We start from the raw sequence: 72,089 nt of genomic DNA on the forward strand, positions 1-72,089 counted from the left end.
CCCCAAAAGTATAGTGAACTTGCTTCACATCTATATACGCTTGAAAGACCACCTTACTGCCTCAAACACATATAACTAAGTAGTGTTTACAGGCCTCACTTCTGGAAGAAATACTAAATTGTGATGAATCATTATCTATAGCTTGGAACATCATGCTGAATAACACAATTTTGTTTTGCTTTTGTTCGGAAGTAACCTGCTTATGTTAAGCCATTGAGTTAGTTTGCTTAAGCTTCACTGAAGTGAGAGAATAAGTTATTAGAGATTATGGGTACTGTATATCATTGTGGAGTCAGCATGTTTTATTAGGGAGACGTTGTCTATGTCAACCAGTTCTGTCAGGGTATAAATGTTTTTACTGTAACAGACATTCTAACAATTCAGGTGGGGGTGTTATGATAGGGATTAAAGATAATTATGAGACCTGTGACTATTACATGTTCAATGATAACACCAGTACTATAGATTATGTAATTGTGACAATAAAGACAACCCTGTAACATATAACAATTGCTGGAGTATATAGACCACCAAAGTCACGTGCTGATGACCTAGAGGAATTCATACATTTCTTGCATGAAACACAGGAGGGAAGAATAATAGTGGCTGGGGACTTAAATTTACCAGAAACAGACTGGAATAATATTAATTCAACAACATTAGTATGGAAATTATTCACAAAGCATGTTGAGGATCAACAATTGTTTCACATAGTAAAAAAACTACCAGGGAACGGAACATACCAAACATTGGGTTTCTAAAGAATTTACTGTTGCTTCATGTCAGGTTTTAACCACTGTTGATGTGCAGAGATAATAGGGTTATGAAGATTAATTTGCTGCTGGATAATTTTGCCAAACTGAAATATAAACCATCCATCCGCAACCCCTTTTTCCACTTTTGCACATAGGTCATCTAGATCCAAGGTTGACACCACCAGGTGGCTAACCCTGCCACAGTAGTTCATCCATACCACACCTTCACACCTAGGGCCAATTTATTGTGTCTAATCCACCAAATGTATGTCTTTGGAATGTGGGAGGAAACCGGAGCACCCAGAGGAAACCCACGTGAACACATGGAGGACATGCAGACTCCTCATAGAAGGCACCCCAGCTGAGAATTAAATTGGGGAACCTCTTGCCGTGAGGCAACAAAGCTAACTGCTGCACCACTGTGTTGCCTCACCCCAGCAGAGAATTGAACCGGGGAATCAAATATAAACCAATGCACAGAATATTAATAACAGATTGTATGGAAGCAAAACAGTCACAATGTAAAACTAATTGGAGTGATGCGTTCAATGGAAAAACTGCAGAAGGAATGTGGAACATTTTGAAAGAGAAATTGTTTGAATGCAAAAAAATAAAAAAAATGTTTAACATCAGGATCTAGGCACACAACATCAAGAGGATATATTTCCATAAGAACAAGATACTTGATTAAGGTGAGAGACAGAAAATATAAGAAATGGAAAAGAGATTGAACTATAACTTTGAAAACTAAAATAAACAAGACGGACAAACAAAATAAGCTTAGTGTGAGACAAGATCAAGAAAATTTTAAAGAAGATTTATAGAAAGATATTGAGCATAATAGGAAACTGTTCTATAGCTACATAAGATGTGGAAGGATAAAAAACATAAATTGATAAACTGTAGATTCTAAAATTTATTGTCATATACAACAAATTATAGATATATTTGCAAAATCTTATGCAAACCAATTTAGCTCCACAAAGCAGGTGATAAGTTAAACTAACGACACCCAGGTAACCTCAGATACTGAAATCAAATTAGATTATATTGAAAAAGAACTATGTAAACTGGATCCAAACAAAGCACAGGGAGGTGACAATTAGTAATAATGACTGAGACACTTCTAGAATGTACAGTACCATTATATCTATTTACTAGGCTATATAAATATAGGGAGATTTCTCAAGATTGGAGATGTGGGCTTATTAAACCTGTCCATAAGGGAAAGGGGAGTAGGACAAACCCAGAGTCATATCGACTCTTATGTGTACTTTCATGTTGTGGAAAAATAATGGAGAAGGTAACTACTGGATAAGTTATTGTCAGAACTGGATAGATGTTGAAAATAGATCTGTTACCACCTGTAACATGTTCTATAACAATGTAACAGCTATGAATGAAAAATTGCATTGTGATGCAACTTGTATAGATTCAACTTCAGCATTTCACAGTGTCACACTCAAATTACTGATCTATAAATTGGAACAACTAGGTATCCATGTACTCTTGATGAGATAGATAGCTGCTTGGCTTACACATAGGACATGGCAAATATACAATTGAAAAGGCTAAATTCTTGGTTACAGTCCTGGGCCCATACTTGTTTCGATCATATCTTTCAGACTTATCTTTTTCATTTGAGGTGTTCTAGAGGCTGTAAGCAGATGTCCTGAAATTGGGTAAACTGATTACGTGTTACAGATAGGGCATGTCTGCAAAATAACTTGACTAAATTGACCATTTGGGCACAGGAGAATAACATGCTGATAAATACATCAAAAAACTAAGCATATGAGATTTTGGATACGTAAATTGAAAGGGGGATATTCAGTACAGCATACAGTGATTGAAACTGCAGATTCATTTGAGGACCTGGATATATGGGTAGATCCAGCTTTAAATTTTTCTAATCACATCAATCAATTGGTTAATGATAGTTATAGAACTAAAGGTTGTATAAAAAGATCTATAAAGTCTAGGAAATCAGAAATGGTGAAGTCATTGTTTGTTAATTACATTAGACCCAAACGTGAGTATGGAATAACAATATGGAAACTTTATAAGAAAACAAGCACAGGTAAAGTGGAAAGAGTACAGAGGAAATATAGCAAAGGCATACATGGATGTGAAAATGTAAATTGTTATGAAAGACTAAAATATCTGAATTTGTACAGTGTCTCATATAATTATTTAACAGGAGACTTATTCAGGTACATTAGGGCATTTAGAGAAAACTATCTCTGGGAATGTTTGGGGTTATCAAAAAGTAATAGAGAATCATCTGACAGCCTACATAGAAGATTCTATAGGAATGAGAAGTGCACTAATTGGTTCTCAGAGAGAGCAGCTGATGCATGGAACAGACTACCAAACATTAAATCAAGTACTAGTTGAGATATTTTTAAGAACAGCCTGGACACTTATTATGGGAACAAGTATTTTGGTATATTGGCAGGCTAGAAGGGCATTAACGCACATGCTTGAAATATTTATATTTATGTATGTATGTCATGGTGTATCTTGTTGGAAAAATGGAAAATACCAAAGGAGCACGTCTGGATCCCAGAGGTACTACAACACAAGCTTTGCAGGGTGGAGTGAAGGATTATCTTGGCACATTAGTGATTGTGATGTTATTGATAGGGTGGCTTTTGAAGGTGGCAGCAGAGTTATCATCAACACCTTTCAACTATACCTTTGAAACAAAGTGAATAGTCATCAGGGTCAAAATCTTTCAATAGATAGTTTCTCTGCTCGTCATTTCTTTTAATGCGACCCACCAGCTTCAGTATTGCAGTCTTCATGTTGTAAACTACCTTGAAGCCATGTAAGGTAAGAAATTAAGGGTCCTTGCCAAGTAGGAAAAGGGAAAGTTGTGAATGAACCTTTTTCTCAAAAATTTTGTCTGGAAGATCTAGTATACTAACTGGGCTATAGGTTTCTGGTTTACAGAGGTCACTTTATATATATGGACATAATGTTCTTCTTTTTTCAGATTTGAGGGACCTTATTTTCATTCAGGCTTCTAATAATTAACAAAATATATGGATAGGCAATAGATATGCTGTAGGAGTTTTATCTTGCTACTCAGAGTTTAATTTTCTTTTTAGTTCTGTGTAATACCAGCTAGGGATCTTTTTTCTAACCGCACAGCAGGGAACAGACTGTGGATTTTTTAATATGCAGTGGCATTGTCTGTTGCTAATAGGATACTAAACACAATATCTTACATTTTAAACATAACACTGAATCAGTCAAACACTGGACATTCAGAACTGTACGCATTATTTTCAGATGTGTTACACCTAGTTCATGAGGTCATCTGCATTACTAAGGTGTATGCTGCATATGTTAGACCAATAGTGGATTAAATTTCTATTTTTATTTTGGACATAAACTAAGAAAAATCTGTTGGCTTTAGAAAGTATGCAGAGAAAATGCATGAAAAGTAGTCCTGACTGTAAAGATATACCTTATCTAGAGTGTCTAAAGCTGTTTGGTTTATTTTTGGGTCCTTATTTATTTATTTTTACTCAAATATGTTTTCATTTTTTTAAAAGTCAAAGATCCTACAAACTATGTACAAATATAATAAACTCTATACAATGCCCATAACAATGTATACGTGTAAAGGGAAATCATTCAATATTTCTCTAATAAAGATTTCAGTTTCTCTCAAGCAATTTGCTTACGTGTCAGATTTGTTGTTCTCAGTTTTATACTGGAAATTTCTCTATCACAAACAAATTTGGCTAAATAAACAAATTCACTACTAAATAAGAAAGTGTGTTCTGATTTCCAATGTTTTGTAACCACTCTCCTTGCTATCGGTAGTATTGACCATAATATATGCATTTCATTTCTGAGTATAATTTCTGCAACAGGCACATTAAACAATATGAGGGAGTCAGAAATTGTACAATTGTCATTCCACATAGCTTTACAGAATTATATAAAATCATTCCAAAAAGCAGATATCATTCTACAATTTTCAATCATATGCAACCAGTTAGCATCAGATTGATTACATCTCCAACATTTCATGTCTTTTTTTTAATATATTTTGGCAATTTTATTAGGAGTTAAAAAGCCTCTATGCAGGAACTTCCAAGTATAGATTTTCCAATAGGGGAAGAGGTTTTTCCTACTGATTTTAAAGAAAGCCTTTTATTACTTAATGTAAATTTTAAGTTGTTTATTTTTGTTGAACAGTTCCAGTAAGAGACATCTGTAAAGGTAAAATCTGTTCTGACTGATTTATATATAATGGATATAAATGAGGTACCTTTTAGGGAACCATAGAAATTATGTCTAGAATTTTAGGTATGTTTTTGTCAAGTGTTTCAAATGAAACTATAGTTCTGTGTTGAAAGAACTCTTTACAAGTCTGGATATCAAGCCAGTTACAATTTTGTAAACTATATCTATCTACTAAATAATCGTCTGTGTGAATTTTATTTGTTGACAGGAGCTGATGCCACTGCAGCAAATTACCCTTTTTGAAATCTAACATTTTCTTAGCATAAAAAGAAATTACACATTCACAGGAAAATCAGAACTATAGACATGATTAAATTCTTCATTAGGTATTTGGAATACCTAATTTTTTTAAAATTCAATAATATTTGGTTAAAGAAAAAGGTAATTAGTTTTTGTTTATTATTTTGTAAATATACTTTAATTAGCCATAGAAAACATTCCTATCTATACAAAAAAGGTTCAAATAATGCTTTATTGTTGTCTATTAATATAATTTTCTGTATTGACTTCCAATAAGATGTATATGAATCATTGATCTATAAAAGTACAGTGTTAATAATAGCTGCATTTATATATAATTCTATGTTGGGAAATGCAATACCTCCCTCGTCCCAGCTTGCAGTGTGACATTTTAGACATATTCTAGGTTTTTAGGAAACCAAAGAAACTGGAGCAGGATATTACTTATACTTTTAACAGTCTTTTTTTTTTTAGTGGGGGGATGATTAATGACTGAGTAACAAAAAGAATTTTGGGTAAAATTATCATTTTGATTAAGGTTAGTTTGTCCTCAAATGAAAAAAATATATATATTTTATTCCAGTTGTCTGTTAGGTTTATAATTGAATTAATTAGAAGTTGATAATTAGCTGAAACTGTCTTTTTAATGTTAGATTCTATAGAAAAACGTAGGTACTTAATATGTGAATTGTCCCAATTGAAGTGCTTCTAAATTTTTAATTTGGAAGTGATTTTCTTGTTTATTAAGAGCATTTGTTTTTTTTTTTATGATTAAATTTTAATCCAGATATACTTTCAAACAAATCCAAGGCACTAACTAAACAGTCTAGTGAGGTTTAAATATCTCCAAATGTTTGTAAAATATTATCGGCAAAATGTTGGATCTTGGGGGAGATATCACTTGAAAGTTTATAACCTGTAATGTTCTTATTATTTTATATGTAATTTGCAAATGGCTCTATGGCAAGGGCAAACATTAAAGGGGACAAATGGCAACCTTGTTTTGTACCTCTCATTTTGAAGGGACTAGATATGAAAGAGCCAATTTTAACAAAGGGAATAGAATTTTCACAGAGCTTTTTAATTAACTTTATAAATTCTAAAGAAAAGTTATAGTCTTGCAATATTTTAAATAAGTCCAACTAAGAGAGTCAAAAGCTTTGCCTATGTTGAAGCTTAATATTGACAATTCTTTTTTCTTTTTGTTTGCTATATCTGTAAAAAACAATAGCCTTATTATATTGTCTTGAGCTTTTCTGTTTTTTTATGAACCAAATTTGGCCATTGTCTATTAAATCAAAAGAAAAAACTGGAAGGCAGAGAGACATAAAACAAGATCCATTTAATAAAACACAAAATAAAACTTTTTAAAAAACAAGGATGAGTTCTTTCATACCTTACAGGTACTTCATCAGATCCAATTAAGACACACATAACAAGCAACAATTTATAGCTCAGTGTCTTAGATTACGTGACCTAAATACTAGCTTAATAGGGATAACATCATTTAACCCCTACCCATCAGTAGCTCGAAGTATATGCATCCATTTTATTTCAATGCATTCTGTCTGTATCCTGACATCGCCCCCTCTAAGTCCTGGTATATAAACTTCCAACACCATAAATTTAAACCAATGGTTATGCACTGCAGCTCTTACATGTTTTGATAGCACATTCCTTTCATCACATCTGTTAATACTATAGATGTGTCTCTAATCTGATCTCTTAGGGATCGGTTGGTTTTGCCAGCATAGAAACATTTGTAGACTTCACAAGAGGCACAATATACCACATTTAAACTACCACAATCAGCATAAAGTCTGATATTATATGCACACCCTGTGTTTGGGTGTATAAACTGATAATCAGTATTGATGTATTTACATACATTACGGGGGTGGCATGGATATGTGCCTCTTCTCTCACTCACATCATTTCCTCTTTGACTTGTCAGTGGTTTATAACACAGCATCTTTTTTATAGATGGCCGATTTTTGAAACAGAAGGAAGGGGAAATACCTAGTAACCCCTTAAATTTATCATCTGAAACCAGAACCTTTCAATGTCTCCTAACTATCTCACAAATAGAGCCTGAGTCCTTAGAATAAGTGAGATTCATGCGTGTAGGTTGAATAGGTGGCAAACTAAGGGAGGTAGGCTGTTCTACCCACTCGTCAAAATAAGGTCTAGTACGGGTATCTCTCAACAGAATCGTGTCATTCTGTGCAATTGAAACTTCTGACCTATCATGCCCTCTATTCAAAACGCTGGTTGTCAAAGCCTCAAAGGACTCATACATGTCACTGTCCCTTGTATTTAATCTAGCTGTTCTGAAGAACTGCCCCCCTTAGAACATTCTGCTTCACATGTTTGGGGTGCATACTTCGAGAATGTACAGCATTGTTGGTCTTGCAGGGTTTCACATACTGCCTCTTATACAACCATCCCAAAGTTTTACAGACCACTACATCTAGGAATGAAATGCGTTCATGCGACCAATCATAGGTGAAATGAAGAAAACTCATAGTACTATTCAAGTATTGTGCAAACTGACTGAAAATTTCTAATGTGTCTCCCCAAACAAGGAACAGGTCATCCACATATCGGCTGTGGTAGAGGATGGACCCCTTAAAGTTATTCAATTCAGAGAATACATATTGTAGCTCCCATTCAACCAAGACCATATTGGCATAACTGTTGACACAAACCGTGCCCATGGCCACCCCTGTCTGTTGTAAATACAATTCATCTTCAAACACAAAAGCATTGTATCCCAGTATAAGCTCTAACAAAGTACAAATCAAATATACTTTGTTACTATCATAGGCAGGGTGTTGACCTAAAAACAGTCTGATGTCATTAATACCAGTGTCATTGAGAATACAAGTAAAAAGGGAAGTTATATCCATGGTCACCAATAAAACATCTTCTCTGTACTCCACAGCAGACCAGTCATGTAACTTACTAAGAAAATCCCTAGTATCTCTCAAAATGCTTCCTTCCCCATTAACCACGGGGCGAAGCTGATTTTCTACATATATTGACATGGGCTCTGTGGCCCACCCTCTACCAGAGGCTATTGGCCGCATAGGTGGGTTCACTTGATCTTTGTGTACCTTAGGTAGCCCATAGATTTTAGGTATCACTGCATTTTCAACAAGAAAGTATTCATACAGACTTTTATCTATCACACCTTCCATCAACAAACCTTCAACACTCTCATGTACCTTAGCAGTCAATTTTAGCACCTCAGTTCTACTCACCATAGTATACGTGTGCTCATCACACAACATTAACTTCATAGCATTCACATAGCATAATACATCCATAACAACTATGCCGCCCCCTTCATCAGTGGGGCGGAAGCAGATATCATCACATTTTATTAAGTCCAGTAGAGAAGAGTACTCATCTTGGCTTACGTTGTTGTAGCCTTTCACATGTTTACCAGAGGAATGAGTAAAATAACTATAAATGCCATCTACACACAACTTGTAAAAAGCCTCTACCAAAGGGGTATTAGTAGGAGTAAAAACACTGGCTTTCCTATAAGCAGGAACATTAGAGTTCTCTCTGTTGCCATACAATAGTTTCAATGAAATGTTCCTAACAAAGAGCTTTAGATCAACTAGTACATCATTAAGTGAAGAGTATCCAGCAGGTATAACATTTAGTCCACGGTTCAGTACATCACTCTGTTCAGATGTTAAAGTAACTGAGGAAAGACTAAAAATCAAACCTTATATATTTTGTTCCGAACTACAGGTCCTGTCTCTATCTGTTCCTGTTCCGAACTACAGGTCCTGTCTCTGCCTGTTCCTGTGTATACTGCCTCTTCTTCAAGCTCCTGTCCTGGCTCATAGACCTCCCTCTCTGCTTCATTCTCAGAAGCTCCGGTGCTTGTAGCAGTAAAAAAGGCTGTTTGGTAGCTGATCAATCACTCCCATTCTTAGTAGCCTCACTAGAACATTCACTCAACCCCGGCTGTGTTATCCAGCTTGGCACCATAGGATTCTCAACAATATTATTAGATCCTGGCCCTAACAAAGTTGGAAAACCACTTAAAGGATTTTGAGACTTATCAGAAAAAACATCAGCTGTTGCAGCTCATAGTTGTTCTACTTGTACTACCGTTGCGGCATCTCCCCCAGCTGTCGAAGTCTTCTCACTATTGGGTGGACATACTTCCGTGTAAACCTTGGTGCACTCTGATTTGTGGAAAGGCCGTCTTTCATCAGACCAGGCAAAGATATGGCCACTGTTGGAATCTTTTAAATCCCTGGAAAGTTTTTTTTCTTTTTAACATCCAATAACCGCTTGTCATATTGTGCAACATCTCCAAATAGCTCATCCACTTTATACCTATAAGGTATAAAATCTACTGAGGAGTTAAGCTCAGAGATAGTGTCCATTATTTCAGTTCATAGTTTGCTTTCAATAGGCATAAAATATTTTAGCAGCAGACATATGTATCCAGCACTTATTTCTAGATTGTAGTTCTGCCATTCTTTCAATAGATCAGGTAACGAATTCCCATATGTGGGCATTTTATATACCCGCAAGCCTCTGGGAATCACTTTATATCGTAAGCATGCTTCAAAGTGCATTCTTTGCCATTGAAGCCTTTTATATCGATAAAGGCTATTCTCTAAAGAACGGAAAGTTTGAAAAAAACTTTCATAGGTGCCAGTCTCTGCTGCTTCTGTAACATCAGCTTCTAATAGATCAGTCTCAAGAGAAAACAGGGGGTTGCTATTCACCCCTAACAAATGGTCAAGCCATTCAAAAATACTCTGTCCTGATTAGATCCTGGAGTAGTGTCTACCCCATTCAAAACGCTGTCTGCCATGCTCTTAAATAAAAATAAGTAGTCCGAAGCAAGTAAAGAGCAACCAGCAAAAATAGGCAAAAATTTTATCAAACGAAAAAACTGGTAGGCAGGGAGACGTAAAACAAGATCCGTTTAATAAAACACAAAATAAAACTTTTTAAAAAACAAGGATGAGCGCTTTCATACCTTACAAGGTACTTCATCAGATCCAATTAAGACACGCATAACAAGCAACAATTTATAGCTTAGTGTCTTAGATCACATGACCTAAGTACTAGCTTAATAGGGATAACATAATTTAACCCCTTCCCATCAGTAGCTCGAAGTATATGCATCCATTTTATTTCAATGCATTCTGTCTGATTCCTGACATCACCCCCATTGATTTGTACTTGTTAGTGCTTAAACTGGGATACAATGCTTTTGTGTTTGAAGATGAATTCTATTTATAACAGATAGGGGTGGCCATGAGCACGGTTTGTACCAACAGTTATGCCAATATGGTCTTGGCTGAATGGGAGCTACAGTATGTATTCTCTAAACTGAATAACTTTAAGGGGTCCATCCTCTACTATGGCCAATACGTGGATGACCTATTCCTGGTTTGGGGGGACACATTAGAAACTTTCAAGTCAGTTTATACAATACTTGAATAGTACTACAAGTTTTCTTAGTTTCACCTAAGATTGGTCAAATGAACACATTTCATTCCTAGATGTAATGGTCTGTAAAACTTTGGGAGGGTTGTATATGAGGCAGTATGTGAAACCCTGCAAGACCAACAATGTTGTACATTCTCGAAGTATGCACCCCAAACATGTGAAGCAAAATGTTCTAAGGGAACAGTTCTTCAGAACAGCTAGATTAAATACAAGGGACAGTGACATGTATGATTCCTTTGAGGCTTTGACAACCAGATTTTTGAATAGAGGGTATGATAGTTCAGAAATTTCAACTGCACAGAATGACACGATTCTGTTGAAAGATACCTGTACTAGACCTTATTTTGAGGAGTGGGTAGAACAACCTACCTCCCTTAGTTTGTCACCTACTCAACCTACACATATGAGTTTCACTTATTCTAAGGACTCAGGCTCTATTTGTGAGATAGTTAGGAGATATTGGAAGGTTCTGGTTTCAGATGATAAATGTAAGGGATTACTAGGTATTTCCCCTTCCTTCTGTTTCAAGAATCGCCCCTCCATAAAAAAGATGCTGTGTTATAAACCACTGACAAGTCAAAGAGGAAATGTTGGGAGTGAGAGAAGAGGCACATATCCATGCCACCCCCGTAATGTATGTAAATACATCAATACTGATGATCAGTTTATACACCCAGACACAGGGTGTGCATATAATATCAGACTTTATGCTGATTGTGGTAATTTAAATGTGGTATATTGTGCCTCTTGTGAAGTCTGCAAATGTTTCTATGTTGGCAAAACCAACCAATCCCTAAGAGATCGGATTAGAGAGCACACCTATAGTATTAACAGATGTGATGAAAGGAATGCACTATCAAAACATGTAAGAGCTGCAGGGCATAACCATTGGTTTAAATTTATGGTGTTGGAAGTTTATATACCAGGACTTAGAGGGGGCGATGTCAGGACACAGACAGAATGCATTGAAATAAAATGGATGCATATACTTCGAGCTACTGATGGGAAAGGGTTAAATGATGTTATCCCTATTAAGCCAGTACTTAGGTCACGTGACCTAAGACACTGAGCTATAAATTGTTGCTTGTTATGTGTGTCTTAATTGGATCTGATGAAGTACCTGTAAGGTATGAAAGCGCTCATCCTTATTTTTAAAAAAGTTTTATTTTGTGTTTTATTAAACGGATCTTGTTTTACGTCTCTCTGCCTACCAGTTTTTTCTTTTGATATAATTTTTGCCTATTTTTGCTGGTTGCTCTTTACTTGCTTTGGACTACTTATTGTCTATTAAGTCAGAAAGGATAATGTTCAGCCTATTTGCTACGCTAGCCATAAAAATCTTATAATCTATATTTAATAAAGACATAGGCCTTTAAGATGAACAAGAAGTGGCTTCCTTATCTAGTTTTAAGATTGGTGAGACTGAGTTTTTCCACGAAGGTGGAACGGTTGACATGTTTTTAACTTCTTGAAATGTATTTAACAGAATTTTTAATATATTATCTGGTAAAATTTTATATAATTTTGGGATTAATCCATCCAACCCTGGTGCCTTATTAGGTTTTAGATTATTTATTTGATCTTTTAGTTCTTTCATAGTAAAGGCTTTATCAGTTCTGGTAGTATCATGGGATAATTTCCTTTGAATGTTCTTCTTTAAGAAGTTATTTAGGATACTATTATCATTTATCACTGTATTTGAGTTATTTATACGCTCATAATGTTTTTTGAAGCATTCTAGTATGTTCTTCATATCTGATGCTTTTATTCTTTTATTTTCTTTACATATGATTTCTTTTATATGTCTTTTTCATTTAGATATTTTGATCTGACTGCAATTTTACGTAGGCTTTTGGGGTTGACTGAGAAGGAGTATAACTTGATTTTTTTCTAAATTAATGGAAATTTTGTGGTGTAAGATGTCCTGATATTCCTTATTCAGTTCATTTATATTATCTGAAACTATTTTATCATTAAGTGTTGTTACTTTTCAACTCATCTAGTTCATTCTGTATATCTACTAGCTTCATATCCCTCTCTTTTAGATAAGTGCCAGCTTTTAACTTTTCCATAAAGAACCACCTTTAAGGTATCCCACAGAATTATGTCTGGCACCTCTGCGTTATTGTTTACTTCAATAAATTGTTTTATTTCATTTAGAAACTAGTCTTGAAAACCTTTTATTTTCGTAATGTAGACAGGGATTCTCTGACATGAGATTAAAAACTCAGTATGAAACATTAATTTAAAGGTGATTGCATTGTGATCGGATAAAGGGCAGGACACAAACATGACATCTTCTATTTTAGATAATAAAGAGCTACTTACTAATACTTTACACTGTTGGTTTGTGTGCCAAACCTATATGAGTAATGGGAAAAATTTAGGGAAGAAGGTGATTTTATTTATGTATTTATTTATTTATTTATTTATTATTTATTGACATTTGTTTACTGGGAAAGTGTACTGGGCCAGGCTAGCCCATTTTCAGTTGCGACCCAGGGAGAAAAGCTTCAGAGAATTTATATAGAATACAAAAAGAGCAAAACTAGCAAACTAAGCAATTTTGAGCAACAGATAAAACATTTTTTACAAAGATGTATTAGAGGATACAGAGATTAAAATTACAGAAGAAAAAAAAGTTACTTGCAAAATAAAATGACGTTCATAATATGTATTATTAATTAAAGAAATCTAATAAGTCTACATAGAAAAACTGGAGGATTGAGTTTAGGTAATGGCTGAGGAGGAAACTGAGCAGTTGCAGATCCAGATGGACGAGAAGTGACCATGCAGTGCACATTTGAAAGTCTTGGTTGAAGACATAAAGATGCAGGAAGGTTATTCCAAATTTTGGAAATTGTCCAGGAGTACAAGAATTGACCTGTAAGTAGTTTGGGTTTGTGTACTTGGAGAAGGTATTTGGTTTTCAGTGCGTAGGGAACAAGATGGGGTATACAGGGTAAACAGGGAGCTGAGTGCTGGACAGGCCTAAGGTTTATATATAAGTTTATGAGAAACTGAGAGCTGGAGGATGTGAAGGTAGTGAGGGAGTTCGAGCCATTGTCGTTGCTTGAGAGAAAGTCACTGATGAATGGAGTGGCGACTATTAGTAGCAAATTTAGCAATCTTATTACAATATGTTTCTAATTTTGTCATTAAGGAGGACTGTAGATTAGTTAATAGGAGAGCTCCATAAGTAAGTGAGCAGAGAAGGTATGAAAGCTTGTTTAGACGGGAGGGAGAGGAATTTGCTGTGTCTATATAGTAGCCCCAGTTTCTTATGGGTTTTGCTTATGTTATTTTGAATGTGATGATCGAATTTGAGATTTTCGTCTATGATTACCCCTAAAAGTTTAGTGTGGGTAACTAACTCAATTTTGGTAGAGTTAAGTGGAAGAATTTGAAAGTCGACTAAGTTAATGGTTTAATTTCTTTTGGGAGTGAAGATCATATGTTTTGTTTTTTTTGGGATTAAGAGACAGGTGATTATTATGAAGCCAGGTTTCAACTGTGGAAAAAGCAGCTTGAGTTATTACTATTGTGGAATCGTCTGCATACTGGACTTGAGAGGCTTGCTGAATGACCTGATGGAGATTATTAATGTAAATGTTAGACAGAAGTAGGCCTAAAACTGAACCTTGGGGAACACCTTAGGATTATGGATGTAAGGGCAAATGGAGTATTGCCATTTGACAGCATGCTCGCTGTTTGAGAGGTAGCTTTTGAACCAGTTGAGAGACTGAGGGGATAAGCCAGTACTAGAGAGTTGAGAGAGAAGCATAGCATGCGAGATAGTATCAAAAGCTTTAGATAAGTTCGGGAATAAGGTTGAGACAATGTTACCAGAGTCTTGAGCTTTGTTGACAGTGTCTAAGAATGAGATTAATGCAGTGGATGTACTATGTCCTGGGCAGAGACTGTGCTGAGTAGGAGACAGAAGATTATATGTTAGAAGGTAGTCTAGAAGTTGCTTTTGAACACACTTTTCTAGAATTCTTGAGATAGGGGAGAGAAGGGTCGGAAGTTGAAGATGTCAGCTGAAGGACAGCCTTTATGAACAGGTAATATAATACCTTTTTTTCCAGAGACCAGGGACATAGGATTCCTGAATGGGTCTATTAATCAAGATGCTGATGGGGTAAGCCACTGAGTCTGCTGCTATTCTAAGAACTTTGGCAGGGATATTGTCAGCAGCATTAGAGCATGACTTTAGTTTTAGAAGCAGTTTTTTGATCTGGTAGGTAGGGATAGGAGAGAGTGTAAAAAGTGGTGGAGGAGACAGATGCATGCCATTTGGAGAGTGACTGTCAGTAGATGGAGAATGATGGAGAGAGGATGATGGTGAAGAGGTAGTGTTGGTGTTGGGGAGAGGATGGGAGAAGGTAGAGGTGATATTTGTGATACTGTTAATAAAGTAAGAATTAAAGAGACTTGCAATTTGTTCAGGTGGTTTATCTGGGTATGGGCAGGGGTATGGGTTTAGTGCCAGGGTTGAGAAGGTTGTTGATAGAAAACCAGAAAGTTTTTGGATTCTTTTTTCTGGTAGTTTTTCTGGTGCATTTCTGGTTCCAGAAATAATGCTGCTTGTCTTTAGAGTTGAGTTTCTTTGTGTCAGAGAAAAATACTTCAAAAGACCAAAAGCATAAGGTTCAGTTCAGGTATCTTTATTCTTGCGCAAGGAGACAAAAAATGCAGTTACAGAGTTTGTCTGACTAAATCAGGAAGTGTCACAATTATTATACCTTTCTTTCAAGACATTGCCCACTACGACTGACATAGTAGATCACCAGTTCACAATTCTTTTACTTTACAGATGTTTCTCACATTTCTAGCTGACTCTTCAAAGTTTAAAAAAGATTTTTTTAGTAAACAGGATGGCCTTGACAACCACCGGTCAATTATAACTTTCTTGCTATGTGATGTTACAAGTCTAGGTACTATGGCTAATTCAAGCACAATGCAAGTACAGATTTCTGAAGCAGTTCATTGTTTATAGTATCTAACTATCTTGCAGCTTATGCACTTTTTCATTAGCATGAACAGAGCTTATTGTCCATAATGAATGGATCTACAGAAATTATTATTATTCTCTATTTAATTTCCTGACCTAGCAGAAAATCACCTGCTTTCCAGTACATTTCCAAAGCATAAACACGTATTTTGCTGTGCTAGCAAACTAGGTCAGAGTGCATCTTGCAGTGTCAGAAAGCACAATTTCAGAAAAGCATGTTTTCAGTTTCAAATAGAACTAATACTGCATATAGAATAAAAACGTGTTAATCTTCCCTTATTTAAAATAAGCATTGCACACATATGTTAATACATATTTTTCTAACATTTCCCCCGTTAATACTTTTTATTCTATTTCAAAAGCATAAACAGTTTGTTTCTTCTCCTAACCTCTTCCTTTGAAGATTTGCAACTAAGAGAGTCATTCAGTTTAAACTTATGAAAGTGTTTCCTTTTTCAACAGTTCTTCAATTTCAGTACTTTGATACAAAGTCTCAGAAACTGACATGTCTATAAAATCTTTGATTAATTTTTCATGCAGGGAATACCACAGCAAATACATGCTCCTAACAAAAGTAATCCCACACAAATGGCAATCAGGATGTTCATTAGGATGGAACCCCACCCCCCAAACAAATTCTGGAAAAAGTCCATCAGTGGGTTCAGGCCTGGCCTGGTCATGTCTGACACTTGCTGAATCACTTCCAAATTATCGTTGATCTCGTGTTTATTGTCGGGAATAAACGAACAACACTCATCTTTGATTAAAGCACACGTACCACCTCTCGCCGCTAGGGTGAAGTCAAGAGCCATGCGGTTTTGAAGCACCACACTTCTCATTGCATTCAGTTCATCAGTCATTAATTCAAGAGCAGAAAAAGTTGCATTGCTCACGACCTCGAGAAGTTTGGATAGCTTTCTCAGTTCCCAAATTGATTTAACTGCACCATATGCAGGGGCTATGCCAGCCCAGGATATGATAGTGTCACTCAAGTCCATGTGTGCTAGTTTACTTTTGTCTTTCACAGAGTTATGGTTTCCCCAGCCTGCTACGATCTGTCCCACTGGATTCTCAGGTTTCTTGATTGGATTTTTAAGTTTCTTTGCGACGTCTCTGACGTTTCGGATTCTCCCATGAGGTAAAGCTGTAGTGTGTCATATGGCCGGGACCAGGTAACCCAAAAAACAACTGCTGGACCAATTCTCAGGCAACCATTTGTATGCCTTTTTCCCACATATAAAATAACAGTTTTCTACTTTAGTATTGATATACGCCTTCCCTGCATGAAACATTTTCTTATCTATAATAGACAGTTGCTTTAAAAGAACAGGATTATGTTGTATATCACTGACAGTTTTATGCAAGGACTCAAAGTATGAGTCATAATCTGCATCACAAATTGTTTCTGTATTTTTAGCATTTTTAGGTTTAATATAACATTTATAAGAAACAGTCACATTACATTTACTCCAACCTACTTGAATCGTGTCATTCTTAAAAAAGCATACAATTCCTGTTTGTGTAACAGGTAGAAATAATGCAATTTTGTCTCTAGATTTCACAGGTGTAGTCTCAAAAATCAAGTTTTCCCAGGTCTCATTGACCCCTAGGGGGACAGCAGCCATCAATAATCCCCCGTATGCTGTTGGTATAGCTGTGCAAATTCAACAATTTGAAATATTAAAAGTCTCAGCATACACATATTTGATTGCTTGGTAGGTGTTAAAGTTCGGATGCCAGTCTATGAGTGTTGAATCACATTTGTTCAGTCTGGCTGGTGTGGCTGAAGAAAAGAAAGGCCACAGCAAAAGCCACAGCAAAATGAACATTGTCACTAATGCAGTTATTAAGATGATTTTGCAACACTGCTGAATATACTGCTGAAGTCGTTCAGTATTTCTATTGTCTCTAGGTCTTGTCGTCATTTTACTGCTGCTGTGTGTTAGCAAGAGTTTTATCAAGTTCAAAGTTTTTGACTAGTTTACAGTGTGTCAAATGAATCCAAGATGAACGTTCTTCAATCTTGACTGCTGTGGGCGTGCTCAGCAGTACTTGATATGGACCTTCCCACTTTGGTGTTGTCCAATTCTTCTTTTTGATTGTCTTCACCCAGACCCAAGTGCCTGGGGCTACCGCTACTTCAGCTGGTTTAGTTTGGTCTTTATCTGAAACAGAATTAAATTGTAAAAGATGTTTGTTATTCAGCATACTCCTCATATACTCTGCAAGTGTCCAGTCTGCTTCCTGGTCTGCAGGCATGAGAGGTTTCGATTTAGGTATATAATAAGCTCTTCCAAAAATCTTTTCGAAAGGTGTCAATCCTTTTGCATTCGGAACAGTTCTCATGCTCAACAGTGCCAGGGGCAAACAGTACACCCAGTTCTTCTGTGTATCTACCATAAGTTTTTTAAGCTTATTCTTTAAAACTCCATTATGCCTCTCTACTAACCCTGCAGATTGAGGGTGATATGCACAGTGATGTTTTAAAGAAATCCCAAAATACTGGCTTAACTGTTGTATAGTTTGGTTAACGAAATGTATACCATTGTCACTGTAGATCATTTCCGGTATGCCAAATCTAGGAATAATTTCTTTAACTAGGGTCTTTGCAACAGTGGCTGCATCTGGTTTACTAGTCGGAAAGGCCTCCACCCATTTGGAGAACATATCCACAATGACAAGGTAGTACTTTTTGTTTTCACATTGCTCAATTCTATGAAATCCATACAGATAGTATGAAACGGATATGGTGGTGTAGGGAAACTCCCTTGCTTGGGCTTTAATGCCCCTTGTGCATGATGTTTATTACAAGTGTGACATGACAGGCAAAATTTTTTAGTGTAGTTTGTAAACCCGTACGTAGCGAATACCCGATTCACTAACTGTACCATCCCCCCTGTTGAGACATGGCTCTGCCCATGGCGCAACAAAGCTGCATATCTAAATAAATTAGATGGTAATATCAGTTTTCCCTCTTTGGAGATGTACAGCCCTTCCTTGAGAATTGCTCCTCGTCTTTTCCATTTTTGTTTTCAGCTTGTGTAGTAAGTGTCTGCATTGTTTTCAACATTTCTAAGTCTAAAATCTCAGAAGGTTGTAATTCCTCGTTCAAAAGAAATGCTTCTGAGGCTGCTTGCTTTGCAGCTGTGTCAGCTCTCGCATTGCCTTTTGAAATCCTATCTTGTTGTTTTGTATGAGCTATGCATTTACAAATAGCTACTTTCTGAGGCAACTGAATAGAATCTAACAAATCTAAAATAAACTGTGCATGGTTAATAGGTTTGCCAGTAGATGTCACCATTCCTCGATTCTTCCACTGTTGTGCAAAAACATGTACAGTAGAAAAAGCATACTGGCTGTCTGTAAAAATGTTTACGCTTTTACCCTTTGCTAAGGTACATGCCCGTGTCAAGGCAATCAACTCTGCTGCTTGTGCAGATAAGTTATGTGGTAAAGGTTTCGCTTCTACAATCTCAGTATCAGAAACTACTGCATAACCTGTTAGGTTCTGTCCTGTAGGACTCCTTTTGCATTAGCCATCCACGTAATATGTCACCTCGGTATTATCCAAGGGAACATCCATGAGGTCTTTTCTAGGCAGTGTCTTTTGCTCAATTACCTGCAGGCAGTTATGGGGTGTGCCATCCACAGGAGTTGGGAGCAAGGTAGACGGATTCAAAGTAGTACATCGTTCAATTGTCATGTGAGGTTGGCTCAGCAATATAGTCATACAAGAAAGATGCCTAGCAGGGGAAAGATATGCTACTTTTTCTTGCAGTAAAATGATTGCGACTGCATGAGGCACTCTCAATGTGAGATGGTGGAATAACAGTACTGAGGCTGAAGCCTGCACTACCATTGCAGCTGCAACTACTGCTTGTACATAGTGGGGTAGAGACCGTGCCACTGGGTCCAGTTGTGATGAATAATAAGCAATGGGGCGTTGTTTGTCCCCATGCTGTTGAGTCAATACTGATGTCATATAACCTTGCTTGCAATCTACAGTTTGGAAAAAACATTTGTGATAATTTGGTAATCCTAAAACTAATGATGATACTATCAACTGTTTCAGTTTGCAGAAAGTCAATTCTGCTTCTGGTGTCCATTGTATTAAATCTTGTGCTGCCATAGGCTTCTTAAAAATCAGGTCGGTTAAAGGTGCAGATTCCAAAGCATAGTCTTCTGGTGTCCATTGTATTAAATCTTGTGCTGCCATAGGCTTCTTAAAATTCAGGTCGGTTAAAGGTGCAGATTCCAAAGCATAGTTTGGGATCCAGCTTCGACAAAAATTAGTCGTACCCAGGGAGGACATCATTTCCTTCTTGGTTGTGGGTTTTGGTGCTTGTAAGATCGCTACTTTTCTGTCTTCATCTAATGTTCTGCCATCTTTGGATATTACATATCCAAGGTATTTCACTTGTTTTCTCCAAAGCTGCAATTTATTTTAGCTTACTTTGTGTCCTTCAACTGCTAGGAATTTTAATAATGCCATAGAATCTGCCTTACAATCTTGCTGGGTAGGGACGGCCAGCAGGATGTCATCAACATAAAGTAAAATTTGACTACCTCTCGGTGGGATAAATCCTGCTAAATTACTTGCCATCTCTTGTGAGAATATTGTTGGGCTTTCACTATAACCCTGTGGTAGTCGCGTATATGTATACCGCTTCCCCTGAAATGTAAATGCAAACCAATACTGGCTGTCAGGGTGTATCGGTATCGAAAAGAACGCATTGCTGATATCTACCACAGAAAAATACTTCTGTTGAGGTTTTAAATCATTCAACAAGGTATGTGGATCTGGCACTGTAGGTGCTCTTGGTATTACTGTGTCATTTACAGCTTGTAAATCTTGGACCATACGCCATTCTCCGTTTGCTTTTCTAACTGGGAATAAGGGCGTATTACATGGCGAATCAGGAGATTCCACCAGTATTCCCTTCTTAAGCAAAGCTGCTATGATAGGTTTAATACCTGCCTCTGCATCTTTTCTCAAGCGGTACTGTCTCTTCTGTGGTCTAAATGCTGACTTTGGCGTGATAGTAACTGGTCCTGCTGTGCGAATAAGTCCTACGTCTGCCTTTCCTGTTGACCAGAGAGTTTCTGGTATATCTAACAAAGCTTTTTCTTCCTCTTCTAATAAGAGGGCTTCTCAGCTGTCTTTGCTGGACTGCAAGTGTACAGCTGGATGTGTTTGTGTTATCCAGTTCAGTTTCTGTTTTTGTATTCCCTGTTCTGACAGTTCTGATTCTGTCTGTTTTTCCCATTTTGTAACTTCCTCTCCTAGGTCTATCCATTTTAAATCTTCCTCTTTAGTTAAACTAACATGTGGTATTAGATTCGATTTGTAAAGTGAAAAGAACTCCTGGGGTAATGAACAGCTAACTACACTGTTCCCTTCCATGTCCCAGTACATATTACACAGTACTAATCTGTTTGCATAATTTCTAAACAATTCTTGTTCATATTCTTTGTCAGGTCCTGGTGTATTACAATAATACAGAGTACAGTGCAACAGGTGTTGTATGTCAATACAAAGGAGGGGAACTTACTGATAGCTACATTCATTAACTCTTCAGTTACTGCTCCAGGACCAGTTGTAACTAAGTCCTGGCTGTACCAGTAAAATGTCCCACCTTCCGTTTGCACTGCAAAAGTATTAGTTTGTCGCTGTGTTTCCATACCCTGCATGGTTGGAACTACTGCTATGCCTAATAGTTGCATAAGATCTCTGCCCAAAAGTTTCACTGGGCATTTTGCAGAAACAACAATTTTGCTTTTCTGGGTTAATCCTGAAACAGGATCTATTATTGTAATGTTATGGGAGAGAGGCTCCCGATACAGCTGTCCATTAGCTGCTCTTACTAGTATAAAGTCATGTGATTCTGAATTTTCTGGTAGTTTGGAGGGGTGGACCAGGGTTCGTGATGCCCCTGAATCGCACAAAAATTTGACTTCCCTCCCTTCTACCAGGAGTGTCATTTCTGGTTTTGTGTCAGCTAGATAGAGCTCTAAGCTCAGTAAGGCTAGGTCTAATATTTTGTTTTCTTCACTATTGGTAGCTTCCTGCACTTCCTCTATCATCACATTCTCTGCTCCTTCTATCACATTCTCATTTGTCCTTTCTCTATTATTCCTATCTAGTGATTCCTGACTTTCATATAGTCAGTCCTCACCCTCATCGTTTTTGTCTTTCACTGCTGCCTTCTTATTTTTCTTGCAATCCCTTGCCAAGTGTCCCTTTTTCCCGCATTTGAAGCACTCACCTCTTTTCTTTCTCCCTTCAAAGTCCTCTGATCGCTGATCAGATTGTTTGTTTCCCTGGGCATTCTTTTTGCCCTTTTGTCCGGACTGTACTAAATAAACTTCTCCATCTTCCACAGCAAATACTTGGGCTTTCATTTTCTTTTTGTTGTTAAAATGCCTTTCGGCATGTCTAGCATATTCAAGCAGTGATTGTAATCTGCTTGTACGATGGTCTACCATATGTTTAGTAATGAAACTACTTATGGGTGCAATACTGCCTTTCAAAAATGCATTCCTTAACTGCTGCTCATATGGGGAATCTTGTGTCTGGTCTTCAGGCACCTGCATTCCACAGCGGTTGTTAAAACACTCTAATAATCTGGCAAAATATCTATCAACAGTTTCACTTTCTTGTTGGATGCATTGATTAATGCAAGCCCAGTCTGCCCTAGACTTCCATTTCTCAGAAATTCGGTCTGTCAGACCTTTCACTCTGTTATCTAGTTCTGCGTTGCTATGTGGGTGGGGCCTAAGTGCAGCATCACGGGGATTCCAGTTGCCACTGATCATGTGCCAATCTGGACCTACTATTTGTCTGACCACTTTTTCTACTTCCTCTCCATTTAAGTGATAACTTAATCTCATGCCCTGTAAGTCTTCTAAGAGCTTTCTAAAATTAACTTTTGAATGGGGAATTCCCTCTGTGGCTTTCCAGATGTCTTCCGGTGTCCACGGTCTGTATACTAAGAGAGTTGGGTCCTGCCCTTCTTGTCCTGCCTGAGGATTTGGTACTTCTATGAGTGGGCATATCTCTTCTTCACTCATAGCCCGTGAATTTCCATTCATTTGATATAATTCAATATCCCCTTTTAAATTTTGTGTTCGAGACATAGTCTCGATAGGATCTCTAACAAACGGTAGTGGTTTTATAGGAACAACTGGATATCGTGGAGGTGGGTCAGTTTGTTCTTTTGCTTCATATTCCGGTAAGGGAGCTGGTAAGGGAACCGGAACTGGAGTGGGCGGAGGGGCCAATGCTATAACCAAGTTATTATCCTCTTTGTCTAGAAACATTGCTTTTGAATTTTTATTCTTTTGTTCTCTTCGGTTTGCTTCCTCAATCCACCTGTGTGCCTGAGGAACTCCTAATTTACGCTGTTTTTTAACCCGACCTTTAGAATCAGTTTTTAACTGTCTAATAAGTTTGATAAGTGAGGATCTTTCTAGTTTCCCATCAAATTCGTATTTATTAACCCATTTAGTATAATATCTAACGTTGTCGGCGTGCTGTGATTGCATATATTTTGCGTCTTCGGTTAACAGTGGGCTTTGGGGTCTTTTCGTTTTTGTGCACGTATTACCCATTTTTGTTCTAACCTTTTAAATGTTACGTAACCCTTTTGTTTTTAATGTGGTACCACCAACTATTTACAGTCTCTTCAGACTACCTGCCTACTTATTCTGTTTCCCTGATCTATGACAAGATAGCAATATTTCTGTCCCTGAATTTTAAAAATTCTCACAGAACAAATACAATCAAGTCCCTGATCTAAAACAGAAAAAAGTAGATTCACCTTACCTGAGCCTCAGCGATTGGTCACTCACTGTTCAAACGGAACCCGCCTTCAGTCGTAGATCAGAAAAGTGGCTGGCCTCTTTTGCACGACAATTCAGTCGGAGGTCTTTCAATGAAGAAGATCCGATGTGGTATCTTCCCTGCGCAGTTTCATGCCACCTGGCCCATCTGATCCCAGGCTAAACGAGGGTTTCCGGCTCCAAAGGACCAAAAAAATGTCATTGAAAAATACTTCAAAAGACCAAAAGCATAAGGTTCAGTTCAGGTATCTTTATTCTTGTGCAAGGAGACAAAAAATGCAGTTACAGAGTTTGTCTGACTAAATCAGGAAGTGTCACAGTTATTATACCTTTCTTTCAAGACATTGCCCACTACGACTGATGTAGTAGATCACCAGTTCACAATTCTGTTACTTTACAGATGTTTCTCACATTTCTAGCTGACTCTTCAAAGTTTAAAAAAGATTTTTCAGTAAACAGGATGGCCTTGATGACCACCGGTCAGTTATAACTTTCTTGCTATGTGATGTTACAAGTCTAGGTACTATGGCTAATTCAAGCACAATGCAAGTACAGATTTCTGAAGCAGTTCATTGTTTAGGGTATCTAACTATCTTGCAGCTTGTGCACTTTTTCATTAGAACAAACAGAGCTTATTGTCCATAATGAATGGATCTACAGAAATTATTATTATTCTCCATTTAATTTCCTGACCTAGCAGAAAATCACCTGCTTTCCAGTACATTTCCAAAGCATAAACATGTATTTTGCTGTGCTAGCAAATTAGGTCAAGTGCATCTTGCAGTGTCAGAAAGCACAATTTCAGAAAAGCATGTTTTCAGTTTCAAATAGAACTAATACTGCATTTAGAATAAAAACGTGCTAATCTTCCCTTATTTAAAATAAGCATTGCACACATATGTTAATACATATTTTTCTAACACTTTGCTAGGTTGCGGAGCTGTCTATACTAAGATCAGATGTATTTTTGGATTTATGCCAAGCTTTCCATGTTTTGTCCTTGTCAGTCATGATTTGTTTTGTAGCATTTTGTTAGCCAGGCGGGCATTATTAGTTTTGGTTCTTCTAGTTCTTGAAGGGGCTAGACTATCCAAAATATTTTGAAAGGAATTATTGAAGTGCAGCAGAGCATCATCTGGGGGAGAGCCTTAAGGATATTCCAGTCAGTGCTATTCAGAATACTGTTGAAGGAGTTGGGGTCAAATTGGGAAAACTTTTGGGCTAATTTGATACGGTGCATTTTAGGGATAGCTGAGCATGCTCGGACAGCATATGCGGGGAGATGGTCACGAATGGAGTTGGACATTGTTCTGGATGTTAAAAATTCAGAAGGATTAGAGACTAAAATCCAGTCTAGGATGGATCCAACGTTAGTTTTGGTGTTGTACCTAGTAGGAGCATTAATGAGTTGAGTAAAATGGAATAGGTTTATACAAGTGAGGGACTGATGTCTTTTAAATTCCTTGAATTTACATAGTTATTTAAATGTTTAGCTACAGGAGATAGTTTAAAAGGTTTAATATTTGTGGTGTCTGTTGAAGATAATATACAATTAAAATCTCCTGCTAAAATTATCTCTCCCCAAGAATATAAAGTCATGGTGTCAAGATGCTGTTTTACTGTTTTTGTGCCAATTCCTGGTAACCAGTATGAGTTAATGAGAGTGTAAGGCTTTTTCCCAACCTTAATTACTACTAAAGCTAACATACCATTTTTATCTGTATAAGATTCGATGATCTCTGGTAATCATAGGCTTTTCTTCCATAGACTTGAAACTCCTCTTTTTCTTCTTTATATTGTGAACTAACCAATATGACATACGTCTTTTAACAAAAATCTGTTCAAATCTTGTGATAATAGATGTGCTTCTTGAAGAAAAACAATGTCCGCCTTATGCAAAGAAAGGTATTTGTTCACACTAGCTCTCTTCATGGGATTATTTAGTCCATTTACATTTAAAGAAAGGACATTACATGCTGACATAGTTTAACAGCTTATGCAGTATTAAGATATATGTATTGTTTTTCTATATTTTTATAGCAATTGCAAATAACATTTGTTATGGACAAATTATAAACAAAAACCATGACATCTAGTGGCGACTTTCCACTACTGCAGGCTAACATTTAAACTGAAGAAAAAACAGACTGGAACATAAATGTGTGGGAGAATCACTTACTTCAGATTATACTTTTTATAAGTAATAGTTAACTCTACCATGCCAATCTTTTGGATACATAATGATACAGCCTACCTTTCTATATCCCAAAAGACACAACATTTTAAAAATCAGGCAGATGATAACAAGTAAACAAAGTATAAACAATCATCAATGATCAGTATTCACTACCATTCTTTGTGCTTTTTACAGTCTTATTTCCCCATTTTATGATATTGCATATTTGCCATACTGTACATATAAAAACATTTATAAATACCATCTGAATAGAAACTGCTTTTTAAAATGCAAGACATGTTAACTAATATTTAGTAAGTAAAACAATATTATTATACAATGACCCCCCATTAATATTCAAAAACGTGCACGCTGATTGGTCAGCGTGCACGTTGTAAATCAGAGTTATAGTAATGGAAAAAGGTCCGGTCGCCCGGACTTTTTCCATTACTATAACTCTTTTTTTACAGCAACGGAGAATGCAAAATCTCCGTTGCTTCACACTGTCTCGCTATGTTAAATGAGTTTAACATAGCGAGACAGCTTTAAAAAAAGCAAAGGAGATTCTCCGTTGCTTTTTTTAAAGCTGTCTCGCTATGTCGTTTAACATAGCGAGACAGTTTGTAAAAAGCAACGGAGATCTTGCTTTCTCCGTTGCTTTTTTTTCAAAACTGTCTCGCTTTGTTACATGGGTTTAACATAGCGAGACAGCTTTAAAAAAAGCAACGGAGATTCTCCGTTGTGTTTTTTTAAGCTGTCTCGCTATGTTAAACCCATTTAACATAGTGAAACAGTTTGTAAAAAACAACGGAGATCTTGCTTTCTCCGTTGCTTTTGCCCACAGCTCTGATGTACTGTGTAGGCATACGCATGCGCAGTACATCAAAACTGCCGCAGAATACCAGACAACTGCGGAAGGGCAGCAAGGAGGCATTATACAATGCCATTATTTAAGAAAAGTAATTATTTTTTTCCTTAAATAATGTCATTGTATAATAATAACCACTTCTGTGTAATGCTGGATTTACCCAGGTTGGCTTTGTTTGGCCACTCGGGCTTCGCCCTTGTGACCAAACCACACCAACCGTGGGTAAATCCAGCATTACTCACACCCAGACGTGGGTTATTGCTATAATATTACAATCATTTATATTTAACTTTGTATAATACTTTTCTATTGCAGTTTTGCTGTTTCTTACTACAAACATGATATTTTCAGCAGTTTCATTTACTTATTAATAGGTCACCAACATCTCAGCATTGTAGAACATTTCAAGACTAGCTAACTATTACATCACAGCAGTCTGACTTGTCAATCATTCAAATCATGCCCATTTTTACTTAAAAATGGCCAGTAAGCTGTTAAAACTTAATACCACTAATTTAATTTATATATTAAGCTTATTAAATAATAGAATCATTACTTACATTACATTCTCAGGTAAAAGCATTAAAAATAATTCAAAAGGAAGCAAGGCAACATCTGTTTTGTAATCCGATTGGTCCATTGCTTTCAACTTGAGGTAAAAAAGGGAAACCATAAGTCTTTCTGTAGTTACGTTAGGAACCTCCATGGCAAAGCCCATGTTTGTTCCAAATTTGTTCTTAATCATACCAATTACACTGATCCTGCTGACTTAACCAACTTGCTACCTGATAGGTTCAGTGCAAACTTCACCCCCTTATCACCACCCCAAAGGCCCAGTCAACATCCCTGATACTTGTCCCACACCTCACATCTCCATAGATCAAGTATTCAAGGCCCTATCCAAGGCAAAGAACACAGGTTCCATGGGACCTGATAGTATCTCAGGCTGTATTCTGCACCATTTCCAGCAAGAACTAGCTTTGCCATTGAGCACCCTATTCAACCACAGCCTAATTACAGGCTTCATTCCAGCAGAGTGGAGAACTGCCATTATCATCCCCTTGCACAAAGGTGGTGCCACTACTGACCCGGGAAACTATCGCTCCATTAGCTTCACAAGTCTGAACTGTAAAGCCATGGAGCATATTATTATGGATCTCATAAACAAGGACATAAGTAATCTCCAAGTACTCGACACCACCCAATTCGGATTCTTCAGGAGCAGATCTTGCCTATTGAACCTAGGTGACTTCCTTGAGACTGTCACCAAGGCCCTAGATGAGGGAAAGTCAGTACATACAGCTTACCTTGACTTGGCCAAGGCCTTTGACACAATCCCCCACTCGGGCATCATCGAAAAGCTAACACAACTTGGTGTTAATCCTTATCTCATCAGATTGGTGGCCAACTGGCTCACAGATAGGACCCACAAGGTCAAAATAGGTGCCACCATCTACAACAGCAGACCCGTCAACCTGTCACTAGTGGTGTTCCCTAGGGATCTGTCCTGGGACCCCTACTGTTTGTCATCTACTTCTCAGCAGTCCCGGTAAAGACAGAGGGCCTGTGGGTGACCAAGTTTGCGGATGACTGTAAGTTGGGTGCTGTCATTGACTCCCCAAATGATGTTAGCATACTGCAAGAGGGTCTCACAGCTATAAATAACTGGTGCCAAAGACATGGCCTTAAGTTAAATGCAAAAAAATGTATCATCATACCATTTGGCAAAAATACCGCCCCTACTGATTACCACATCAACGGCAACCCCCTAAGCACACAAACTGTGGTGAGTGACCTGGGTACTCAGGTTGATGACAATCTCACATTCGACGGTCATGTGGCGGCAGTGGTCAGAAAAGTATTTTACTTGGTTCATCTCATAAGTAAAGGGATTGCATCCAGAAAAAAGGAGGTTACTATCCCTCTGTACTCCTCCCTCATTAGACCTATAATTGTGTATAACGCCCTGTTTGGTATATACCTCTCCAAACAGCTGCACCAACTGGAAATGTCACAGAAATACTTCACAAAGAGAATCCATGGCCTTCAACACGTGTCCTATGTGGACAGGCTCAAATCACTATCACTTTATTCAGTATCATATAGATTGCTCAGAGGTGATCTGTGTCTTGCCTACAAGGCAATATCAGATCCTGCCGTACTAGAGATGCTCCATATCCATAAGTCTAACTCCTTGTGGAATACCCACTCAATAGGCCTAAATCTAACATATAGCATCAACAAAACCTGCTGGAGAGACATGTTTGTCTCCCAGAGGCTGCCCCATCTCTGAAATAGACTTCCCATACATGTCAAACAGAGTACCTTGCTGACCCTCTTCAAGCCAACCTTGATGAGTGGATGGGAAACGACAAATTTGTCCCAGGGGTTCCACCTTTGTCCCTCATTGACAGGGGTGACAGGTGCTGACTGAAGTTTCTTTCTTGGGGATAAACTCTTGGCTAGGCTTGTAAGGGCCCCAGGACCATTAGTCTAGTAACCTCCTATGATCCTACAAAAAGGTCAAAGGCAGCTTATTACTTCCTGTATGTCATCTCAGATGTCTCTGCATGAAAATGGAGCCTTTACAGCCCTTTAAGATCTTGAGTCTGCTTCAGAAACCTTCTAAACAGCAACTAAAGTAATTTGGTGGGAATTTTTGCTTGTGGACTGAAGCTTTGAGACTAGAAATGCTCATGGATGTATTAAAAAGCCACAAGCAATGTAAAACATTAATCTTTACTATAAATGCTTATTTTTGACTGACAAACATACAATTAAACAAGAAATTAACAAATTCTCTTCAATTAATGAGTGAATTAGCTATACAGTAACATCCTAAACTTTAAACTAAGGCATTTTAGTTAAGTGAGAGTGTATAGTAAACTTATTTTACCTATAACTGTTATAATTTTAAACACACATTATTAGGCCCAGCATGACCCCCCAAAGTGGTAAAGCAGTAAAAGATAATTGTAAAAGTCACTTTTGCAAAGCACCAGTATATGACTATAACACCTTTGTATATTCTTCCCCAGAGATTAAAAATTCACTTAACATTTAAAAATATATATTATTTCTGATCTAAAGCCATAAGTAAATCTTGTAATGTCACATATATTATAACTATTAATGTTTATTTTTAAGTTTTGAACTGGAAAGAGGAAGGAAAATGAAACAAGTAAAACAAAATGTATTAACTTGTTTGTGTGATTTCAAAATGACTTAAAACCAACTGCATTGCAGTACATTACAAATAAGCTTATGAATTATTTATTTGTCTCTGTGTTTGTTCTTTTCTTTCACAGACCATTAATTTTTTTATTTGTCTTTTTAATATACTACTGGTGTCCTTAAGTTCTGTTGAATTTATTAAGTTTCTTTGTTGTACAAAGCTGTTGGCATCTTCAAGTGTTTCAAATGTTTTTGTTCCTTCCAGTAGAGAAAGTCTTATTCTGGCAGGGAAGAGTAGTTGAGATTTAATACCAGCCGTTTTCAATGATTTAATAAGGGGAATGCAAGCCTTTCTTTTTCAAATAACAAGAGATGAGTAGTCATTGTCAAAATCTAACAATTTGATCACCTTTTTGTAAAGGAGAGAGAACTCAAGCAGACTTTAAAATAAGCCCTGGGATTCATTAAGACCTGCACGATGTGCAGGAATAGTGCAGGAGCTGCTGCATGCAATATGTCTGCCGAGCGATTCAGTATTGAACTCCCGGGATGTGCACGAGCGCTCCTACACTTTTCCTGCACGAACACCACTGTCTTATGCTAATTACCTCATTTGGTAGTGAAAACCATGCAAATGAGGTGAATTAGTGACTCAGCAAGCAGGCAGGTGTTCATGCAGGAATAGTGTAACCTGCAGAAATGTATTCAGTTACTAGCTGAATACATTTCTGCAAATAAGAAAACGGAGGCATGACAGCCTCAAATAAAGCATGTATTCTATTTATTAGGCATGCCAATGGCCAAATATATGGCCATTGGCATGAAAAATAGTTTACATTTTTTAAAATAAAAGTTTGTTTTTTTTGGCCGATCTCGGCCATTTAAGCATAGGGCAGCGGCACACAAATGGGATTGTGATGAAAATAAAAAAAGGGGGGAGGGTCAATTTTGAGAGAAATCTGCATTTTGCCATTATAGTCAATGGCATGCAGAATGTAATCAATACCAGGGAATAGTGGTTGCTAAGGGGAAAGGCTCAGTGTAAGTGTAGTAACTCAGGAGTAAGGCAGTGGTGTATGCAAGTGAGGGGATTTATACTGAATCACAGTTTTTTTCTAAGTGTCAGACTGCACCTAACCATGTACATGCTCTAACACCACACTGTGTAGACAGGAAGAGCAGCTAACATGAAAAGGGTGTGTGCCATGCTTGCTGTAAACACATTGGTGCTCAGTGGTCTGTGTTTGCCCTTAGCTAAGCAAAGCTAAGGAAGGGGGTGTGTCTGAGGCTGTATTTTCCTATTCCATGAAATGCAGAGCGTGTTCACATCCAGGGAGGGCCAGTTCAGCTTAAAAGTGTTTACTTTAGCTAAACGGGTGTGCACAGTGTACACCGGGCCTAAAACAAACAAAAAAAACACAGGGAATAGCAGAACTGTTTACATTTGAGCACAGGGAATGCACAGCATACATCAGGGCTTAAACGGGGAGGAAATGGGAAAGGGAAACTGCAGAAGGAAGGCAATCGAGAACAAGCTGGCAGGTGGAATGTATCAGAATCAGCCAATTACACAGGGAGCAGCCCAGCACACTACTATAAACTATTCAAACACCTTTCAGTCTGGGTTTTCCCTCAAACTCTACACCACTGGTGTACACATTCGGGGGAATTTTAAACTGACAAAACTAACAAAATATGTTAGGGACTGCTGTTGCTCTGATCTATCAGTATGTGCTAGAGACTGAGGGTAGTGAGGAGGATAATGCTGACAACCAACTCAGACCAAGGAGGAGAAGAGTGTTCAGGACCAGGGTAACCTACCAGGAGCTACATGATTTGGAGATAGTAGAGCGCTACAGGGTGGACAGAGACATACTTCAGCAACTTGGTGAGCTGTGTCGGCTTCACCTCAGACCCAGAACCAACAGAGGGGAACCCATTCCAATGGATACCAAGGTATGTGTAGCCTTAAGAATACTAGCTACAGGTACTTTCCAAAGACCAACTGGGGATACCATGGGGGACTCACAGGCATCTGCATCCAGGATACTCCACCAGTTCCTGGATGCCATGCGACTGTAAGCCGCTGAGCACATTTACTTCCCCAGCACCTGTGAGGGGGGGATCAGCAATATGAGTCTCTTCCACCATGTAGCAGAATACCCAGAGGTACTGGGTGCCATAAACTGCACACACATCCATATTAAAGCACCACCGGGGACCAGGGTAGGGTCTACCTAAACCACAAGGGGTTCCACTCCATCAACTGCCAGGTCTTGTGCGATGCCCAGGGCATTATCATGAATGTGTGTGCTGGCAGCCCTGGAAGTTATCACGACTCCCATATCTGGCAATCATCACAGCTGTACCAGGTGTTTGCCAGTGGGGACATCCCATATGGCCATCTGGTGGGGGATGCTGGCTACGCACTGGAGCTGTGGATGATGACACCCATCAGAAATGCACACACACCCATGTAAGAATGCCATAATGAGGCATACGCACAAACCAGGATCATTATTGAACATGTGTTTGCAATACTCAAGTCATGGTTCTGCTGCCCTGATATATCCGGTGAAGCCTTGCAGTACTCTCCAGCCACATGTGCACACATGTTCATAGTATGTGCCATGCTACACAATATGATCCTGCAGAAACAGCTGCAGCAGGAACAAAACGGGGAAGGGCCACACAGCTCCCCACCATTTCCAAGGTCTCCACAGGCACAGAGGGACTCGGAGGAGGAGGAGGAACATCCTGAGCCTGCCCCTAGGCAGATGGAGGTGTGCCCAGTATGCCCTGGCCTTGGCAAAGAGGCAACTCATAGCACATGCACTGACACTGTAGGACCCAAGGGACTGATCTCTCTCTCTCTCTGTCTTGCACATACAGTAAAATGGATGCCAAACAACACACCACCTATACCCTACCATGTATAGGCAGTGTACTATGTGCATCCGACATAGTCAGCCCTCAAGCACCATCCTCACAACAGCCTCAGGCACAAAGTAAGTCAGTCTCCATAACAAAATTAATGGATGGAGTGGAATGTTCTGATAGCATATCTATGGTATTGGTACAAGCATACAAGGGAATAGGGTGGCTTACTGGGATAGCAGCAGACAACTGACAGCTCTGTGGGACAACAGGAAGTGTATTCCCAGTACTGGCCTACCCACACCATGCAGTACCACCCTAGTTGACAAATACCACTGCAGTAAATGTGGTGTGCCAAATAACTGGTGGGGGGGGTCATAGGTCACATGCATGGATGTCAAAGTGGGGGTCCCATACCTAACCTCAGCCTCACCCAGCAGATCAGCTGTAGAAAACCATACAGAAATTCCTGGCAAAGGCCCCCATATGACAACATTCATGAAATCCCCACCCAAAGACCTTTACCCAGTGATATCAGGTCTGGCAGTGGCAGTATGGCTTTGAAAGGCAAGAAGTCTGAAACTACAAATGTCTATCTATACCACAACAATATGACCTGTGGTTGATACTGTTATGCCTGTAGTCTGAAAGATAGGGCACACCACTATGCTAAATGGGACCAAAATGTTAAGCAAATATCAGCACAGTCCTTTCAAATGTGTATTGTGTACAGATGTGCCACCCCCCATAGTCCCATAGAAATGCAGTAACATGTCCCTAGCCTTAAGCAGCATCCAGCCATCAACTAGAGTGATGGCTCAACACAAACTGAAAGCAATTATCAGTAACACCCACATTCAACTTACCGGTGCCATCTCTGGGTTGTCCACTGCTGGCAGCCTGGGAACATATCAGAATGCACTGCCTTGCTACAGATGGCCTGCATCTGTCACACCTGGCCTATAGGCAAATGCACATGGTGTGGTTGCAGGTGTTGACCTTATCCTCTTGACCAGCTAGTGCAGTCTTTGCTGGAGAGTGCATATTTCCACATTTGGTGATATAGGGATAACTCTCATAGGTCTGAGTGTTTGGAGTTTAGAGGAGAGGGTTGTCTGTTTACATGAGGCAGTTGTAACAGTGCCACAGAATGGACAAGTGCACCAGGTTAATGGGCAAAAGTACAGAAAACTGAACTTCAATCATGCCAGGAGGGGTGGTCATAACTACTAAGTACTGGGGCTAATTCTGTGAGGAACAAGTATTGCTGATGCCTCCCAGATGTGCTATACTTATTGATACAATAACCTGTTGAACTGAAAAGCTATTATGCTATCTGAAGTACAAGACAGAAAGAACTAGCAAGATGTAAGGGAAAAATAAAGGCAGACTTTCTGCCACCTGTAATACTTTACCTCAGCTGTGCAGTTATCAGCACCTTTGTCCAATTGTTAGTCCAGTAAGTCCTGTAGCATGTGCGGTAACCATATAACACTATAGTACAAATAACTAGATAGGCAGGGGTTCTAATCTCAATACTGGCAAGTGTGTGTGCGTGTGTGTGTGTGTGTGTGTGTGTGTGTGTGTGTGTGTGTGTGTGTGTGTGTGTGTGTGTGTATGTGTGTGAATCATATACCGTGTGTGTTATACCATTTTGAGTTGTGTAACACCCTTTAGACATCCCCTCACCCCAATTTAGTAGTCCTGTTGATGTCACTCACCTTAGAAGTACCTTTGGACTAGGTGAAATTGTATTAGCTGTGTGGTGCATCTGATAACTGCATAACACTATAGTAGAAATAACTAGATAGGCAGGAGTTCTAATCCCAGGAGTGGCAACTGTTTGTGTGTGTGTTAGTGTGAGAATCATATACTGTATGGGTTATACCATTTTTAGTTGTGTACCACCCTTTAGACACCCCTCTCCCCAATTTATTAGCCCTGATGATGTCATTCACCTTAGAAGTACCTTTGGACCAAGTGAACTTGTATAAGCTTTGTGATGCATCTGATAACTGTGTAACACTATAGTAGAAATAACTAGATAGGCAGAAGTTCTACTCCCAGTACTGACAACTGTGTGTGTTTGTATGAGAATCATATACTGTGTGGGTTATACCGTTTTGAGTTGTGTACCACCCTTTAGACATCCCCTCACCATAATTTAGTAGTCCTGTTGATGCCATTCACTGTAGAAGTACCTTTGGACTAGGTGAAATTGTATAAGCTCCGTGGCATGTCTGATAACTGCATAACACTACAGTAGAAATAACTAGATAGGCAGGAGTTATAATCCCAGTACTGGCAAGTGTGTGCGCATGTGTGTGTGTTTTGTTGTGTACCATATCCATTGGGAAGTGTTTTGCAAAATGTTCGCACCCAGTACACATCGAAATGTCCACTGTACAGGGCCCACTGTTGTCAACTACTGCAGTGGTAGCTGTGGACACTCTGCAGCCCTATAAGCTGTGTGCCATGTGAAATAACTATGTAACAGTACAGACGCAAAAACAAGATAGGTAGGTCTTCTAATCCTGTGATACCATGCCCCACTCAGGAATCATAGACATACACAGCCATCTAGGCATCAACCCCTATGTCACTTGGTGGGTTGCAAACTGACTCATGCTTGGGACCCACAGTGTGAAAGTAGCAGAGTCCATGTCAGACTGCCAACCAGTCACTAGTGGATTATCACAGGGTCAGGTCATGGGTCCCCTCATGTTTCTCATGTATGTCTCTGACATCCAGAACAATACAAAGGGACCCTGCATGACAATGTTGCAGACATAAAAACAATGTCATGTTGACATCCTGCATAAAGGCCCCACTGAGACCTCTGACTGTTGTCAGAACACTGGCCTTAGGCTGAATGGAAAGAAATGTGTCACAATCCCATGTGGAATCAATGTGTTTACCATGAATTAACACATTGCTGCTAGTCCAATGGACACAGAAGTCATTATAAGAGGCCTGGGAACACAGGCTGACAGTGACCTCTCTTATGGCCACCACATTGCTACTGTGGACAGAAATAACTTCTATGTGGCACATCTTATAACTAAGGTTTTGCCATCCAGTAAGGAAGTGGTCAATGTCTCCCTCTACTCTCTCATCATTAGTCCAACCAGCAGGTACAATGGCCTATTTGCCATGTAGCTCACTAGACACCTGCAACAACTGTGGAGGCTGCAAATGTACCTCACAAATAGGACCTTAGCCTGCAAACAACTGTCCTATATGGACTCTTTGGCCAGGATATTATGCAACTGTTTAAAATGTTTGAAATGTTGGCATTGTAATTGATAAATATATTGCACTGTTCAAACCAATTCCCTTGATAGTAGTCCTCCGTCTCAGTACATGTTCCAGACTTTTCTTTCAAGAGAACAAAAATGCATTAAAAGGTAATGAAAAGATAATAGACTCCTCCCCCAAATGTGCACCCATGCGCGCACACACACACACACACACACACACACACACACACACACACACACACACACACACACACACACACACTCAAGAGGGCTAGACTAATTACAAAGCACATTTTGGATGTGCAGATGCCCCTCTCTCAGTTCCATCATGGACTCCTGTTGAACTATCTTGAAGGATAGTTTAAACTTTTTGCATGCTTTAACAAACTTTATGAAGAATAATTGTAAAGGTATCTAGAAGACAGCTTAAATTTTAGTTTGATGTTAAAAACTATTAATTGTATATTACTGGGTAATACAAACACTGGTAAGTTTTTTTTTTTATTTAACAGTATTGTGGCATGCTGAAGACCCCTCCAAGTTATTCTCTTCTTACATCATCCACCATACAAAGTATAATCGTGAAAACCATTTCCCAAATGTGAGTTTTAAATTCATTTCTGTTTTCATTTGCTATAAGTAGGAAGATGTTATTGTTATTTCTATCTGATGTGCAATAAACTTTGTGCTAAGAAAAGGAAGTAAGGAAACTGGAGAAGCAATAGGCTTAGGAAAGTCATACAATAATTTACAGCATGTAAATGAAAATACAGGGGAAGATGGGGAAATACCAACCAACAGTACAAATGCCTACTTAATTAAATGGCTACCTGAGGCTAATTATACTAACAGTCTCTTTAGGAATATGCTTTTTCTGACTATGCTACCCTCCAAAAGCACCCCATTCTTCTCCCTGCAGCCATCATCCATACAGGTCTCACACGGTTATTTTTCTAACCTAATTCCTATCACCCCCTCCAGGCAGCCTAAAGCATGCCTTTGTTCACAGTGCTGGATCCACTAGTACATGAACTAATCCGCAGCTGCAGTGTAGACTGCTGGGCAAGGATGTACACGTTGCATTTCATGTTACTTTATTTTCTGTCAACAACCAATCTTCACTGGTTATCAATATTGCAGAAAACTGGGCCCCCCCCCCACTACGGTGGCTGAATAAGTGCTGGCTCTTCACTCCCACACCCCTGGCTGGTTCTGTGGCACCATAGTTGTTAGTTAATCTTGGATCACCCAAATCACAGTCAGGGCTTTATCCCTGTACCGGTAGTACCACTCTTTAGACTTCTTATTACTCCCATAGTACTTGTGGTCAGAAAGCTACATGTAAGTCTAAGACCACAAAGATCTGTGTTACTTTGAATAGACTGAGTATTATGAAAATTACTGATCCCCCAGACCATATATGTTTTCAGTCTTTGTACCAGGAGTGAGTTCATAGGTTCATAGGCTGGTACTAGGCTATCATCCCTAGGACCTATACAAGCCTAGCTATAACAATTCCCTGGCTATTTCTTCCCACAATATTTACTTCCTTGGACCCCTGTCTAGCAGGGCAACTGATGTGATCCCCGGGGTGAATTTCCTATCTCCCATCCAATCATCAAGGTTCCTTTTGAAGAGGGCCAAGGAGGCGCTCTGCTTGATATGTATGGGCAGTCTATTCCAGAGTCTGAGGAGTCTCTGGGTCAGGAACCTATCCCTCCAGCATGTTGTGTTCATTGTGATGACAAGATTTAGATCTCTGGAGCTCTGAGAGGGAGTGAGCTGACAAACGTCAAACTGTCAGGTTAAGTACATCTCCTGCCAAGTAACTTTGGGGGGGGGGGCAAATAAACTTGTCAACTACAATTAAGATGTCATTCCAAAGTTATTCAGAAAGAGAAAATAGGCTAATCATTGGGGGAAACCATGCCTGACAGACACAACAAAGATAAGTGGTACACTTAACAAAATCAAGGAATGATTGCAACTGTGCGGATAAAAACAAATTGCATGACATCAACTTTCACTGTGCAGTCAGAATAAATTCTAAAAATTGGGCTGACAGTGATGAAACTCCAAATTCATATCTCATCAACTAGCCAAAACTGATAATCTTAAAACACATGTATAAGTCAGACGTCTATCAGAAAACAGTAAGTGGAAGAATGTAATCAATTTTTACAGGCTTATCTATCAAAAGCACTCTATGTTGTCTGAACCATCCTTGGATTACTAATAGAACTTAAAGGTCCCTGATCTCCAAGCCTAAGGATGGCAGTTGTGCAAGATAGGTCATACTTCAATTGCGCTGTGAAGATAAGCATGTCACACTGCAGAAAGCCAGAGACAGACTACAATTACAACACTGGCAGGTGTTGAAGGCAGGTTGTACCTCAAGGAGCTTCCCCAATGACATATAATCTACCTGAATGTTCAGTGTTCAGTGTTGCAGTTTCCAAACTCAGGACCCATTATGGGCCATTTAAAAGTTCACAGAGAGATAAACCTGAGTCAAAAACGTTATTATTAAAGTAAGTGTCAATGGATTCCTTGAAAAAACTCCATATTCATAGTGATGTGTAAGGGTAAGCAATTCCATCATCTACCTGTCCTATATGGAAATAATGAGTTCATTATAGAAGAATTAGATTGAGGGAGTTCTACAAACAGACAATTGTTTCTTATTCAAAAAAAGTAATACCCAGGGTAGCAGATAAAATTTATTGTGAAGACATTTGAATATAAGAATTAAGTCCCATTTAAGTAAAATATAACCAATAGAAAACAGTGTTAGATGCTTCAAACACCTCCTGTATGAAAGACGAGAAATCCTTAATTACTGCGTTGTGTATATTTTTGCACACATTCTAGTTTGCACAACTATGCTGAACTGAATGAACAAAAAGAACCACAGTAATCTATGATTGGTCTGACAGCAGATTTGTTCAAAGTGAGAAGAACATTTTCATTTCTACTCCAAACACTTTGCAGGGTGTACCTTATTAGCCCATAGCACTTTCTTAATAACTATTTCAGATGTTCCCCAAATCTTAAAAATCAAAATTCATCATGGCCTACAAATCCCTCACACTGGTATCTTTTTTTAGGAGCATGATTATCTAATGCATAGTTATAGCCAGTATTCTTGCTACAAAAATGCAATGCCATGCATTTCTTAATGTTAAACATCATACCTCTTCATTTTGACCACTTTTAGAGGGTGTCCAAATTACCTTAAAGCATACTTTGATTACTAATATTCATTATCAAGTCCCCAGTTTTAATGTCATCAACAAATTTACTGAGCCAGCCCAAACATAAATAGGTCAAGTAGTAATAGGCCTAAAACAGCTCCCTGACGACACTTACTCCAAGGATTTTGCTCTTAGAGAAACAGTTTTTAATCCTTACTAAGCATTTAGTCCATTTTAACCAATTAGCCAAACATTTCCAAGTACCGCATTGCTCTTAATATCTTATTATGAGGCACAGTATCAAAAGCCTTTGTGAAATCCCAATATACTGTATCTGTCACAAGGTTTCATAGGTTTAGGTTACTTACTAGATGGTAGTAAAAGCTTAAACATGTTCGTAAGACACAAGTACTCTGCCAGAAAACCATATTCGAAAATGTCTAGGCCTTGCTCAAGAACATGCTAAAATAGATGACAGAGGACTCATAATATTTTCCCAGAATGCATGGTAAAATAAAGGACATATAATTATCAACTATATTGTAATACTAACCCTTGAGTATATGCACCTTTACTGCTTTATTGCAACAGCCTGGAACATAACCATCTTCCAAGGTTCTTTGGTATAAGTCAGTTAGACATGGTATCAGTTTAACTACTATACCTTTCAAAAAGAAACTGTTCGGTCCATCACGACAAGCAGCTGAGTTTGGCTTGATGGCATTTAATGCTTGGGTTATATTGTCAATAAATATTATTGATCATTCTCCACTGACCATGTTACTAAGTGGTATTATTAAGTTAGTACCTAGCTGGCTGTAAAAAGCTAGTTTAAGTATTTACCAGTATGTCTGCATCAATGCTATCGTAATACTGGCTGCAACATCTTTCCCATAGGATCTTAGATGCTTAAACATGACTTTCTTTTTCTCCTAGTATTTTCAGCCAGTTTGACTTTATATTGACTCTTTGCATTACTAATCAGGTTACTAAATCAAATGTGCTTTGATGTGTCAATGTAAATGCTGTCCAAACCAATATGAGACATCCCTTCAAAACAGCAGTTAAATGGCAAAAGAGATTACCTGATTTTGAATCTACTGAGGCAGCAATCTGTTTGCCAAATGAAGCAACAAGAGGCAGTCAAGAACCAAGCAAACCCTTTGGCTGAATAATGAAATAATTTCCAAGTCAAGTTAAGTAATAAGAAACATATCTTCCAGCAAGGCAAAGTTTATTGCACTAACACCACTGATGTATACAAGGGATCAGCAGGTGAGAATTCACTAAGACTACTAGTCCAGGCCCTAACAAAAGTTTCCCTCTTCTACTGAAAAGGCTCAAGTTACAACTTTATCCACAAGGACAATGTGGAACATGGTCTTACCTTTAAACAGTGACAAAGAATCTACATTAAAAAATGAATCAGACATAATGACATTTCCAGAGGCTGTCTCTTCAAAACAGGCACTAGGTGATGTAGACACAAATGCAGCTGTTCTTCAGGAAACTACATTTCCTAGCATGCAGTGGGAGCACTGTGTGCCTACATTACAGTAAAATCTAAACTGAATCATTGTATGTCTGTGCAGTCTTGTGAAGGAATTCAGCAACAGGATGATGTGCCTTAAACACTAAATTTCAAATGAACCTGCTACCTTTCTATGGTAGAGTAATGCCATTCCCTCACTTGATCTCCAAATTTGGGGACTTTACTAACTGGTGTAAGAAGAGCATCAAAGTAACAATTTGGTCATGTGCACGATTTTATTAACAAATATAGGCTCTTGCTATACAGTATTTATTCATTCCTTTCAAGTGTTATAGCCAGGAATCGCCTTGCTTTGTGATATGTAAAGGTAAATTATGTTTTTAAAGTGAAAAACACAAACAAGTTTCCTGGTAGATTCACAGAGTTGAATGAGATTCATTGACCCCCTTATATTTTAGAGTTGGAATGTGACATAGTTTAAATACATATAACCATTTTAACTGCAATCAAAAGTCTGTGGTAGTTGTGGTCTTTGTGTAAGAAAGAAAACCGTCCTATGGTCCTCCCAGCTATTTGACAGGGGGTGGTTTGTGCACATTTAAATAATGTGGTATGATTCTCAATTGGATCAATCCTACTTAGGATAGTTTTGAAATACAAATTTATTGTCAAGACATTAGTACACATGCATTATAATAATCCATAGAGCTTAATAACTATTGTGACTAGATCAGCAGAAGTCACACCACATTTCTTTAATGTGTTCTTTATTTATTTTATCTGACTACTTAAATACTTAAGAATTAAGCATTCTTGAGAAATCCAATGTAAACTGGTTAGCAGATGGTCATTTACTCCATTCACTCCATGGGTAAGTTTAGATTTTTGATAAAAAGTGTTCACTTAAGTGACTTAGTTGAGGTTAAATTGAGCATATTGCTGTTTGTTGTTTTCCACTGTGATGGTAATGGACTAGGGGAAACTTGAAAATAAAGTTGTTTTGTTTAAGAAAGTAGATATTGAGAAGAATATGCAATGACCTTGTGGCCAAGTAATGATACTGACCAAACTACTTTGATAAACAGATCGCCACTGACTGATATCGGTCTGGTCCTTTAAGGAATTTTGCATGATTTGAGATGTATGCTAAAAAGTTGGAGACGAGGTGAAGAAACCACATGGTGCATTGGAAAATGAAGCAGTCTGGTGGATAAATTCACTATAAAATCTTGCAGATTTTTGGATGTATACTTTACATAGAGCATTAGCTGTTGCAACTGAAATATAAAGTGAAAAGGAGAAACTTGCAAGAAAGTGATGTATTATAAGGGTAAGAAGGTTTGGATTGCTTGGCATTTACTAAATCTAAGATGGCAGTGTGGATTAGTTTTGTAAAATGAACTTCAGGCATTAAGAAGGCCTACATGCTGGCATTGAGCTTAACTTAAGGAAAAATTAATACACTATGGATTATGCTGGCTCAGTATGTTTCATGGTATGAAATGAACAGGTTTTGTGGCACCTCTAGCTGCCATGTATAAGTGTACTACTGAAGGGTGCCCTGTGTTGCTTTCCAATTATTTTTGGGTACCATTTTCTAACAATAGCAACATTTTTGGATGTAATAGAAGAGTATGACAGGCAAAGTATTAGTTATATGTTGACTTTCCTGGCTGTACTGAAGGTATTTGGGTATTTATGAATGCAAAATCAGCTTTGCCAAGATTGCAAATGTCAGTCTATGGCAAATTGAAATGGATGTTGTAGACTCTGCATAACATGCTGGGAAGAATGATGTTGTTTCCCTTACTGAAGCAGTACCCAAGGAGGATCTGGAAAGGTGAAAAGTAATGATGGCCTGATCATGGGTTCTTTAACTGGCTTTCACTGGTTGTAAAGAGTTTATATTTCTCCATAATTGTTTAAGTGTTCAGAGGTTTGGCTATTGTAATTGCCCAGTTATTGTTATCTTATTTAAAAATCAGTGCTTGATATTCTCTGGCTTATGCTGGTATTATTATGAGTAAATAATTCAAAAGGTTATATACTGAGAGTGTCAATACTTTTCTGTTTACTACAGTTTAAGTGATCATAAGTAAATGACTAAAATGAATGCTAAGATGAGCCTGTAAATATGTTAGATTCTTTAAAGTCTTTCGAGACTCAAAGCCCTGTCATTATAGTCGGTATCCTAGAGACCGTCAAGAGGTGACCTGTGTCTGCCATACAAGATATCCTCCCACCTATTACTGATGGATTTACTGCATATCAGGAAGTCAAATGGCATCAAGAATGCTCAGTCTAGGGATCTAAACCTGTTCTGTAACAGCAGAATGTTTGGCGGGACAGGTGTATCTTGAAGAGGTACCACTGGTCTGGAACAGACTCCCCATCCACATAAAACAAAGTTAATTCCTGTCGGTATTCAAGTGTAGCTTAGATCTATGGATGGGAAACACAAACTTTACCTCCTAACTGTCCCGTGTATTACTAATGGACAGAGGCAGCTCTTTAAATGCTTTATCCCATGCATGAGCCCCATCAAATTATTTTTGATATGATCCTATTTATTCCCATTACAGGTAATATATTATTATTGACCATGGCATGGGTAAGGCCAATCTATAAACAAATGGGATAGATTATTACAAACACAAAAGGGGAAATTGGCTAGACTTAAAATGGCCCAGAAGGGCAGTTAGACTAGTACATACTTATGAACCTATGAACCTATAAAAACACATATCTTTCAAGGGCCAGAAGAGTTTAATGATTTCCTATGACTATTTTACATACAGAAGTGTTGCTGAATTTAATTTGCAGGGATTGTCTATAATGTGTAAAGATAATATTGGGGGAATACATGTATATGTTGGTGCAGGCCAGCACAGGTCCTACAACATTATAACAAAGAATTTTCTCAAACAACTTTGCTAACAGTGCCAGCATATTTATTTATTTATTCATTTACATTTGATAACCGGGTAGTGTCCGACTGGGCAAATAGCCTGTTTTCAGTGGACAGTCGGGGAGAAAAGCTCCCAAGTGAAGTTACAATTGTTAAAAAGTAAAAAAAAAACATGATACAGTAAGTAAGGTTACAAAAATGCTATACATAATTATAGGCAAGAATAAGAACAGAAGTCAAAATATACACATAATTGCAATAGAGATAAAAACTTAACATATAAATCAACATCTCAAGTCATATATTTTTTTAATGAATAAAAGAGTAGTATTGCTCCAAGCAAAAAGTGAGAGCAGAGTAAGAGGAGACAGAAGAACGAATGGACATGTTTTGTAAACCTTCAGTAATGTACAGACCCAGATTGTCGAGATATGCAAACATTAACTATCAGTGTTAGCATATGAATGGATAAAGATTTTTCAGCTTTGGCTAATTTTGAGAATTTATATAAACCGAAATTGTTAAGTTGCAATTTGTCAGTTCTCATTATTACATTAGTATGAGGTTCAAATTGTTGATATACTGTTTATAATGCTGTCTCAGTATTAATACTTAAAGTGCAATTGAGTGTATTTCACTATTTGGGATGTATGTTTCCATTATACTTGTCTTTAATGATGACTGTGACACCTGAGTGGCATATATTTATGTCTGTCTGTCTGTCTGTGTTTATTTATCTAACTCTGACTGCCAAATTGAAATTTCTATGGCTATGCTGTTAAGCTGTGGTGCCACTTGACCTCACTTGCCAACACTTTAAGCACTGTAAACTGAAGAATGCACTTAAATTGAAATGTTGCTAACACAATGACTTGCTAGTTTGTTGTAATGTTTGAAGGAGGAAAATAAGCTTTCGTAACTTACTGCTTGTACTAGTAAGTGATGGTGGGGTTTGAATGCCAGGGTTTATATGACCAGTGTAGTATTTGTGACTAAGGATCGGTAAACCTACCAATCGTTCAGTTAATGGATGACTGATCATGGGTTTGTTATCTAAGAGAGTATAACGAAAAGACAATTGGTTTTATAGCACCTAATCTAAAATTGAACTTCAGTATTCTGTGTCAGTGTTAATAAGTTTCATGTAATAAGTTTGATGGGTATATAAATATGTTGGCAGTGTTTCTAGGGGGTATAAATACAGAATGTTTGGGTTACATAAAAAATCTGGTAGTATATTGAATGCATTTCTAATTAGTTACAAGGGTACTGTTATGAATTTCTAAATTAGAAAGTTGATTCAATGTATAATTTGTGTATGGGAAATGTATACTTTATTATGGTTTAAATAATCCACTGTGCCATTTTTCAATAAGACAAGAAAACTAATGGAAAGTGTTAAGTTTGAAAGTTATGCATAGAATATAAAGAAGGACTGGGAAAAAGGAAGGGAAATGCATGCTTCCATCTTGGAGCAATTTTAGGCTCATAAATGGTTGGATTACTTCGCAGTTAATAGTAGGATGCGATGTCTTGTTAGGAAGTATCCTCTAAGTATATTTACATATGCAAGACAAAGAATATTGGAGAGAAATGGACACTACAAATTGTTTTTTTCTTGGAAGGGAAGTGCGTGTGTTGGTCCTAGTCAGGTTTAATGCTCTGTTTCCATAATAGCTCTTTGGACCTATATGTTTGTACTTTTGATGATAATTGTTTTTATCTTCCATGAAAGGAAAGGTAATTGATGGCCTTATAGAGCAGATACTGTAACTAACCGTTGGTTTTCTGATGGGCTGGCTAAATTGCCTGTTTGAGAAGTCTGACTTGGTATCAGCATGTAATTCCCAAAGATGGAATTGAATGTTTTGTTCTGTGGTGCTTCTGGGTAATAGCAAGTAAGATGAGGAAAGAAATCTTCTAGTCCTTTCCCTTTTATATTTTGTTTGGACGATAACTCCTTGATATGCGATCCACTGATATAGAAGCCAACATGAGTATTAATACAGTTTGAATTAGTATGAAAATAAAGGAAGACGATGTGGCTAGTTCTTTATAGCTATACAGTATTACTGTTATGGCTGTCAGTTTAGCACACGATGGGTGGATAGAGGTGGTTATGAAATATGATCTTTATGTGGCAAACTATTGGTTGAAGTGAGGAGAGAGTATGAGTTGTGAGCTGTTCAGTGTTACATTGTCATAATGAAATAGGCCAGGCATATCTGACTGAGGTGTATGAAGTGAAGGATTAGAAACACCTAGTAAGGTGAAGTGACTCATGATCAGGTCGACGTTTTCACTGTTAATAAAGATTTGTGACAGTGGAACCTAACGGCCATGCCAAAAATAACTGCCATTGCCTGAAGGGATTTTATTATTAATGACATTTTAACTTCAACACGAAAAGAATATTGTCCTTATGTTGTGCCAGTCAGTTTACAATTTAGATAAGCACCCTGTTGAGCAGTGGATATCCAAATAAAATTGATAATTAATTATATCAGCTTCTAATTTCATCCATTTAGGTGCATATCAAGCAACATTTCTCAGTGTATTGTTAATATTTAAAGAAGCTGTACACAAGTGTGAAGTATTGTTAAACTAAAACCTCCCATTTAAATGTTTTCATAAAGTTTATATTGTGAAAATGTTTTATTTTACCTTTCCATATATTGAAACAATGAACTTTTTGTATTATATTTAAGGATTTATTATGAGGAATAACTGGAATGTGTTTTAAATATAATTTAATTTTGTTAAAAACATCATAGTAAAATATCTTATTTTGCTTATCTGGGCTGATTTAAGGTAGTTATAAGTATGGACCATAAACAATTATTTTCCATAGTTTTAAGACTCAGCCCAATTATTTTGGGGTATAATCAGAAATAAGAATGCCAGAATATTTAATTGATCCTTCACTGCTCAGAAAAGGATCTGTGTACCCCTAATGTAAATCTTTAGCTGATGTGTTTGTAGATATGTTTCCCTTTGATAAGGCTAGATTTCAGACCAGACACCTTTGCAAATTCATTTTATACTGTTTACATAATATGTAGGTCTTTTGTGAGTTTGCTGAAAGAATAATTCTGTCATCAGCAAATAATATGATTTTATTATAACTTTGTTTATATTCTCATTTAATTTCTTTGGCATTTCTTACCTTGTTTGCCATGGTTTGAGTGAGCAGGTTCCATGATGTCTGACGTGATATATTTCCAAAACAATTTCAAAGCAATGAACTTTAGAGACTCTACAACGTTTAGAATCATGATCTTTCAAAATGGTTGGATACACTTTCCATATAGTTTGTCTATAAAAGTCTCCCGCATAATATAGACAGAATACTATACAACTAGTCTCCTCCTTATTTCTAGTCTCGTCTAAGGCATTTGACGCAGTTTGCCACAGCAAACTTCTACTTTGAATGTCTTCATTAGGTCTCTGCTAATCAACCCTTCGATTGTTCAAATGCTACCTATCTAACAGGCATCAGTCAGTAAAATGGCATTCCATCCTCTTTTCCTCTTTCCATACCTCCCAGTCACCACCGGTATACCACAAGGTTTTGACCTTGGTCCCCTCCTCTTTAACATTCTCACCAACACCCTCCACACATCCACACAACAGGCCTCCTTAATACAGTATGCAGATGACTCCACACACACTTGTATATCTGACAACATTGCACACCTGCACAAAATTACTCAGGAAGCTTTAACAGCTACTGACATATGGCTTTGTAACTCACAACTCATGCTCAACCCGAAAAAAAAATGACTACTTTTTCCCCCAAATCCCTCCCTCATGAAAAAACAAAATTTAAATTTCTTTCTCTTGATAATACAACAATTGAAGTCATTTCTCACAGCAAATTATTAGGGAAGATAGTGGATAATATTCCTGCGTATACAAAATTGAATAAGAAAAACTCATCAAAAACTAGGGGTGCTTTATAGAGACAAAAACGTTCTCACCAATGGAACTAAAGCTACACTTGCCACTACTTATCTACTACCCACACATTTTATGGTGCTCCCATCCTTAATAACCTTCAGGCATCACAAAAAATCAAAACTTGAGCAATGATATAACAAAAATCTGCAGCAAATACCCCTTTTAGAACTTACCACTGTATAGCACTAAAAAACCTAAACTGGTTAAAACTACACCATCAACTAACTTATACACAGCTTCTTACCCCCTATAAAATTATCAAGAATCCATCTGATTCTCTAGCATTAAATAATATTCCATACAACTATGTTCCCATTCAGTCATCACAATACACTGACCAAAAACTCCTGTCGCTTCACAAACCTATCAAATCTGACTGTACTCATAGCATGTTGCTAAGGCCTGGAACTCCTTATCTCTGTCCATCTGGTCAGTACTCTCCCTCCCATCTTTCGAAACCATTCTAAAAGACTTCCTAACCAAAAGCTGACTCTGTTCTTGCTCGACACCAGGATAAACTATATCCCTAAATGTCAACAAGTACCTGTTCATACCTCACATCTCCTTACTCTTCCTTCTTCACTCACTTCTTTGCTTCTATCAATTTCTCTCCCCTGACTTTCTCTCTAAATATACTGTATGCCATAAGCTTGCTTTTCTGTGACTTCTTATTGCAATTCCTGTTGGTATTACACTAACTTACATTTAATTTCTCTATAAACTGGCTAAGATTTATCTAACAATTAAATTATTGTCATATAACTCGTATCTGTTCTTAACCAATATTTTCATATTATGTCTAATTTAGTATAATTATTTAAATTGTAGCTGTATTTTTCCTATTATTTGTAAAGACTGTAAAATTATTGTGCTTATAAATGTTTAGTAATACTTTGGAGCTTTTCTCCCTGGGCCACTGCTGAAAAGAGACTCCTACCCAGTCTGACTTTCCTGGTAATCAAATATCAAAAAATAAAATAGGAGAAGGAATATTTCAGTTATATTTATTATCTAGCTAAATGCTGATTTGAGGATTAAACTAATCTATGCTAAAAATAAACAGTAATATTAGTGTTCAGTCATCGCACATTGAAAAATAAACAGTAATATGACTGTGTTCACTCATCCCACAATAAATACTTTTCCGTTTGTCTATTTGCCAAATAGATTTTATCTATTTTGTAGAACTGCCAAGCTTCTTATGTTTTTCAGATACTGGATTACATGTCACCTAAGGGTTTCCAAGCACACCTCTCAACTCTCCAGATTTTTGCAGAATGTATAGATTTTTGCATCATATTCTTGGTCTGTTCCTCATAAAATGCATGTTATTCTGGCAAATCGTTAAGGACTGAGGTCTCTAAATAATGACATGCATTTGACTTTCAGACTTCATAACCTCCAGAAAATGCATGCTGACATAAACCCTGTGACTCTAACAACTTTCTAAGTTTAGTGAAAAAAAAAAATATATATATATATATATATATATATATATATATATATATATATATATAAGCTATCCCAACTGCTAAAGGAGACTCACAAAACAAAGCAGCAAATCCAGAAATAAGTATAAGTGAGTCAAACCACCACGGGCCAGCCAAATAAATGTCCAGAAGTTAGCACTTTCGCAGGGTTACCGCATCATCAGACCAAATACAAAATGAAAATAAAAATCACATTTTTAAACAAGTACTCAGCCAATCAGTAAGAAACAATTAAAACTGAAGCAATTAAAAAACAAAAATCATCTTACATCATCTTCTGCCTAATAAGGCAGGTTTAAGGGAAGTGCCACTGTTAAGGCCTGGAGGTTCATAAGCCCTCATAGAGATAATCCACTTTAGTTTACACAATTCAATAGTGTTGTTAAAATCGCCTCTTCTTCTGCTGGGATGCAGCACTTGCAGAACCCTAAACAAAAAGGTACTATGGCCTGGATAAGATAAGGCATAATTAGCTAGGGCACTAGTTATAACCTGATTGCGTATGTTTCCTAAATGCTCAAGAATTCTTTCTCTCAGCTGGCGTGTGGTCATACCAATGTAAAAACCATTACAAGAACAGCATGTAGAAAGATAAACTAAGTTCCTGCTCCTACATGTTGCTACAAATCTAGGTGTAAAAACATGTCTGGTGACAGTGTGTGTAAAATAGAGATCTAGAGAAATAGCAGAGCAAGCTTTACAATTATAACAGGGAAGGGTACCAACCTTCCCTGAGGGTGGGGGACATATAGACCTCGGGCCATAACATAAAAGCCTTTTAAGTGACATGTTATTCCGCACTGTAAAGGAGGGGTAATCTCCCACCACCCATCTTACATTTTCATCTGCTAGAAGAACAGGCCAACTTTTTTCTAATAACATTACAATAATGTTGTATATTATTAGAATATTTAAAAACTATCCTGGGAGAGCAACCCATGTTACCAACCTGTCTTTTATTCGTAGTGTGATTATTTGAAGAAAAATAGGGAGCACCTCTAGTGCATCAATTTGATAAAGCAGTCATCCTGGAGTTACTTATTGAGGTCTGTGAGTACCCTCTAACATTAAAGCCTTCACCCATTTTATATATAGTCTCTTGAAAAGCCACATCGTTGATACATATCCTAGAGGCTCTTAAGCATTGGCCATTAAGGATGTTAGAAAAAATATGTGGAGGATGCATGCTAGACCGCTGGAGTAAGCTATTCCTCCAACAGGGTTTCCTGTAGAGCTGCTTCTCAAGGGTGCCTTCAGTATTTTTTAATACACTAACATCTAAGAAGTCAATAAATGTGGAAGAGTAATTTATACTAAACCTTAGATAGTCTGTGGTACTTTCAAGATATCTGACAAAATTCAAAAGTTCTTCCTCACTACCTCCCCACAAGAGAAAAATATCATCAACAAATCTAGCATAGTACTTGATAAGGTGTCTATAAGGATTATCATTATAGTAAATAGTAAACTTCGGACTCAACACGACTCTGTAAAACTTTAAATAACAATATAATTTATTTATTTATTTATTTATTTTATTTATTTATTTTATTTATTTATTTATTTATTTATTTATTATCAGGATTATCATTATAAACATGCTCATTCTCCCACTGCACCATAGCCAAATTAGCATAGCTATTGGTGCAGGGGGTACCCATGGCTACTCCTGTTCGTTGCAGATAATACTGACCTTCAAACACAAAACAGTTATTACATAGAATCAAATCTAGCAAAGTACAAATAACAGTAATCATGTTATGTGAGAAATGGCCATGATGAGAAATAAACAACCTGACAGCATCAATACCCACTTCATTAGGTATAACAGTGAACAGAGTTTTCATGTCCAAGGTTGTCAGACAAACGTTATCAAGTACAACACCATTTGTGGAGGAGTATAAACTAGATAGAAAATGTTCAGTATCTTTTAAAATTGATAAAGACTCACTAAGTACCAGTTTAAGTTTTAGTTCAACATATTTGGAAAGAGGTTCAGTCACCCAGCTGTGCCCTGAGACAATAGGGCAGAGTGGAGGCTTGCGACTATCCTTATGAAGTTTGGGCAACCCATGTATTGTAGGGATAAGGGGATTCTCAATGATCAAGGACTCATACAGATCATGGTCAATAAGACCACATATCAACAAATCATAAATATCATTCTTCACATTAGCAATACATCTATTAACATCTTTCTCTAGAACCTTCTTAAAGGTACAAACATCATTTAGCATAGCATACATACTAGTTAAGTAATCAGATCTATTCAATACAACAATTGCACCTCCCTTATCAGCAGGCCTAATGCTGATAGAAGGTTCAGTTCGTAGTTGTTGCAAAGCATTGTTTACATCAGCATTTAGATTACAAAACTTCGGCTTAAAAATGCCTGAAGATGTAAAAATATAATTCTCACATAATTTGACAAAGGACCCAATAGACGCTGCAAGAGGTGGGCAATAAACACTCGGTTTATAAGGACCCTGTTTCTGTATTAACATGCCATTTCCCCCAAACAGAGTTTCAAGCATAACTGTACATGCAAATAGTTTGATATCTAAAATTTTATTTTATTTTTATTTTATTTTATTTTACATTTGTTAACCGGGAAAGTCCGACTGGACGCAGGTCCATTTTCAGTGGAGGCCCAGGGAGAAAAGCTTGAAGCAAACAATACAATTCAATAGTGAAAATACAGCAGCATCTAAAGATACATAATAGTAATATACATATAGGATACATATATGCAGTAGATACAGTATATAGTACAGTATAAAAGAACATTTCAATGTAAGTGAGCAGTGAATATATAAAAAGAAAAAAAAGAATACAATTTTTTTTTCTCTCTCTCGAGTTGAGTAACATGCATTAGCTACTAAGCAGATTACTGGCAACAGGACATAGGGTGGAGTCAATTATCCCTAGCAGCATCCTAGCACCAGCATAGTGATATGGTCTAGCCTGGTGAGTAACATGTGCAGTGCCAATTAGTTATGTAGTGGGTTTTGAGAAGTTTTGTTAAATTGGGAAGTGGAGGTGGTAGAGTTAAGGTGGCTTGGGAGTGAGTTCCAGGTTCTAGCAATAGAGCAGGCAAAGAGAGATTTACCTGCATCATTTTTGTGTTTGATGACATTTATGTGGTTCTGATGACTTGATCTAAGGGTTCCGTTGGTGGTGTAGGTGTGAATTAAGTTTTGAAGTGCTGGGGTCTTATCACAGTGGTAGTAGAGTTTATGTGCTATTGAGAGTTGGTTGAGTAGGAGTAGTTGAGGTAATTCAAGCCAATTTAGTTGTTTAAGGGCAAGCAATGATGGGATCTATGAGAGGAGTCAGTAGCAAATCTGGCAATCTTGTTGTAGCAGGATTCCAGTTTGTTTAGTGCACTGTGGTGAAGATTAGTTAAGATAGGGGAGGCATAAAGGAGAATGAATACAAGGTGGGTTCTTGCTAAGGTGGCCTTGGCAGGTCTAGTGATGAACTGCCTATTTCTGTAGAGGAGACCAAGCTTTTTGTTGACTTTCTTAATTGTTTGGGCGATATGAATGTCAAATCTTAGATTATTGTCGATTTCAACACCTAACAGTTTTGTGTGTGTAGTTGGGGTAATTTGTATGCTGTCTCTAGAAGTTATGGTAAAATCATTATTTATAGGAGGAGATCTACCAGGGCTAAAGAGAATGAGCTTGGTTATTTTAGGATTAAGAATAAGTTTTATGTTTAGTGAACCATTCCTCAGCTAAGGAGAAGTTTGTTTGGGTTATGGCTTTTAGTTCATGTAGGGTGGGGGAGGCACATATAATGGTGGTATCATCTGCATATTGCACAACTGAGGCAGAGGGTGTGGATGAGGCTATTTGGTTAGTAAACAGTGAGAATAACAGAGGTCCTAGAATGGACCTTTGGGGAACACCTATGCCTACTGGTAAAAGAGGGGACGGTTTTTCTTGCCATAGAACTGCCTGCTGGTCTGTTAGGTAGTTAGTGAACCGTGATATGGTGGAGAAGCTTATGTTAAGTGTTGCTAGACTTTCTAAGAGCATACCATGGTTTACCATATCGAAGGCTTTTGATAAGTCTAGAAATATTGAGGATACAAATAGGCCATTGTTGCTATGGTGATTGACAGTGTTGGTAAAGGAGAGTAGTGCTGTAGTAGTGCTATGGCAAGGCCTGAAGCCATGCTGGGATATGGATAGCAGGTTGTTTCTTTAGGAGGTACTGCATTAGTTAGGAATGAACTACCCTTTCTAATATTTTTGATAAAGGTGATAGGATAGCAATAGGGCGATAGTAATTTCAAGGGACTTACCCCCTTTGTGCAGAGGTATAATATGTAAAATTACATCAGCTACATCAGATTTGTTGCCTGGTACAAAGCCTAAACCTTTGTTAAGTACAGATATCTGTGCAGCTGTTAGGGCATAATTCAATAAATTATACCCTAAGTCTTTTTCAGAAAAGGTTTCATACCATTCCGTCTCACTGGTGACCATCCTTCCTTGGAGGCTTTCCTTTTCCGAGTATCTCTTGATAAAGAGCGACCTCGTTGATTTGGTGGATCCAGCCTGGTGGGTAATGGTAGAGCCATAAAAGGGTTACGCAAGGAAATTTTGCCATTATCTTTAAGCCTGAGCATTTCCTTCACTTTACTATGAGCTCCTAGCTTTAAAAAATCATCTGTGTAAGGACTGTTCACTGAAGGAGCTTCAACTTTAGCCAAAACGGCTTGCATAGCATTCAGAGGGTCAAGAGATGTAAGTTCAATGTCAGCAGTTGGAGGTGTAACTCCCGATGACAGGGGCATGTCTTCAGAACGCTCGCTGCTGATAGAGTGATTCGGTAGGTCCAGAATAAGCATACTAGAGGTATTTCCTTACATCAAAGCAATATTAGTTAGATTATTGCTGGATACAGTCAAAGAATCCAGCTTAGGTACATTTAAAGTACGCTTGTTGGTTGAAAGTGCATTAGTTGTATTTGCATTAAGCTTACCTAAGGAGTGTGAATTCACATCACGAACTTGCTGTGCTGCAGGTTGAACATTAGAACAATTAGGTTCACTCCTTGGCCAAACAAAAATATGACCTTTAGTGAAATCCAAGTGGTCCCTGAGTAGCTTCTTGTGTTTCTGTTGTTTAAGCCTATATTCATAGGCCAATACCTCAGCACACAGGTTGTCTAGTTTTAATAAGTATTCATCAGATGGATACTTAGTTTTCATGGTATCTATTTGGCGTTCAATATCAATATGAAGAGACATTTCAATGGGAGTGTAATATTTTATTAAAAGTTGTAAGTAGTTAAAACTTAAATCAAGATTTAGTTGTTGCCAACATTTAAGCAATTCAGGTTGACTAGAGGCTTGAGCAGGCATTTTCAGGATCCTCAACTCCCTGGGGATAACTTTATGCTCAAGACAAGCCTCAGAGTGAAACCTCTGCCAATCATACCTTTTTAGCTTGTACATCAAGTTTTCAACTTCTTTAAAGGCTTCCAGAAAAGCACACAAACTATCAGTATCCATGGTCTCAACCTCTCCATGTGTAGAAAAGGCAAGCCTAAGGAGAGGATTAGGCTGGTTAGTAACTAGTCTATGTAAGCGGTTGGTATCAGTACAGTTCATAGTGTTCATTTGAGTAGATACCACATCAGTGGATGTATAAATCCCTCCAGCATTCGCCTCAAGAGATTCTGCCATGTGCAGCTGGTAGCTCTTCAAAAATCCAGTGAAAAATATATATATAAGCTGTCCCAACTGCTAAAGGAGACTCACAAAACAAAGCAGCAAATCCAGAAATAAGTATAAGTGAGTGAAACCACCATGGTCCAGCCAAATAAATGTCCAGAAGATATGTAAAACAGTAAACAGTTTATTGGAAAAAGGTTAGCGCTTTTGCGGGGTTACCGCTTTATCAGACCAATTACAAAATGAAAATAAAAATCACATTTTTTAAAAAGTACTCAGCCAATCAGTAAGAAACAATTAAAACTGAACCAATTAAAAAACAAAAATCATCTTACATCATCTTCTGCCTAATAAGGCAGGTTTAAGGGAAGTACCACTGTTAAGGCCTGGAGGTTCATAAGCCCTCATAGAGATAATTCACTTTAGTTCACACAATTCAACAGTGTTGTTAAAATCGCCTCTTCTTCTGCTGGGATGCAGCACTTGCAGAACCCTAAACAAAAAGGTACTATGGCCTGGATAAGATAAGGCATGATTAGCTAGGGCATTAGTTATAACCTGATTGCGTATGTTTCCTAAATGCTCAAGAATTCTTTCCCTCAGCTGGCGTGTGGTCATACCAATGTAAAAACCATTACAAGAACAGCATGTAGAAAGATAAACTAAGTTCCTGCTCCTAAATGTTGCCACAAATCTAGGTGTAAAAACAGGGTGTGTAAAACAGGGATCTGGAGAAATAGCAGAGCAAGCTTTACAATTATAACAGGAAAGGGTACCAACCTTCCCTGAGGGTGTGGGACAAATAGACCTTGGGCCATAACATAAAAGCCTTTTAAGTGGCATGTTATTCCTGAATGTAAAGGAGGGGTAATCTCCCACCACCCATCTTACATTTTCATCTGCTAGAAGAATAGGCCAATTTTTTCTAATAACATTACAATAATGTTGTATATTATTAGAATATAATAGGCAGGGGAAACATTGCTCCGCATGAATGAGGACATACAGTGAAGGCTTTTCCTTGGGATATTTCTGGTCACGTGTTGTGCATGAATCTATTTTTGACCAGATTAAGTGTGTGAAAAAGTGCTGGATAGGACAGTGGTTAAAATGAGATTGGCCAGCAGAGGGTAGCACACAGGGGAAAAATACAGGAATTTGCAGGAGGGTCACAGAAGAGCACCATAGAAAATATTGTGAATAATGACAAAGTGCTGTCTAAACAGGATTTGAATAATGCTTCATGTGCCTTATTTCTCTTGATTTACTTCAGTTACACCTTGTACCACAGAATTTGATATCTGTCAAGTGCATTTACTGAGGTAAGTACTCTGCCTGTTGTGGGGGGCCGCAGAACATCAGACATGTTTGAGCTAACTACGGCAACCTAAACTAAATTTTTCACTTTTTTCTTCAGGTAGAAAACTATATTTACACTCTTCCAAGTAGAGAGCAAATGGAAAAGACATTAGAAGAGGAATATATGATAGAGAAAAATACAGAAAGTAAATTAAATGCAATGCATGGGTATATGTAGCAATGACCAGAGAAAGAAGTACATTCAAATGAAAAATTCTTCCTTCTAACATTTCCTTGCAGCATCAGACATGTACTTTGTGGAATACATTATCAAACTTATAGTCAATGACAAATAATGTGGAAGTGGGCAACCTAATAATCAAATATTGTTAGCAATAGCAGCTGATTTTTAAACAACACAAAGGTAACACAAAATATGATTAAATATGTATTGGCAACCCTGTGTAAAAAGTATCATGTAAGTGAATTCAAACCATGCACTGGATATCTTTTAATTATAAGCTCACTGCACTTGCATCCTGTGCCACAGAGAAAGTTACCTGTCAAGTGTATTTTCTTCCCTGAATAATATCCAGCTCAATTCTGATGGGCTAGTTTGTGCTACTTATGGTAGCCTAATCTAAATTTTTCACTTTTTTCCTTAAGCCGGGAATGTAACTTTTGCACTGCCAAGTGGCACACAAATGATACGGCAGGAAAAAAATAACAAAAAATTATTGTAGATCAAATACTTCACAAGTACATGTTTGACCATATGTGTTACATTGCAACAGGGACCTGCATGGATTTGAACCCTCAAACAAGGGTATTGAACGCAATCATTTCACACTAGTTCCCACAGCTGCCACAGACAAAGACATATATTAGCAAGGTGATAAAGAGTTTAGATGTAATAATAATGTCACATTGTATCAAGTCACACTGAAAGTTCAGCAGAAACAAGTTATGAAAGACGAGCTTTCACATTTGACAGTGAATGTCTGGATGATTGGGATATTGCCAACAGTTAGCATAGGCATGTATTCACACGATACTTAACAAAGTCTACAAACACTGCAGGCGTGCCCCTGTGTCCCTTTCTTTCTGTCTGGTACCTCATTTCATTATCTTTGCTTTCATAATAGCAACTCTATCTATGTTTTATTGCCATATATTATCTTTATCAATACTTAAAGCACTCCCATTAATATGGACAACATTTCTTACTAAGGGCCATTAACTGTGGTCATTAAAGCCAGCATTTGAATTTTAGGACTGTCAATCTCCTAAATCTCAAAATGTCCTTTAAATATTTTATTAAGTCTCTTTTCCCTGACACACCCTTAGTAGGTTTATATCAAAGAGGGGAGACTGTGAAAGCTGATTATTCTTGCAGTCGGAGTAATCTTAGACACCTACAAGCCATTAACAAGAAACACTTCTCACCGATCGTTTTTGCATTGCTAGGATGTGTGCGTATAATTGTATAAGTCTTTACACTATGTTAATGTTCCCTACACTTAGTGGAGCTTTTGGTATTCAGGAATGCTAATGATTTCACACCTCATTTGCATACTCGCAATGCTCACAGGTGTGACTCTACGTTATATAAAGGTAATCATGTAGCTAATGCCATTGTATAGTTCTTGGGGGATGTTTTGAAGCACAGAGCTGGATACTGCTAGTAAAACAAGACTTCAGATTTATCTATTTTCTGTAGTGCTTTATTATCAAGGTGTGTTACTATTTCTTAACTAATGCTTTTACTTTAAGATTAAAAGGTGAAGCACAGTGACCACTGGAAAGCATTTGCATTGTTTTATATTTATTTACTTTTATCCATTCCTTTTGTCATAGCCATGTATGCATTTGTACAATTACACTACTGAATGCTACATGCCAAATTATTTTATGTTGTATGCCATATTTGCACACTTATTACAGATGATTGTATTGTAAGCAATGGTTATCCCACTTCCCAAAGGTGGACCATCAAACAGCCTCGGAAACTATAGACCTATTAGTCTGAATAGTCTAATATGCAAAGCCATGGAGTGATTTATCAAGGAAATGATCAACAAAGACATAGATAACCTTCAGACACTGGATTCAACTCAGTTTTGCTTTGTCAAGGGAAGGTCATGCCTACTAAACCTGGTGGACTTCTATGATAAGGTCACCAAGGCAATGGATGAGGGGAAAATGGTACATACAGCCTACTTAGACCTGGCTAAGGCATTTGATACAATACCCTACTTGGATATAGTTGACAAACTCACTGAACTGAAAACTAAATAAAAAGGTGGTACGCATGTAACGTGCTACACACAGATGGATTCTGATGAACTCCTGGTTAAAATGGGACAAAGGTGTTTAATCTTAACCTTTTATGTGTTATTAAATAAAGAAATTGTTTTCTTGATATGTTTCAGCCTGGGCCTCCTTCTGAATGTAGCACGTTACAGGCATACCACCTTTTTGTTGTTTTGGGTTTTATTCCAGGTGGTTTTGCCCATTTTTTCATTTATTAAATTCACTGAACTGAGCATAAACGCTTACATATCTCACTGGATTCATAGTTGGCTCACAGATAGGACCTAGGAAGTCAGGACTGGTGGGACCACCTCCACTAAAAGACCAGTCACCAGCAGGGTACCTCAGGGCTCCATGCTGGGACTGCTCCTATTTGGCATTTACTTCTCGGAGGTAAAGGCTAATGTCAGGGACCTTTGGCTGACCAAGTTCACAGATGACTGCAAATTAGGAGCTATCATAGATTCCCCATGACACAAACTTCTTATAAGGGTGTCTAACACAGACAAATGACTGGTGCCAAAGTCATGGATTAAAACTCAATGCCAAGAAATGCATTATAGTGTCTTCTGGGAAAACAGCCACCCAGGATAATTACTCAATATGACACCCCTAAGAGCTGATCTGGTAGCAAGGGGTCTGGGAAAATATGTAATCTGGCCTTTGACTGACATGTGATCAAGCTAGTAAGAAAATCATTCAATGTTGGCCAACGTAGAAATAAGAGCATGGAATCCAGGTCCAAGGAAGTCATAGTGACACTTATTCAGCCTTTATCAGACCTATATTTGAGTAGTAAGTTAGGGTTAGACTAAAGGCATGACCCCTTTAGAATGTACCCGACCAGACATATCAGTTGGAAAACCCACAAAGGTTTCTTACCAGGAGAATCCAGGGTATAAACACATTGTCCTACATGTATTACAACCACCAGAAGTTTTAAAATAATAGACAACCAAAATCCAAGTGGAATAAACTTCACAACATAAAAAAGCACAGATTTATTCTAGCGCCTCGGTGTAGAAACACCTTCATGGAATACAGATCCAATCACAGATACTGCTTAAATACACATTTTAATAATAATTAAACAATAAAACAATTAAATAAGTTTAATTATTTCTTAAAGCAAACATCTCCAGTTAATTTCACCATTAAGTACTTTAGGGACCATGGTATTAAATTTCAAAATATAAATATTTTCTTTGTATAAAAGTTTATCTTTTAAAATATTATCGTCTCCACAAAAAAAAAAAAACGATTTGTTGCAAAACACATCCTTTTAAAATGAATAGTTACTGTTATGTGATTCTATAAAATGAGCAGCAATAATTGTTTCTTTCCTCCCATTTTTAATGTCTCTAATGTGTTCCATAAAACGTGAGTGGAACATTCTCTTTGTTTCCCCCACGTAAAACATGTTACAGGGGCAGCTTAAAACATACACTACCCCTTAGTTTCACATGAAAATTTTTCTTTGGATGTAAAGGGTACATTGTTGATGTATTTAAAACAATTGACTATATGTGGACATACCACACATTTACCACATTTAAAGGTACCTGTCTGAAATATACAACTGGGTACTGCACAATTCGGCATACTGAAACGTCCCTGTACTAGCATGTCTTTTATACTTCTACCCCTTTGGTATGCTATAGAGAAATATTTTGATAGCGCATCAGATAAAAAGTCATCCTTCAACAAAAACTTCCAAAAACGAGTTAACATTTCAAATATTTCAAAACTTTTTATGTTATACATTGTTACAAAATAAATCTGTTAAATTTTGTCCGACTCAAACTTATTTAGCCTTTTTCTTCCTTTATTTTTTTCCCAATAGAATTTTTATTCTTATTATACACTTTACGACTGGCCTCCCTTATTCTGTTAACATCATATCCTCTCTTTATAAAAATCTCTGTAGACTTGCAAATTTCCTTTTCCAGAATCTCTGTTTCATTACATATCCTGGACAACCTTAAAAACTCATTATAAGGGAGTGCATCTATTGTGTGAGGAGGATGGCAACTAGATGCATGTAAAAAATGATTGCCATCATCAAACTTCCTATGTACCCCTGATACAATTGTACCATTTATTCTCCCTTCTAACTCTAAATCCAAAAAATGAACTTTAGTTCCCTGTTGCAAACCATCAAAACTCAAATCAAAATGGTTTTGGTGTAAATCAAGTATAAATTTATTTATATTTTCTTTGCCTCCTTCACATATAAAAATTAAATCGTCAATGTAACGAAAATATTTTTTGACATATTTTTTCATAAATTCATGCATAAACAGAAATGTTATTTCCAAATATGACATAAATAAATTTGCGTACACAGGGGCAAAAGGTGCCCCTATTGCAGTACATTCCTTTTGTCTATAAATCTGTTGATTGTATATAAAAAAATTGTTCACCAAACAAAATTCTATCATTTCTGTTATAAAAATGGAATGAGGGATTATTGCCTAAAAAATGCAAAATAGCAGTTATACCATCTTTGTGTTTTATGGATGTATATAAACTTTTCACATGCAGTACAATCCAGTACATCTCCTTACGTCATTCCAAATCAGTAATTTTTTTCAAAAAATCAAAACTACCCTGTATATAGGACAAATTCTTTTTTACATAGGGAAGCAGTATCTCATGCAACAACATGCCCATGTTGTGTAAAAAATATCTACAAGCAGAGACAGTGGGTCTACCTGGAGGTTTTTCAAGGTTTTTATGAATCTTCGGCAAACAAAAAAATATTGCTGGTTATTTATTATTAACATAAAATTTAATTTCCACATCTTTTTTGGAAAAATAACCTAAACGTAGACCTTTCTGTAACAAAATATTATACCTCTCCATTGCCCTTGTCAAACTTACATCATTACTACATTCATATATTTTTTTATTTTCCAAATGTTTTATACACATTCTATAATATTGTACAGCATTCATTATAACAATTTTACTGCCCTTATCGGCTGGTTTAATTATCAGCCCTTTATTATTCTGCAGTTCTAACAAAGCTCTCCATGGACTTCTTGTTTAATTCCTTGCATATATTGCTTCCCTCGAAACTAGTTATGGAATGGAAATGTGAAATATTCTGATTTTGAAAAGGAGGCATAAATTTACTAACTACTGGGATACTAGACGTATCCAATAAACAATATGCATTTGAGTCCATTAACCATTCATCACAATTTTGCTGCTCATTTTCTTCCTGACATGAAAAGAAACTTTCATTAGATGATTCATCAGCCAACTCATTGTTACTCTCACTCTTATCCACTTTACAAGAAAAGAAACATTTCAAATGTAATTTGCTGCTTCCCTGGTTGTCGCTCAAGTTGGAACCATCCGTAGATGTAAAGGAAACTGACTGCTTCCTTTTCCGGTCGTCATATTGTCTCCCAGCTCTGGCTTTCCGGTGGTTGGATGATGCTACAAAGGCACGACCCCCTTCATAGTCATTAACATCCCTTATCAAATTCTTCTTTTTCTTTTTGTGGAGACGATAATATTTTAAAAGATAAACTTTTATACAAAGAAAGTATTTATATTTTGAAATTTAATACCATGGTCCCTAAAGGACTTATGATGAAATTAACTGGAGAGGTTTGCTTTAAGAAATAATTAAATTTATTTAATTGTGTTATTGTTTTATTGGTTAATTATTATTAAAATGTGTATTTAAGCAGTATCTGTGATTGGATCTGTATTCCATGAAGGTGTTTCTACACCGAGGCGGTAGAATAAATCTGTGCTTTTTTATCTTGTGACATTTATTCCACTTGGATTTTGGTTGTTTATTACATTGTCCTATATGGATCACCTTAAAGCCCTATCTCTATACTCTGTCTTCTACAAGTTATTGAGGTACAATCTATGCCTGGCATAGAAGACATCCTTGGCTCTAGCTCTAATGGACCTTTTGCACATCCAAAGACAAACAGTATCAGAACCACTAGATCCAAGGATTTAAATTTTGCTTGTGACACAAATAAGACATGTTGGTGAGACAGATATGTGTCTCAGAGGATCAGACTCCTCATCCATGTGAAGCAAAGTCCATCCCTAACCCTATTTAAGTGTAACCTTGACCAATGGTTGGGAATTCGGAAATTCATCCTGGATCTGGCCCCATGTCTCTGGTAAACAGAGGCAGAGAGTAATGCCCAACACCCCTCCCATAACCTCTAAAAAAACTTCCTAATTGACATACTCCCTCGTGATAAATGCAGATGATACATAGGATCACAAATGGGTTGGGTTGCATGGCTAAGGCTTATAAAGGCCCTAGCTATTATTGGTCTGGTATATACCTATGAACCTATGCACTTATATATATATATATATATATATATATATATATATATATATATATATATATATATATTAATTTATCAAAATGCACATACAGTGAAATACAAGTGATTGATGCCAACATTTCAAAAATCAACTTACAAAAAAACCCAAAGAATCATTCAGCTTGCCTTACTAATGTGTGTTAATCCTAATCTTACCCTTGCCCCTAAATCCAACCCTGAATTTTACATTAAAAATCTTTTATAACACTAACATTAGACAATACTGAGGCACATAACACCTACAGCAGAACACATGCACAACAATAAATATATTAGGTTATATATAATAATATATGTTATGATATAATGTTTTAACTCTATATAATTGTCTAGATGTATAGTAATATATTGCAACATCTTGAAACACAGCTTGTTCTTTCAGCTTATTTTTGTATTGTATTTCTCATGTAATTTTTATTGTATTGGGTTATACTGTATTTGCATTGTATGGTATGTGGAGCTTTTCTCCCTGGGCCTCTGCTGAAAATGGGTTCTGTAGACCCAGTCAGACCACCCCGGTAAACAAATGTCAAATAAATAAGTATTCCTTCCCTTACCTTTACTCAATCCTTAATCCGGAAACTCTCACTCATACTCCCAACCTATCATAAACACCATAAAACACATAGTATACTAAATGTCCCAAGTCTTACTTTAACCCTAACCTGCAAACATTGAAATATGCACTCCTATTCCTGATACCAAACTTGTGGTATATAACCAAAAGTTTTGCCATTAAAATCCAAAACCCACACTAAGATTGCACACATGCACACATACACACTTGATCTTCCTTCTTTTAACATTTACAGCAGTTGATAATGAGTGCTTTCAATGAATTTCATAATTATATATATATATATATGTGTGTGTGTGTGTGTGTGTGTGTGTGTGTGTGTGTGTGTGTGTGTGTGTGTGTGTGTATAGGGATATTGGACATTGTGTCATAGTAATAGAGTGAAGACACCCAGATTACTAACACCATTTGGTCAACACGGAGTGGTCAGCAGGTGTGTGAGATAGACAATCCCCAGGTAGGGGAATATTTAGTTTCCCCAGGATTGTACAGTCTCAGAGTTAGAATACATAATAAGAAGGGGTATGGGGTTACAGGGGTGGGAGGGGCTTGCCCTCTGCAAAATACAATATTATTTGTTGCATGCATCAAGGTTCTTTCTCAGCACATATGTGGTGTTGATGTTTGGTTTGTTGACTTTTGTGGTCGACATTTTGGAGGTCAGCATAGGTTCATAGATTCATAGGCAGGTACTAAGCTATCTGCCCGAAGGCATTTATAAGCCTAGCCGGAATGTGTTGGCTTTCGCCACCCCCTTAGATTAGTTCCCTGTGCCTCTGTCCAGCAGAGCCATTGAAGTGATCCCTGGGATAAACTTTCTGTTTCCCATCCACTCGTCGAGGTTTCTCTTGAAGAGGGTTAGTGAGAAGCTCTGCCTAATGTAGATTGGAATCTTGTTCCAGAGCATGGAAAGTCTCTGGGACAGGAATCTATCCCTCCAGCACATCCTATTTATTGTTGTGGTGAGGTTTAGATCCCTGGAGTGTGTGGCTCAAGGGGATATGGTTTTATTTAGGTGGAGCATGTCCATCAATTCTGGGTTGGACATGGCCTTGTATGTCAGGCAGAGATCACCTCTGAGTAGGCGGTATACAACCGAGTACAGCTGGAGTTTCTTCAGTCAAGCTGCATAGGGCATCTGCTTGAGGCCAGTGATCCTCTTGGTGAGGTACTTCTGTGGTCTTTCCAGTTGTTGCAGGTGTCTTGTAAGGTACATCCCAAATGGGGCATTGGACTCTATGATGGGTCTGATGAGTAATGCATAGAGGGGCCCAATGACCTCTTTCGATCTGGATGCAAACCCTTTTGTGATTAGGTGGGCCACATAGAAGGATTTTCTAACCACTTTGGCAATGTGATTATCAAAGGAGAGGTTACTATCTACTTGGGTCCCCAGATCCCTTATTATGTCTTCCGTATTTAGGGAGCTACCACCTATGTGGTAGTTTGTGGGTACTTTGTTTTTTTCCAAAGGGGATGACTATGCACTTTTTGGCATTTAGCTTGAGGCCATGGTTTTGACACCAGGTATCTGTCTCTGTGAGACCCTTTTGGAGGATGTCTGTGTCGGCTGGAGAGTCAATTATAGCCCCTAGTTTGCAGTTGTCTGCAAACTTGGTCAGCCATAGTCCTTCTGTGCTTGCCTGTACCTCTGAGAAGTATATGCCGAACAGGAGGGGTCCTAGGACTGAGCCCTGGGAAACACCACTTGTAACTGGTTTAGAGTCAGACCTAGCTCCCACAACTCTTACCATGTAGGTTCTGTCCGTGAGCCACTTGGCAACCCATCTCATGATGTAGGGGTTTGTGTTCAGGCTGGTGAGCTTGTCTATAATACCTGAGTGGGGAATGGTGTCGAAGGCCTTTGCAAGGTCTAGGTAGGCTGTGTGGACCACCTTTGCCTCATCTATAGCCTTGGTAACTGTCTCAAAGAAGTCCACCAGGTTTACGAGGCATAATCTGCCATTAACAAAGCCGAACTGGGTAGGGTCCAGTGTTTGGAGGTTTCCAATGTCTCTGTTAATGAGATCCATGATGATGCGCTCCATAGCTTTGCAGACCAAGCTAGTCAAGCTTATGGTGTGAAAGTTCCCGGGGTCCGTTGTGGCTCCACCTTTGTGAAGTGGAATAATCATTGCTGTGGACCACTCTGTGGGCACATAGCCTGTGGAGAGGCTGAGTTTAAACAGTGTGTTTAGGTGAGGGGTTGGTTCATCTTTGAACTCATGTAAGACCCAGCCTGGGACACTCTCCGGTCCCATTGATGCTGTATTTTTGGCTTTGGAGAGGGCTGTTTTAACCTGTGTGTCTGTGATTTCAGGGGCACTACATTCTTCTGGTATAGTTATGGGCCCTTTTGGGGGTGAGAGGGGGGTGAAGTTTGCACTGAACCTGTCTGCCAGGATGTTGGCTATATCAGTTGGTTCAGTGTATTTTGTGCCATTCTGCACTAACTCCGAGAAGATCTGAGTATTGCCATAGCTAAAGAATGCCTTGTGGTTATCTTTGGAGTCCATGGCAATTTTTCTTTTGAAGCTAGCCTTAGTTTCTTGCTGATACTGATCAGGGATGTCTTCCCTTCTTGGGAGTTTACTCTTTTCTGTACTAGTTTCCTCCTTTTATTGTATAGCTTGTTTATGGCAGGGGTCCACCAGACTGGTTTCCTTTTCTTGGAGGAGTGAGTCTTGGTTTTGTTTGGGATAGCACGATCCATGCATTCTTGTAGGTGCCCATAGAGTGCATTAGTAAAGGATTTTGCAGCTTGGACAATGTTATCCTTTAGCATGGGGGCTTTGAAACTTCCCATCTCGGTCTTAAGTAACGTGAAGTTTGCTTTTGAAAAGTTTTTCGCGGTGGTTTCTTTGACCAGGAGTGGTGACGGAATGTGGATATCCAGAGTGATTAGTTTATGGTCAGATCTAACCAGCGAGGGGTTGACCTCCAGTGTGGAACACCAGTCGTCCATGTTGGTGATGACCAGGTCCAATATGTTGTCACCTCTGGTGGGGGTATTGACCAGTTGATCCAGGGCATTTGAGTTTATAAATTCTAAGAAATGTTGGGCAAGGGAGTTTGTACTTGAATAGTTCTACCAGTTAATGTCTGGGTAAGTGGAATCACCCAATATCAGGGTGTTTGGTAGGACCTTTATGTTTCCCAGTGTTTCCAGGAATGTGGAGTGGGGGTCCTGGGACATGGTGGGTGATCTGTAGCAAGCTATAATTTCAATAGCAGTTTTGCCCATTGTTAGTTGCACGTGGATGACCTCTTAAGCATCGTGCTGTGCCACTAACCTGGAGGTGTGGGTATCCTTGATGAATATGGATACTACCGCGCCTTTTGTATTTTGGTCCGGGTTTTGTGGCCGAAATGTATGGTATGAGTTGTAGGCTGGTAGTACTGGGGTGCTCTCTGGAGCCTTAAACCAGGTTTCTGTTACTGCACATATATCGATTTTCTCCATACTGAGGAGTGCTTCGAGTGCGTGCATTTTGAGGTTTAGACGTCTGGCATTGAGTAGCATTACATTCAGTTTTTTGTTACTTGTGCTATTTACGGCGATGGGTTTGTCTTTTGAGCCTTGCCTAAAAAAGGCACTATGGGGGTGGCAAGATCCTTGGCCAGTATTTGAAAGCCTAAGGGTGACAGGTGCAAACCGTCTCTAGTGAAGCAACATGGCTTGTCGAGCATGTCATCCCAGGCTGACAGACACTGGATCCCCTTTGACTGACACCAGAAGCTTAGCCAATTGTTGAAATTGATATTTTTTTCTCTATATCGTATATGTGCTACTTGACTAAAGTGAGTAGACTCAGATACACACACACACACACACACACACACACACACACACACACACACATATACACATATACATACATATATATGTATGTATTTGTTTATTTGCATTTGTTTACTGGGAATGTACATCTGGGAACTGAAATGCCCATTTTCAGTGGAGGCCCAGGGGGAAAAGCTCTAAAACAAGGATAGAAACACATTTTTGACAATTCAAAAGAAAAAAAACAGTCAACAAACATTATTTACAAAGTATTTCAAAGCAAATGGTCAATAAACATTATTTACGAAGCATATTAGAGTAAGGAAATACATGTTTTCAAGATATTGTGAGCAAAATCAAAAATACTGTATTAATACACTTGTATTCAAAGTGGACAGAGTTAGGTTTGTATACATCAAAATGTGGGTGTAGTACACTGCATAGTTTATTAGTTGCAGATTTGAATTATTGCAGGTTATTTAAAAGCCTGATGTGGTTTGGAAGTTTGTTTCATGCCTTGGAGATGGTGACAGAGAACAGTGAGTCACTGTAATGATTATTTGATTTATATGCGACAGTTAGTTGAAGTTCTGAGGATCTTCGGGTTCTATCTAGTACATGCCATTGGATGGGATTTGACACTGAGGGCATTTTAAGTGAATGGTGAAGTATTTTGTGTGCTGGGAGAGGGTAATGTGTTCAGGACACCCGAGCCAGCTGGGGGTATTAAGCACTATGCAGTGGTAGAAGTGGTGTGGGAGGCTGCAGGCAAACTTGCTAATTTTGTTGTAGGTACTTTCTAGTTGTTATAGTTTGTGTTTGGTTGAGGTGTTGAGATTTGTGAATATTGCTGAGGCATGTAAGAAGGTAGGAAGGACAAGGGAGGTGGGCAGATATTTTTTACCATGATCAATTATTAGGTGCTTTGCTCTGTAAAGACAGCCTAATTTGCACTGTATCTTTCTGACTGCAGTATCAATGTGCAGATTAAATTTTAACTTATCAATGATAACTCCTAGTAATTTCATGTTGATTACGTTTTTGTGTTGTTTGAGAAGATAATACTGTCAGTGCTGTAATGTTTTTGGAATAGAATGGAATTGATTTGGTTTTGTATGGATTTTAAGGGCAACCAAGATTTATTTAGCCAGTTTTCTACAGAGATGAAAGCTTCCTGTGTGATGGTCTCTAAGGTGGGAGGATTTGGGGCTGAGCAAACTGAAGCTGAGTCGACAGCATATTGTATTATATTGGCAAGCTTTTATTCCTTGTGCGTGCCATTAATTAAGTTATTGAAAAGGGTTGGTCCAAGTATGGTGCCCTGGAAGACTCCTGTAGTGATAGGAAGGATGGCGGTATGGGAGTCATTCCATTTTACAGACTGGTTGCAATTGTTTAGGTAACTAGTGAACGAGATAGTTGAAGGAGTTGTGAGACCTATAAAATTTAGTCTTTGGAGGAGTAGTTGATGTGAGAACTTGTCAAAGGCTTTTGACAAGTTCAGGAAAATGGCAAAGACAAAATTACCTGAGTTTTTACTTTGACTAATGGCATCTAGGAAATGTAGCAGGACAGTTTTCATGCTGTGATGGTGTTGAAGGTCGTGTTGGGTAAGTGAAAGTAACTGGTTATCAAGTAGAAAGGCTAGGATTTGGTAATGTATGCATTTTTCAAGTTCTGTGGAGAGGGGAGGAAAGATTGTTAGATAGGGCGATAGTTTGACAGTTCAGTGGATGTGCCACCTTTGAATAATGTGATTATTAAGGATGCTTTCCATAGGGCTGGGATGTAGTTTTCTGTAATGGATCTACTAATTAGGATAGATACACGGTATACAATGTCAGAATTTTATTTTACTTTTATTTTATTTTGACATTTGTTAACCTGGATAAGTCCGACTGGGTGTGGGCCCTTTCTCAGCTAAGGCCCAGGGAGAAAAGTTCCAGAAAAATAATAGTAATATTAATATAAAATTAGGTTGTTCAAGACAAAGATATGTAGTTAACAAACATAGTAAAATTAAAAATAGCAGTCTGAGTAAGAATACAAAAATAATAGTAAAAATACAACATAAATAACTTCCAGAGACAGCTGAAGTTTCTGTAGACGGGTTTTGCAGATCGATGACAGTAGTAAAGGAAAAGACGATAATGGAAGTGCAGGCCAGTGAAATGGTGATTAGTTGGGGGAGGCTGATAGGGGTATGGGAGTGGGAAAGGTACTGAGGGAATGTGTGGGTAAGGGGTGAGGGTGAGGGAGTCCGTAATGCAGTAAAATTGAGAAAGAGGGAAAAGAGGAGTGGTTGGTTAGGGAGGAAATTAGAAGACAGAAGAGAGAAGTTAGGATAATGGGATGTTAGGTGGCATTAAAACAGGAGCAGAGCCAAGAGTTAACGAGTTTTTCTCTTAAGGCTTTTTTAAATTTGAGACTATTGGGGATAGATCTGATGGTTAGAGAAATTTTTTTCAAGGATAGAGCCACTGTATAGCTGTATATGGAATGGCTTAAGGATCCTTTAGGCTTGTGGATTTCTAACAGACATTGGTTAGAGCTCCAGAGAGAGTGATTGGGTGTATAGTAGTTGATGAGTGGAGTGATGGCTGGACAGGAAGTATGTTTGTTAATTATGAAGTGAGTGAGGAGATGCTCTCTCTGAGAGAGGAGGAGCTGATGAGGTAGCTCAGGCCAGTTTAAAGTTTTTAGAGATAGACAGTGGTGTGAGTTATGGGGTTGGTTAGCAGTGAATCTAGCAATTTTGTTATAGCAGTGTTCTAGTATTGTTTTTAGGGTGGATTGTAGGTTAGTCAGAATAGGAGAGGCACAGAGTAGGCTGGGAAGAAGAAGAAGACGTGTTAGCAAAGGAAAGTCTGGGGTCATTGATGAGGAATTTTTTTGTTCTGTTGCACATCCCAAGTTTTTGGTGAGTTTTTTATACAGTTTTGGACATGTAGGTCAAATTTTAGTTGATCATCGATGATGACACCCAGGACTTTAGTGCATGTCACTATTTTATTAAGGTGTTTCAAGGAGATGTAATTGTAAATTATGTTTTTTTTGTGAGATAAAGACTTTTGGAAGAATAGAAGTTTTTTTTGGTGAGGGGGTTAAGTAAGAGTTGGTTTTAGCCAGATTTCTACTGAGTTAAAGGATTGTTAGGTAAGAGATTGCAGGTATAGGACATTAATGGATGAACAGATGATGGTGGAGTCATCAGCGTATTATATAATGGAAGAATGAGTGCAGGATGTATGAAGACTGTTGGTAAAGATGTTAAAAAATATTGGGCCAAGAATGGAACCTTGTGCTACACCAGTATTAACAGTTAGAGAACAGGTTGGAGAAGGAGGAAAGCCACTTAACAGGTTGCTGGCAGTTAGAAAGGTAGCTAGAAAACTAGTTGAGAGTAGTTAGAGAAACCAAGAGCAGATATATTATAGAAAAGTAAGGGGAGAGAGATGATGTTGAAGGTTTTGAATAGGTGCAGAAAGAGAGAGGATACTAGATTATAGTTTTCTCATGCTCTAATGATAGTGTGAGTAAAGGAAACTAGAATGACAGTTGTGCTATGGTTAGGGTGGAAGTCATGTTGAGTTGATGTGAGTAGATTTCCATTTAGGATATGTTCTAGTTGTTTGTGAATGCATTTTTCGAGAATTTTTGAGAGGGGGACAGAATTGCTATGGGCCTATAGTTTATGAGTTCTATGGATTGTCCACCTTTGTGAAGTGGAACAATGAAAAATTGTTTCCAGATAGAAGGGACTAAAGTTTTTTGAATAGATCTGTTAATTAGAATGGAGATAGGGTAGGCTATTGAGTTAGCAGCAAGTTTAATGAATTCCGGAAGGAGATTATCTACTGAAGGAGAACAGGGTTTAAAGTTTAGCAAGGAGAGATTTAATGTAGGTGGTAGGGACTAATTTGAGAGAAAAAGTGGGTATTTTAACAGGAGGAGGGAGAGGAGGTGTGGAGTTAGGGTTGCGACTGTTTTGCATTAATATATTAATGGAGTCTCTGAAGTAGGAATTGAATACACCGGGTGGCACGATGCCAGGGCACTTCTATGGGCTAGGCTTGTAAAGGCTCCAGGGCCATTAGCCTAGTACACACCTATGAACCTATGAATATAGTGGCAGTCTCAGAGGGAGAGTGGTTTGGGCATGGGTTTGGTATACTGGGAGACCCAGGGTCAGGATCTTCTTGATGGTATTCCATAATTTGTTTGGATTGTTTTGATGGTTTATTTAAGGTTTTAGGTAACAGTTTTTTTATCTGCATTGACTTGTGTTTTTGTGAGGTTACGAAGTTGTTTGTAGTTTTGAAGAGGATTGGAGGATTTGGATTTTAGCCAGTTTTTCCATGCTGTGTCCCTATTGTGCACAAGGCCTCGGGTGGAATGAATAAGTCAAGGTGCATGGTTAGATTTAGCTCTGTTTTTCCTGACGGGAGCTAGGGAATTAAGAGTATCCAGAAAAATGTGGTTAAAGGACAGAACAGCATCCTCTAGTGGTTGGCTAAGAAGGAAGGACCAGTTTATATAGGCAAGCATATAGTTAAACTCCTCTGCTTTGAAGTTAGTGAGACTACAGCATGTATTTGTGTTGCCTGATGTGATGTAAGGAAAGTCTTTGAACATGGACAGGGAGGTGGTCACTGGTAGAATATGGAAATGTTTTAGGGTTGTGATACAAGCTGGGGTTAAATACTAGGATCCAATCAAGGACGGAGCCTGTGTTGGAGGATTTGTTGTAGTGGATGTAAGTGGAAATTAATTGAGTGAAGCCTAGGAGATTTATGCTAGAGGTCGGGAAGTTAGTGGTCAGGGTTTGCCAGTCGACATTGACAATGCCAAGAATTATAGTTTCGAGTTACTGCTGGAGATCTAGGAGAGAATGTTTTCTAGCGAAGGGATATTATTCCCAGGGGGGTATAGATACCAGTGATGCATAGTGTTTTGTCATTATTTGGTTTGCAGTTGGCTAGTGTGAGTTCTGCAGGGATTACGTTGGAGAGTGGTGTAGACAGTGGTGTGATGTTAAGATGGTTGGAGTA

The sequence above is a fragment of the Protopterus annectens genome, chromosome 4.part1, assembly GCF_019279795.1.
Source record: "Protopterus annectens isolate FY-2018-M chromosome 4.part1, PAN1.0, whole genome shotgun sequence".
In the NCBI taxonomy this organism is placed as follows: Eukaryota; Metazoa; Chordata; order Ceratodontiformes; family Protopteridae; genus Protopterus; species Protopterus annectens.